We start from the raw sequence: 72,089 nt of genomic DNA, 5'->3' as shown, positions 1-72,089 counted from the left end.
GGTTGTACATTAACAAAATAAATCCAGTTTTCCATGGAGAACTGTCAGCAATGTTTTTATGAATATACATAATGGGGTGCTGAGGTTTAATTGACTTTTGAGATCTGAGTAATTTTTATTTTGTGTTGTTGTTTGTTGTTTATATGTGCCCTGCGATTGGCTGGCGACCAGTTCAGGGTGTACCCGCCTCTCGCCCGAAGACAGCTGGGATAGGCTCCAGCACGCCCGCGACCCAAGTGAGGAGGAGCGGTACAGAAAATGGATGGATGGAGTTAATCCATCGGCACAGACATTTTTGACGATGGCATGTCAAACTCTCATCTACTTTGATTCAGTCTGCAACTGCGTCCGCCATTACAAGGTTGATGTAATAAAAACAAAATAAATATTGAAGCCATAATTTATGAACGATTACGATGATAGAGTAATGTTGTTATGCAATTGAACAGAATACAGAATTATTTTTATCCTATTACAAAATATACTGCAATAACTGGCCCGTGGTAATGTTCTTGACAGCATTTTTAAAATATGGAAATTCAGACAAATTTGGACAATGTTCTGGAAGTGAATTTCTAGAGCTTGGCACCCTGTACTTGCACGCATTTTTCTTTTTTATTAGTTTCATATAGCTTACAATCCAACAGTTGAACAAATGAACCCCACCCATCCAACCCTTCCTGGTACACTTCCCCGGCCAATGAAAGAGGATGCTAATGAGACAGACAAGGCATACATCGAATATAGAAAAGAAAAAGTGATGAGACAAAATACCCTCTGATGTGACCTCATTGTACAATATCATGTCAAATTACCCAATCAGCAGCTCAGTCTGGTGCTAAAATAAGTTGTCATTAATAAGGATTAAAAAAAAAAAACGGGTTCTAAATCCCACTGAATTTTCCTGATTGTCCAGAGATAGCCTAATTTTTTTGTTACTTTGGTCCCAGCTCTCTGCAGGTCAATAACTAGATTCCCCCCCCCCGTGCGGTTCTGGGATTTTTGCTCACCGTTCTTGAGATCATGCGTGGAGCCCCAGATCGAGGGACATTATCAGCGGTCTTGTATGTCTTCCATTTTCTAATAATTGCTCCCACAGTTGATTGCTTCACACCAACCTGCTTACCTCTTGCAGATTCAGTCTTGCCAGCCTGGTGCAGGTCTACAATTTTGTTTCTGGTGTCCTTTGACAGCTCTATGGTCTTTGGTCAGTTTGGAGTGTGACTGTTTGAGGTTGTGGACAAGTGTCATTTATACTGATAACGGGTTCAAACAGGTGCCATTAATAGAGGTAACGAGTGGAGGACAGAGGAGCCTCTTAAAGAAGAAGTTACAGGTCTGTGAGAGCCAGAAATCTTGCTTGTTTATAGGTGACCAAATACTTATTTTCCACCATGATTTGCTCATAAATTCTTAAAAATCAGGCTGTGATGTTCTGGAATTTTGTCCCATAGGTGAGGTATACCAATGACGGAAATTGCAGGCCTCTCTCATCTTTTTAACTCATTCACTGCCAGCCGTTTCCTGAACAGGGAAGCCCGAGACTGCCGGGCATTTTCGAACAATTACAACCCCCCATAGAATATTATGTACTATGACGATGTAAGGCGGCACGGTGGCCGACTGGTTAGAGCGTCAGCCTCACAGTTCTGAGGTGTGGGGTTCAATCCCCGTCCCCGCCTGTGTGGAGTTTGCATGTTCTCCCCGTGCCTGCGTGGGTTTTCTCCGGGCACTCCGGTTTCCTCCCACATCCCAAAAACATGCATTAATTGGAGACTCTAAATTGCCCGTAGGCATGACTGTGAGTGCGAATGGTTGTGTTTCGATGTGCCCTGCAATTGGCTGGCAACCGGTTCAGGGTGTACCCCGCCTCCTGCCCGATGACAGCTGGGATAGGCTCCAGCACACCCGCGACCCTAGTGAGGAGAAGCGGCTCAGAGAATGGACGGATGGATGGATGACGATGTAAATCCCAAAACCACCAAATGAAAGATCAGATTCTCGTCTTTCATCAGAAAAAAAGGTTTGTCTCTAGCTTATACCGTTCTTTAATCAAATCTGTTTCTGGAAGAAAAAACCCTTTTTTCTAGCAAAGTTTTATCCTCATGGATTTTATTCTTCTGGTGGCAGTGTGTGGTTGTCATTCTCCTTGAAACCAGTCCCTACTTCTGCAGTTTAGAAATATAACTATTACTATAAAAATTAGGCTTTACACGATCAGGATTTTTGGGACCGATCAGCGAGTTTACAAAAACCATAACCGATCACCGATCCGATCACAAGATGGAGGAATGTGTCTATTTAAATGACCTGTTCATTTACTGTAGATACTTAATTGCTCAAAACAATATATTTACAAGAAATAATGTATCTTTGTTCCTCTATTTATGCCAGTGAGGCATAGTGACAGACAGAACAAATGAATGGTCTTCTATTAGATGGCAGGAAGAAAATACAGCAATTAATGTATCCACTTTTTACAACATTTTCGTTTATTGGTGGGCCGTGAGATTTTTCAATTGTAAAATATGTTCCTTGGCTCCATAAAGGTTGGAAATCACTGCTCTAGTCAGATCGTGTATTCTAATCAGTCAGGTCAAACCAACATTACATGACAGAAATAATGGGTGCTAACTTACTTCTAATTAAAAAACTTTATTTTTAATTAAATGACTTCACCCACACCGAAGCTTTAAAGCATGATTCGACAGAACGGCGGCATGTTTACGTCCAACCGTTCGTGCTGCCACTCGCTTGCTAGGCTACATAACGTTTTTGTCGCCTGCTTGTGAGCCGTATCGTATTCAAAGTACGTGAACATACCGCAAGCAAGCCTTAAACCAACGTCCTCTCCTGTCCTGAGCACCGGTGACCACCAATACACGTTTTTCCCTATTTTGTCCTCATAATATATTCGCCGTGATCCACTCTTGTTGTCGTCGCCACGGTAACGTGTGTATCCGGTCGGATTTGTTAAAGATAAAGCCCAATGATCGTAAAAAACGGGATGCGTGGTGTCGGAATACAAGATTTTATTGCAGTAGTCTGTCATAGTGCAATATTGAAAGAGCAAATTTGTCTTTTAATTTGATCCGGACATTGTGTTGTCTGTTCCATACGGCCGATGTTTTTTTTTTTTTAATAACTTTATTGGCCGTCAGCTATTTACAGGACTACGGCAAAAGACATGCGACAAGGCTAAAAATAAACTAGCTTTTGGATTCAAATATACTGTGAACGATGGCGACGCGGAGTAAATGTCTTGCTGACATTGATCGGATCGGCGAATTATGACAAAGCGGATCAGCATAAAATGCTAATTATCGGCCGATAAAATCGGTGTAAACAAATGGCTGCAATATAACAAAGACTGAAAAATGTAAGGGGGTCTGAATACTTTCCGTACCCACTGTACAATAACGACAACAGATCAGAAGAAGTACTTATCTCAAAGAGCCAGGGCGTGATGTTGGCATCACGAAACAGTTGGCCATCGACAGCTAGCCACGCTCGTTTGCCTTTCTCATGGTGATTCTTCATCATCGGGTATAAGATTTTAGCCCCATGTTGATTCCCTTGGGGAACTGGTCGTTCATTCCGAACAAAGTCCCTTTGAGCTCTCGACCTTTTGATTTCACGAACACTTTTTGTTCAAACTTTGCAATGATGGGACGTGGTTGGGTTCCTGGACAAAGGCTTTCCAATCAATGAACACGGTGAAAGGTAATCTTGTCGACTGTATCTTGAGCGCAGACATCATGAACTTTTTAATCTGAGCCTCAGGGTCTTCCGGAGCTTTTTCTGGAATGCCCGAGAAAATGAGATTGTCGCGCATGCTTCGTGATTGAATGTCCAGCGTAGTTTCTTTCATGAGTTTATATTCCAGTCGAAGAGTTTGGAGTTCCGCTGACGTTGACATCATGTTTGATCGAAGCGCAGAGTTATCTAATCTTAGCTCCCAGACCTGTTGCGTGAAGTCCAAGCTCTTTCTCAGGCTGGTGATCTCTTGGCGAAGCAAGTTAAGTGTAATTGACAATATCTTGTCAATTGAGAGGAGGACACTAGTGTGTGTCTCTGTCGAATCAAGTCTCGAACCACTACTGGGGGGGTTGATCGTGTTCCATTATTCAGCAGTCATCAATCACCTACTTCCCCCATCAGCTGTGCAAGTCATGAGGACGTTTTATGGCTCCAGATGATATAAACCAGGTTTCCTGTGTCTCGTGAAAGCACTCTGGCTGGTTGAGGTTCAGGAGTCAGGACTGCAAGTTTATAATTTCTTGGGGTTGCCATGACACCCGGGCCATAGTCACTACAGTCAGTATTCAATATTCTTGAAAATGAAGTTGATTGCACTTAAAAAGGCTATAGTTGAATAATTATGGTATATCAGCGGCACAAAATAATATAAATGTTGTTATTGTGATTGTTTCTGCTAAAATTACCGTCCTAAAAAAAATGGTTAGTGACAGGGTTAGGTGACCTGGTAAAAGTCGAGGGTTGAATGTGATGCGGTCGAAAATTTGGGTGCACCTAATTTTGATGCTGGTGCACCCAAGAAAAACAGCTTGCATGCACCAGTGCAGAGCAAAATCACATCAAAAGGTTGAAAGGTGTTTTTCTGCATGTGGTTTCGTCCATCAATTCAATAAGAGCTTGTGCTGTTGATCGGCTGCTTCTAAGTCCATGTTATCATTGGTGACTAAGTTATGCTTTTCTCTGAAATGATCAAACCTGATATTGGAAACTTTTTCCAGATTTTTGGAGAACTGTGGGAGAATCGAAATGGGTCTATAATTTGTAAAAAGGTGTTTGTCTCCTTGTGGCTTATCGTGCCAACTTCACTGTTTTCGGAAATCAAAATAATTAGATATTATATATATATATATATATATAATTTTATTTTTTTTTTAAAGTTCATTTTTTATGAATGTATATTTTCTGAATATAACTTTTTTTTTTTTTTTTTTTTCCTCTCACAGTGAAATATCCACAAATCAAGTCTCTGATGGGTCCTGACCTAAGGCTGAAATGGATTGTGTGCATCATGGTGGCCATACAATTTTTCGCTTTTTATTTCATCAAAGATATGGACTGGAAATGGGTTTTGTTTTGGACTTATGCCTTCGGGAGCTGCATCAACCATTCAATGACACTTGCTATCCATGAGATCTCCCACAATACCGCTTTTGGAAACAACAAAGCTACGTGGAACCGATACTTTGCAATGTTTGCCAACCTCCCTATTGGATTACCCTATTCTGCCTCATTCAAACGCTATCACTTAGACCACCACCGCTACCTTGGAGGAGATGGTGTAGATGTAGACATCCCAACTGATTTTGAAGGCTGGTTCTTCTGTACACGTTTCCGCAAGTTCATCTGGATTATTCTGCAGCCTCTTTTCTACGCCATTCGACCTCTTTGTATCAACCCCAAACCCATAACTCATTTGGAGCTGACTAATGTTTTTGTTCAACTCACCTTTGACATTCTGCTCTTTTGGGTGTGGGGCGTCAAACCTGTGGTGTACATGCTGGCTGGCTCCATGCTGGGTATGGGTTTACACCCCATCTCCGGTCACTTTATAGCAGAACACTACATGTTCCTCAAGGGTCATGAAACCTACTCCTACTATGGCTCCCTCAATCTGCTCACCTTCAATGTAGGGTATCACAATGAGCACCATGACTTCCCCAGCATTCCAGGACGTAGGCTACCTATGGTTCGTATACCCGAAAGATCTCATTCATAATCACTTCATTGAGTTATGTCATAGCCAAAGTGCACCTGAGCTCCTATAAGGGGGTCTTTTATTTATGATTTTATTGAAATGATTGCATTTTCTCATGTAAAATGTGTCAGAAAGCTGCTGAAGGCAAAAACTCCCTTTTTTCCTTTATAGATGACAACATTGGGCGCACAAAAAGTATTTATACTCTGCCGAGCTGCCAATGTGTCATACTTAAAAAACAAAACAAAAAAAACCAAAAAAATTTTTTTAGATTTATTAGCGCTACACACGAGTCAGTGGGGTTTTGGATTAATGAGCAAATTCCAATGATGGAACAAGTCTTGAGTCAGAATTGTCACATTCAAATCAAAACTAGTCGTAGAATAAAATATTTCTTACTTTATTCTGACAAGCGCTGCAATGCCGCTGCCATTTTGACTGTGTGCATCGCTTCTGGGTGGTGAACGCATGATAGCTTCGCTGAGATCCCCTGAAGGAGGCTTGCATTTCGCCGATCTCTCCAATGACCTGCATGGATACCATGGAAGCGCCACCACTGATTCGGAAAAGGAGCCATCACAGAAGAGGCAGACTACAGCACGGCGCGGCAGATTTTAATGGGAGAAAGTTGATCCAACACAGCGTGAAGCTAGAGTGGCTAGGTAGCCAGGAGGCTAAGTCCCAGCAGGCTAGCTGGAAAGGCGACAGCTTGGTCCGGTCCGTGAGGATTCATGGCACCAACGATGAGCGCTAAACAGCCCCGGGATTCTACCTGTGGCCAAGGTACGGCGCGGGATCTTCGTTGAAGTAACCATTTTAAACTAAAAAGTAAAACATTTCTGGACGGAGACACGGCAGCTAAAAGGCGTCTGTCAAAACGCATCGCTCAGAACATGCCAGGGTACTCCCCTACCGGTTGTTGATGTGCTGGTTTGTGATTCCAAAAAAAAAACCCCAGAGCAAAGTAGTTTTTTTTAGCTCACAATGTGTAGAAGCAGCTCCCTTGTCGGGAACAGCTCCAGGAAGTCTGCTGGCTGGTCAGAGTCCAGGTCCGCGGCGGCGCTCAGGAGTTGTCGTGAATGGGACTTTTGTGGGTTCCCAGTCAGCACACAACCAGCCATGAACAACCCCACCACTGCTTGATGCACATCCTTCCTGTGAATGATAAAAAATAAACAATTGGCATAAAAATGAAACATTTTATTACTGCAGTGTGAATTGGAGAAAAATAATTTTGATCACCTTTCTTGCCAACAGGTTGGTACATCTGGATGCACCAACTACAATTTATAGAAATATGTGTACAATTATCTGTCCATTTTCTGTGCCGCTTATATTTACCACAAAATATTTGTTGCTATAGTGCAATAAGGGAAAAAAAAAATAAAAAAAATCTACTTTTCACATCGTCTGAAAATTATATATTTGTGCAAGACTGTCTATAAATGGAAGAACGACAAAAAAAATATATATATAACGACATATTATTATTATTCTTTAATAACTTCATTGGCCGTCAGATATTTACAGTGCTACATCAAAAGACGCCGCAAGGCTAAAAATAAACTAGCTTTTGGATTCAAATATACTGTGCACGCTGGCGACGCGGAGTAAGAAGTCTTTTGCGTAGCATTGATCGGATCGGCGAATTATGCCATTAAAGCCGATCAGCATAAAATGCGAAATATCGGCAGATACCGATAAGGCCAATCAGATCGGTTTAAAGTCTACTAAATGACTTAATTCAGAATTCATTCAAACGTGCTCTTGCCCAAAGTACTCCAATCTGGATAAGCCCTCTTTTCTCGATAAAAGGGCATCGGTTTAACGCATCTCAGCCAATGCGTGGCGGAAATTTGCGAGACATGGCATTGCAAGACATACGGTGCTGTGAAAAAGTATTGGACCCTTTCTCAAAGTCTTATATTTTTGCATAGTTTCCCCACTTAAATGTTTAAGGTCAGCAAACAAATGTATAGACAAATATGCAGCCGTGGCCCAATGGTTAAGATCATCGCCTGCCACCGTGGGGGACCTAGGTTCAAGACCCCGACTGGACCATCCGCCAACATCCCCCGGACTCACGGCTGTGGTGTCCTTGAGCAAGACACTGATATCCCGAAATCACTGAAACAGAAACTTTCCCGACAAAATCAAGTCAGACAAAAGATCTAAAAAAGTTGCAACAAAATAACACTATCCGAAGAAATTCCAGAACTGTTGATAAATAATGTAATAAAGTAATCTATAAGTCTCTAGAGGGTTACAAAAGCCATTTCTAAAGCTTTAGGATCCCAAAAAAACATAGGGACAGCAATTATCCTCACATAGAGAAAACATGGAACGGTGGTGAAACTTCCCAGTAGTGGCCGACCTACAAAGATTCCCCCACGAGAACAGCAATGACTCATCCAGGAGGCTACAAAGGAACTCAGGACAACTTCTGAAGAACTGCAGCCTCACTTGCTTCAGTTAAGGTCGGTGTTCATGACAACAATAAGGAAAGAGACTGGGGTAAAAATGGCATCCATGACAGAGTTCCAAGGTGAAAACCACTGCTGACCAAAAAGAAAGGCTCCTCTTAACTTTTGGGGAAGAAAAACCATGAATGATTCATTCCCAAGACCTTTGGGAGAATATTATATGTACTGACGAGATGAAAGTTGAGCTTTTAGGAAGGTGTGTGTCTCGTTAGATCTGGCGTAAATGTAGCACAGCATTTCAAAAAAAGAACATCCCAACAGCCAAACGTGGTGGTAATGTGATGGTCTTGGACTACGTAGCTCCTTCAGGAACTGGACAACTTGCTGTGATTGATGGAACCATGAATTCTGCTCTTTAACAGAAAATCCTGGAAAATGTTCAGCCATCAATTCGTGACTTCAAGCTGAAGCGTACTTGGGTTCTGGAGCAGGATAACAATCCAAAATACACCAGCAAGTTAACTTCTGAATAGCTTAAAAATCAAAATTGAGGTTTTGGAGCGGCCTAGTTGACGTCCAGACTTGAATCCGATTGAAATGCAATGGCGTGACCTTAAGGCCGTTCATGCTCGAAAAGCCAACATTTTTGCTGAATTCAAACATTCTGCAAGGAAGAGGGGACCAAAATATCTCCACAGAGATGTGAAAGACTCATTGCTAATGAGAGAAAACGCTTGATTTCATTTTAGGGGCCATTACTTTTTCACACAGGGCCAGGTAACTTATTATTATTTATTTTTTTAATAAATGAAATCCCCATTTAAAAACAGCATTTTAAGTTCTCTATTTGTCTATTTACATTTGTTTAAACAAAAGTAGGGAAACTGCAAAAATATAAGAATTTGAAAAGGGGGCTAATACTTGGCACGGCACTTTATTCCCTATATCCTGAAGGTTCGTATCATCGGAAAGCTTGTAAACCTAGAAATTGACAACCTATACGAATCATGTTAATATTTTTTTTAATTCCAAAGTTAAAATGGAGAATGCTGCACACAAAACATACCGAGAATTAACAAACACTGCACAAGTTGTCTTCCCATGGGCTCACCACCTATGGGAGGGGCCATAGGGGTCGGGTGCAGTGCGAGCTGGGCGGTGGCCGAAGGCAGGGACCTTGTCGATCCGATCCCCAGCTACAGAAGCTGGCTCTAGGGACGTGGAATGTCACCTCTGGTGTGGAAGGAGGCCAAGCTGGTGTGTGAGGTGGAGAAGTTCCGACGAGATCGGGCTCTCCACCCCACACAGCTTGGGCTTTGGTACCAGTCATCTCGAGAGGGGTTGGACTCTCCTCCACTCTGGAGTTGCCCATGGTGAGAGGCGCCAAGCAGATGTGGGTATACTTATTGCCCCCCCCCCCCGGCTTGGCGCTGGTACATTGGGGTTCACCCCAGTGGACGAGAGGGTAGCCTCCCTCCACCTTCGGGTGGGACTGTTGTTTGTTCCTTAGCACCAAACAGCAGTTCAGAGTCTTTGGAGGGGGTGCTGGCGAGCCCTGGAAGGGCGTGTTTGGGAGGAACGGCCCCACCGATCAGAACCCGAACGGTGTTCTGTTATTGGACTTCTGTGTTCATCACGTATTGTCCATGACGAACCTCATGTTCAAGAATAAGGTTGTCCACACGTGCACTTGGCATCAGGACACCTTAGGTTGCAGTTTGATGATCAACTTTGTGGTTGTGTCATTGGACTTGGGGGCGTATGTCTTGGACACTCAGGTGAAGAGAGGGGCCTGTCAACTGATCACCAGCTGCGATGGTGGGGGAAGATGCTGGTCCGACCTGGCAGAGTCCCCCGTCAGAAGGAATTTCAACTCCCACCTCCGACAGAACTTTTCTCATGATCCGGGTGAGCTGGGGGACATTGAGTCAGAGTGGACCATGTTACGTGCCGCCATTGCTGAGGTGGGCCGACCAAAGCTGTGGCCGTAAGGTGGTCGGTGCCTGTCGTGGTCGCAAGCCCCGAACCCGTTGGTGGACATCAACGGTGAGGGATGCCTTCAAGCTGAAGAAGGAGTCCTATCAGGACTTTTTGGCCTGTTGTGTTCCTGAGACAGCTGATGGCCAAGCGGAATGCAGCTTTGGTCGAATCCAAGCTGAGAACAATAGCGCACTAGCCAACGACTTGAATACCTTCTACTGCAGATTTGAAAAGGTCTTTTGTCGAACCCAACACACACACAAATGATACAGGTAGTGATTTTTTTATAGAAAGTGTAATGAGATCTAACAAGGGAATCTACAGGGGAACAATACAGGAAAAAACAAGACCAAGGAAAATCAAACATTGGTAGGAGGAGGCTGAACTTGTGATGTGAGGGTGGACCGAGCGTGCGGTGACAATGCATATCGCTGCTCTCGTTAATTTAAACCCAAATATGCACTAATCTGTACTTTTAGTAGACTGCAAGTTGGACTCACGTGCGTGGACACAATTTGGGCAGGCTGGTCGATCTCTCGAATGTTTGGCCGGTCCGGTCCGCACGGGGAACAGGTGGAAAGAGGAGGAAAGAAAAGAAAAAGTTCTGAGGCAGGGCGGCCTGAACCTAGGGGTGTCGCTGTTCGCAAGACGCTCGGAGCAAATGTGCGCCGCCCGCTTCCTTCCCAACGGAGCTTATCCGTGAGCTGCCCGGGCACCCAAAAGGGTAGCTCGGGAGCGCGCTGGAAAAGAAGGGTTTGATGTGTCCTCACCACCTCGTGGTGAGAGGTGGGACTTCCTAGCTGAGCCAGTCTTCGGCAAGTTGCTCAAACGAGTGCGCACAACCAAAGGGGGCTCCGGCCTTTATGCCCAGTGGAAAAGGGGGTGTTTACCCCCCTCCGAGGCCAAAAGGGGAGCTCGACCGCCTCTTCGTGTTACTTTTCATCCTAGGATTATTTTGTGGTTTACAACCAGTGGGATAAAATGTTAATTGTTGGATTTAAGATAACGAGACCATTTTCCAGCTTTGCATTGTCATGCGCACATCCCCTTTAATCCCTGTAATGAATGTTTCAATTTTATATTGTAATATAATATTTGCGTTGTGTGGGGTGAAACGTCTCATCCATTTCAGTTGACAAACAGATTTGACATCAGACATTCCAAATTTGCAGAAATACAATCAGTCGTGGCGCTGTTGTGATGGTACACTGAGAGAGTTCATACAAAGTTCTTAAAATATCATGTAACATTCAAATTCAGTGACTATTGTGATTAGTTCCTCTGGAGTTGTAGTAGCTTTCCACAGTTTCCAGGCAAAAAAGGAACAAATGTCCCTGGAGCTCCATGGGCAACCACCGAACTGGGTTTCTCACCTTCTTGGTCATCAAGCCAGTGTCCCAAAAAAAAAAAGTCTTTGTTGGTGAGACTCTTCAGGCTGGCTGAGGATAAAAGTTAATTAATTTAGCGTCCGAGTGAGAAACCAGTGTCCGTGTCTCCGCTTTGATGAGCTCCTTCGACCTGGCTGGGTAATTCATTTAGTGTCCGTGTGAGAAGTTTAGTCTCTCAAGCTTCTACTTTGATAAGTGGACCAGGCTTTCCTTAGATGTTTTGTGTACGCAAACGGACTCAGCGGGGCGACCGAGACAGGTATGCGGAACAGCGCGAGATTGGGGTTGCTGGGTGCCCGTTACAATGTGTTAGCAAACCTTGAGTTTCTTATCAGAAGAAATATTTTTGTATATCATTTCTGTGGCATATTAGAAAGTACTGCAGATGTGGTTGATTGTAAATGAGTTTTCTTTATTAAAATTTCTTCAATCCAAAACCCATGAAAGTGTAGCACAACAAGCTCAAATTCACCAGAATTGAACCACGGGTGAGTCGTCAAAGCATCATCCAAATGCACTGTGTTCATGTGAAAACGTCAAATTTGGGGTTGTACATGGTGGCCAGTACAACTAATTCTCATTTATTCTATTCCTATTTTGCAGGTGAAGAAAATAGCAGCAGAGTATTATGATGACCTTCCGCAGTATACGTCGTGGGTGAAGGTCCTGTACGACTTCATCATGGATGACACATTAAGCCCATACTCACGAGTCAAGAGGAAGCTGAAAGGAGATGTCAAACTGGAGTAATTTCAATGAGCGCTTCTCTGGAACAAACGTCTTTGTAGTAACATTCAAAATATTGATTTGTTCTTTTAATTCACAAGAAAATATTTAGTCATCAAGGTCTGCAAGCCCAATTCTTGGGATAATAATTTTGAGATTTGTATGGGTCAGTGTTGACTGTGCCTGGTATGTGTTTTTTTTTTTTTTACTGAAATCAGTAAACCTTTTGAAATCTGACTTTATTATTGTTAGTATAAAAGACAATTATGAAAGAAAAATGTATAACTAACTTGTTCACTGTCAGTGTGCCTTTTTATTGCCTTCTGCTCTCTGGTGACACTTTGAGAAATCAGCAGGAGGATATTAACTGAATCCATCAGTTATAATTGAATCCCAACATGGAAAGTTGTTTTTTTTTTTTTTAGAAAATGATGCACTCTCCAACGGTCGACAAAAGGGGAAGAAATGACATACTGCTCTCCCTTGGACCCTCACCCTCACTTCATTGGAATGCCAAACACTTTTATGGTGTGGTGAGAAAATCAAGAAATGACAAAAGGATGAATTAGGTTTTCAGTGATGGCTGACACCAGAAGAACCCATGAAAATACAAGACCGGTTTGCTAGATTGTTAGTCAGAATCATTCAAAGGAACTTTAAGAGACCTGTCACATTAATAAAATACATGTATTTTTCAACTACATTGGTAGTCCTGTATGGATAAAAAAAAAATTAAAATCAGTCATGGTCTTTATAACATCAGTTCATTTCTCTGCCTTTTTTAAACAGCTACAGCTTTTAAGACTTCTAACATTTTATGTACTGCAACATTTTACAGTATTTTTGTTTCCATATCAAATGCACTGACAGTAAATTAATCATTTGAGATTAAGTGGTAAAGTTAAATGCATCTTTGTTTTTGGAGAATTGTTGGCTACATTCAAGTGTTTTCAATAAAACGTACAAGCTGAAAGCAAAAGATGTTCATGATCAGAAATGTCAATGCTTAATTTTGACCAAATGGAAAAGGCTGAGACTGTCTGTATGTAATAACAATAATAATAAAGAGCTGGTCCACTGTTCCACGGCCAGGACGAAAACCACACTGCTCCTCCTGAATCTGAGATTCGACTTCCCGACGGACCCTCCTCTCCAGCACCCCTGAATAGACCTTACCAGGGAGGCTGAGGAGTGTGCTCCCCCTGTAGTTGGAACACACCCTCCGGTCCCCCTTCTTAAAAAGGGGGACCACCACCCCAGTCTGCCAATCCAGAGGCACTATCCCCGATGTCCACGCGATGTTGCAGAGGCGTGTCAACCAGGACAACTCTACAACATCCAGAGCCTTGAGGAACTCCGGGCGAATCTCATCCACCCCCGGGGCCTTTAACCACTGCAGTGACCTCAACCCCAGAGATTGGAGAGCCCGCCTCAGAGAACCCAGACTCTGCTCCATCATGGGAAGGCGTGTCGGTGGAATTGAGGAGGTCTTCGAAGTATTCTCCCCACCGATTCACAACCTCCCGAGTCGAGGTCAGCAGCGCCCCATCCCCACTATACACAGTGTTGATGGTCCACTGCTTCCCCCTCCTGAGACGTCGGATGGTGGACCAGAATTTCCTCGAAGCCGTCCGGAAGTCTTTCTCCATGGCCTCACCGAACTCCTCCAATGCCCGAGTTTTTGCTTCAGCGACCACCAAAGTTGCATTCCGCTTGGCCAGTCGGTACCCATCAGCTGCCTCAGGAGTCCCACAGGCCAAAAAGGCCCGATAGGACTCCTTCTTCAGCTTGACGACATCCCTCACCATTGGTGTCCACCAACGGGTTCGGGGATTGCCGCCACGACAGGCACCGACCACCTTACGGCCACAGATCCGGTCGGCCGCCTCAGCAATGGAGGCATGGAACATGGTCCACTCGGACTCGATGTCCTCCGCTTCCCCGGGAACATGAGCAAAGTTCTGTCGGAGGTGGGAGTTGAAACTCCTTCTGACAGGGGATTCTGCCAGACGTTCCCAGCAGACCCTCACAATACGTTTGGGCCTGCCACGTCGGACCGGCATCTTCCCCCACCATCGGAGCCAACTCACCACCAGGTGGTGATCAGTTGACAGCTCCGCCCCTCTCTTCACCTGAGTGTCCAAGACATGCGGCCCCAAGTCCGATGACACGACCACAGAGTCGATCATCGAAGTGCGACCTAGGGTGTCCTGGTGCCAAGTGCACGTGTAGACACCCTTATGCTTGAACATGGTGTTCGTTATGGACAATCTGTGACGAGCACAGAAGTCCAATAACAGAACACCGCTCGGGTTCTGATCGGGGGGGCCGTTCCTCCCAATCACGCCCTTCCAGGTCTCATTGCCCACGTGAGCATTGAAGTCCCCCAGCAGAAGCGCTCTCCAGCACCCCCTCCAAGGACTCCAAAATGGGTGGGTACTCTGAACTGCTGTTTAGTGCATAGGCACAAACAACAGTCAGGACCCGTCCCCCCACCCGAAGGCGGAGGGAGGCTACCCTCTCGTCCACCGGGGTGAACTCCCAACGTACAGGCGCCAAGCCGGGGAGCAATAAGTATACCCACACCTGCTCGGCGCCCCTCACCGCGGGCAACTCCAGAGTGGAAGAGAGTCCAACCCCTCTCGAGAAGACTGGTACCAGAGCCCAAGCTGTGTGTGGAGGCGAGTCCGACCATATCTAGTCGGAACTTCTCGACCTCACATACCTGCTCGGGCTCCTTCCCTGCCAGAGAGGTGACATTCCACGTCCCTAGAGAACAGCATCTGTAGCCGGGGATCGGATCCCCAAGGTCCCCGCCTTCGGCCACCGCCCAGCTCGCACTGCACCCGACCCCTATGGCCCCTCCCACAGGTGGTGAGCCCATGGGAAGGTGTGTATTCTTGAGACAAAATTTATATCCCATTGTTGAGTTCACAGATTATCCAGTGCGCAAAGTAAATCTCAATCAAAGCCTTTAACCAGAAAATAAAAACGCATGGAGGCCAAGGTCTTTTTCAAGGGTGATCTGGTTAAGAGGGGTGAAATGCAATTCACATCATAACAATAGTGTGTTATAAAAGAACACGGTATACACAAAAGTATTGCAATATCTCTCTGGGTTTGGGCTGTTAAGGGAGGGCCTGTTGTGATGTCATCAAAGAACAAAAGTATAATATAACGGGGCAACACTTTTACATTGTATTACTAGTTATAGTTAAGGTACACGTGTAGCTTAGCAGGTGCCAGAGGGAATGCAAGAAGCAATTTGGCCTTATGATAATTATTTTTCCTAGTTAAAGGTTAACTAAGTCGATGCCTTGGAGCATTGTAGGGTTTTTTGACCAATTAGGTTTGTCCGAATTGCAGTTAATAGTATGAAGTTTTTGGGTGGGCTACTGAAGGTTTGTTTATAGGTGTCAATTTTTTTGTAATGAGGTTGTCGCCCTCATTAAAGAGGGAATATGTTGGTCAGCCGTGGCCCAATGGTTAAGATCATCACCTGCTACCGTGGGGGAACCCGGTACAAGACCCCTACCGGACTCACGGCTGTGGTGTCCTTGAGCAAGACACTGATACCCTGAACTGCTCCAGTGTGTTCACTGTGATGGGTAAAATGCAGAGAACAAATTTTGTATGCATGCATGACAATAAAGATGATTCATTGTATCCATTTTCTGAGCCGCTTCTCCTCACAAGGGTCGCGGGAGTGCTGGAGCCCACCCCAGCTATCATCGGGCAGGAGCCGGGGTACACCCTGAACCGGTTGCCAGCCAATCGCAGGGCACATACAAACAAACAACCATTCGCGCTCACATTCACACCTATGGGCAATTTAGAGTTGTCAATTAACCTATCACGCATGTTTTTGGGATGTGGGAGGAAACCGTAGTGCACGGGGAGAACATGCAAACTCCACACAGGCGGGGCTGGGGATTGAACCCCGGTCCTCAGACACTAACCATTCGCCCACCGTGCCGCTTGATTCATTGTAATGTTAAATATTGTTGGATTTAAACATTTTCTCTTTGTACTACCTCACACAAAGGGGATCGCGCGGCCCCGGGAAAACAAAAGTCAAAAGGTATTTATTGCTCCTCTTGCTGGCCAGTTGATAACAGCTCCTCGGTTTATGACCGGAGAGGCTAAGTCGCTAAGGGGGTCAGCATTGTTTTAAAAAGATGAGAACTAACATTTGCAGACATGCGAACACCAAAGGCATGAAAAAGAAACCAAATAGAGATCAAGTTACATTCTGTAACGGCTCTTTTGCATTACTAAATCTTCCGTCATCCTGTGTTTCGTTTTGGTGTCGAGACTAATTCCAGTTCATGACATTAGAATGAGAACAATTACAGAGATTTTTCTGGCAGCTATTTCCAGAGGCAGGGGACTCGAGTTGCCAATTTTAGGACTTAGTTGCGACTTGCTAGGTAGGCTAAGACTTGACTTCGACTTGAACTACCAGCAAATTTTTAATGTTTAATATAGTGTGCTTTTTTGTTGTTGAAAATTTTTTATTTTTTTTGTGTGGTACGCACCGCAAACCTGGCTCATTAACGGTGCACGCCGCAAACCTAGGAACTCCGGTCACCAATATGCCATGTTGCAAGTGCTAAGACCATCTCATTAAGTGAGAATGAGAGAAGGCGCACAGAAGATGGTTACATTTGGAACTAAGGACTCGGTTTTTTATGGAACTGGGAAAAAAAACGATTGCAACATGCGAGGTTTGCAACTCAAAGAGAAGATACGTCTACCTTCACATGTCACTATAAAAACCACAGACACGGGTAAGCTGGGTTAGCTTCAAAGTTTACCTCATCAATAACTTGTCAAACAAACTTCACGTCAGTTTATGCATTTATTTGAGACGGCAATAAAAAAGTGATGGACAAAAAGAAGACTGGAAACTATACCATTAAAAAATGCTATTGGAATATGGTAGCATCACTTGATGTGACAGTTTTTTTTTTTGTCCATAGTAACGCAAACTAAGGTTAAGACTTGACTGAATTGAATTATGCTTCATAGTGAACATAGCTCATCTTAAAATACACGGCAACATTTGTGTACGAAGTCAACCGAAAACAAAACGCCACGAAAAAGAAAAATGCTAATTTGCAAAAGCAAGCTTTGAAAGACAGTCCTGCATCATTGTAATGGATTTCATTATTTCAATCGATGTCAGTCGAGTCCAGTTCATGAAGGAACCTCTGACACTTGGCCATGAGGACTTTGATGGCTTCTGTGACCAGGACATTCGGAGGCAGGATTCCTGTAGACTCCACAGAAACTGTTTGAAAATGAAAACATTCATAAAGGGACAATCAATATTTACTGTAGAGATTGATTCAAACATAAATACAAAAAGCTCATTTCCAAAATGCGATCAAAAAAGATTTTGCCATGGCATTCTATTGTGTCCAGACTTATCAGCCGTGTCCAGCCCCTCGGTTTTTGCAGCATTCGAAACAATTCACCGCGGCAGTCAGGCTGGACGATAGGACCTTCAATTCATATCACAGTACAAAACGATCCTTCAAGGTAACTGTATACTTTATATTGCGATATAAACTTCAGTGTAAAGATTATAATGGAAGTATTTATGAATGGGTTGTTGTTGTTAATAGAGTGTAAATAAATAAATGTATCGGCTGCAAATACAGATTTGATAAGATTCTTTTACTGCATAGCAAAGGAACTCTAAGCTCGTCAAAAGATTTGGATCAGCAATTAAGCTAAACAAGTGGAAAACTACTGACAACGACCGCATTTACCTTCGATACCTTATAAAAATGGTTGCCACTTGCTAGGCTAAAACGATGGTGGGGGAAGATGCCAGTCTGACCTGGCAGGCCCAAACGTATTGGGAGGGTCTCCTGGGTACGTCTGGCAGACTCCCCTGTCAGAAAGTTTCAACTCCAATCTCCTGCGGAACTTTATCCAGGCGGGGGACATTGAGTCCGAGTGGACCGTGTTCCACACTCCTCAGCCTCCCTGGTAAGGTCTACTCAGGGATGCTGGCGAGGCGGGTCCATCGGGAAGTCAAATCTCAGATTCAAGAGGAGCAGTGTGGTTTTCATCCTGGCCGTGGCACAGTGGACCAGCTCTACACCCTTGGCAGGGTCCTCAAGGGTGCAAGAGAGTTCGCCCAACCAGTCTACATGTGTTTTGTGGACTTGGAGAAGGCGTTCGGCCGTGTCCGGGGGGTGCTTTGGGAGTATGGGGTACTGAACCTCCTGATACAGGCTGTTCGGTCCATGTACGACCAGTGTCAGAGTTTGGTCGGCACTGCTGACAGTAAGTCAGATTCGTTTCCGGTGAGGGTTGGAATGACCCGAGGCTGCTCTTTGTCATTAACTTTTATGGACATAATTTCTAAGTGCAGTCGAGGCGTAGAGGAGGTCTGGTTTGGTGTCCTCAGTATTGCATCTCTGCTTTTTGCAGATGTGGTTCTGTTGGGTTCATTAAGCCGTGATCTCCAACTCTCAGTGGAGCGGTTCGCAGGCGAGTGTGAAGCAGTTGGGATGAAAATCAGCACCTTCAAATCTGAGACCATAGTCTTCAGTCAGAAAAGGGTGGAGTGCCCTCTCCAGGTCGGGGATGAGATCCTGTCCCAAGTGGAGGAGTTCAAGTATCTTGTGATCTTGTTCACGAGTGAGGGAAGAATGGAACGGGAGATCGACAGACGGATCGGTGCAACGTCTGCAGTGATGCGGACTTTGTATTGGTCCGTTGTGGTGAAGAAGGAGCTAAGCCGAAAGGCGAATCTCTCAATTTACCGGTCCATCTACTTTCCTACCCTCACCTATGGTCACGAGAAAGAACAAGATCCCGGATACAAGACAAATAACAAATGAGTTTCCTCCGCACAGTGTCTGCGCTCTCCCTTAGAGATGAGAAGCTCGGTCATCCGGAAAGGGCTCAGAGTAGAGATGCTGCTCTTCTGCATTGAGAGGAGCCAGATGAGGTGGCTGGGGTATCTGATTAGGATGCCTCCTGGACGGACGCCTCCCAGGTGAGGTGTTTCTGGCATGTCCCACCGGGAGGAGACCCCGGGGATGACCCAGGACACGCTGGAGAGACTCTCTCTCCCGGCTGGCCTGGGTACACCTCGGGATCTCCCGTAAGAGTTGGATGAAGTGGCTGGGGAGAGGGAATTCTGGGCTTCTGTGCTAAAGCTACTGCGAGCCGACCTCAGATAAGCGGAAGAAAACATGGATGAAATTAACAGGTCTAAAAGTTTTTGAAGTGTTATCGTTCCGGTCCTAAAACTGAAAGACGTTTCTGTTGCCTGCTATGATCTCACATCCATTCATGAAAGGGAGAACACAGCACTGTTGTAGTGCGTGTCCCACGCAACAAGAGCTTGATAGCTAACCCTAACCAGCAAAGTGTACATATACTGTGACCGGCAGAGACCCATTACTTCAGTAACTCACAGCCCGAACATAGGAATAAATATTCAAAATATGCTTTTTTTGAGGCTCCGCCTGACTAGGGTTAGTTTTAATAACTTTGTCGTGTGTACTTGGAACTACAGTGAAGCCCTGTTCATTTCAGGGGATGTGTTCCAGACCCACCCGCTACCGTTAACCCTCATTTATCGCGGGGGTTATGTTTCAGAAACCCCCCGCAACAAATGAAATCAGCAAAGTAGGCACCAATTATTTATTATATAAATATATATATTTGATATACCTTCGACACACTTGACACAAGCGCATGCATATTAAAGGCCAATTGACCTTATACAAGTCATTGTTGCCACATTAAAGTCATACAGCCAATAAAGCCAACTGTATCAGACGTGCAAGTGAGTAACTGCACTATACTGCCCAATTTAAAAAAAGATTTTTTTTGCACTCAATCCGTCATCAGTGACCCGCGATATATATTACTGTATATGGCCACATCAGTTTACCAGTTTTAACGCAGTGTGCACATGAAATGCAATGAATAAATTAACATACAGATGAAATGGTCTCGCACTCGTCCAAGTTTCACCACATTCTTTAAGTCATCATGACGCAGTATTTCTCTGCTGGACGTATCCAAGCGACTGTTCACTACTTTCGCAACCTTGCTTCCTGCAGAAAAACAAACAAACTCAATAAGCTTCAAATTCATTGTTATGAATACTAGAATGAATAGATTACGGATTTCAAATGTTAAAACAGTATTTCACATTTTCCTTTTATTACGAGCGACTGTGCTGTTCATGCTAATTTGGAAACTATGCAAAACAAAGAGTTGGAAAAACTGAGGCAGCATAATGTCCTGAATTCCACTGTATAATCTATTTATCTATCTATCCCTTCTTTCACTGATTTCCCATCTTTCAGGTTATGGCAATCTTACCGTTAACATCTTCCAGTTCTATCACTCCTTGTGAAAAGCAGCGCTTTAGGCGCTCTGCCTTCTCGCCCTTCACTGTATCAAGGAGGGTGATCTCTGGCAGGAGGCGGTAACTTGCTGTGGCCACAGGAGAGAACTTAGCATGATCCTTCCCTGTTCGGAGAACAGAAACATTTCAGTATTTAGTATAAATATAATGTAATGTACTGATCCTGCACAATGTCTGGACTAGCCTTAATGAACCACCTAATCCCGAGTCATATTAATAGGAATATAATTGAGTTTAGGTTATTAACTAAACATTGGTACGAAACCCAAAACTCATTTTAAGCCTTGGATTAGTTTTTATTTTATTTTATTATTTTTTTTTTTTAACACACAGATTCTCAAAAGGCCAGCTCTAAAGAAAGGTTATTATAGTATACGCAAAGGAATGAAATAACTCACTAAAATTGAAAAAACATTTTCGTAAACGAAATAAAATAAAAACGAGTGTTTTGAGAAAAAAACGACATTTTGCGTTTGCAAAGATAACTAAAACTAACTATAATTAAAGTGAAAATTTCCTTCATTTTCGTCTTTGTTAATTTAATACATCGGTATTAATTTTAAATGTAGTTATTTTTTATAAATACAGTGGGTACGGAAAGTATCCAGACCACCTTACATTTTTCACTTTTTTATATTGCAGCCATTTGCTAAAATCATTTAAGTTCATTTGTTTACACATTAATGTACAAACAGCACCCCATATTGACAGAAAAAAAAATGAATTGTTGAAATTTTTGCAGATTTATTAAAAAAAGAAAAACTGAAATATCACACAGCCATAAGTAGTCAGACTCTTTGCTCAGCAATTAGAAGAAGCTTTTGAGCTAATACAGCCATGAGTCTTTTTGGGAATGATGCAAGTTTTTCCACACCTGGATTTGTGGATCATCTTGCATTCCTCCATGCAGATCCTCTCCAGTTCTGTCAGGTTGGATGGTGAATGTTGGTGGGCAGCCATTTTCAGGTCTTTCCAGAAATGCTCAATTGGGTTTAAGTCAGGGCTCTGGCTGGGCAATTCAAAAACAGTCACGGAGTTGTTCTGAAGCCACTCCTTCAGTATTTTAGCTGTGTCCTTAGGATCAGTATCTTTTTTTGAAGGTGAACCTTCGGCCCAGTCTGAGGTTCTGAGCACTTTGGAGAAGGTTTTCGTCCAGGATATCCCTGCACTTGACTGCATTCATCTTTTCTTCGATTGCAACCAGTCTCCCTGTCCCTGCAGCTGAAAAACAGCCTCACAGCTTGATGCTGCCACCACCATGCTTCACTGTTGGGACTGTGTTGGACAGGTGATGAGCAGTGCCTGGTTTTCTCCACGCATATCGCTTAGAATTAAGGCCAACAATTTCTATCTTGGTCTCATCAGACCAGAGATCTTATTTCTCCCCATCTTGGAGTCCTTCAGGTGTTTTGTAGCAAACTCTATGCGGGCTTTCATGTGTCTTGCACTGAGGAGAGGCTTCCTTCGGGCCACTCTGCCATAAAGCCCTGACTGGTGGAGGGCTGCAGTGATTGTTGACTTTCTAGAACTTTCTCCCATCTCCCGACTACATCTCTGGAGCTCAGCCACAGTGATCTTTGGGTTCTTCTTTACCTCTCTCACCAAGGATCTTCTCCCCTGATTGTCCAGTTTGGCCAGGCGGCCAGCCCTAGGAAGGGTTCTGGTCATCCCAAACGTCTTCTATTTAAGGATTATGGAGGCCACTGTGCTCTTAGGAACCTTAAGTGCAGCAGAAATTTTCTTTGTAACCTTGGCCAGATCTGTGCCTTGCCACAATTCTGTCTCTGAGCTCTTCAGGCATTTCCTTTGACGTCATGATTCTCATTTGCTCTGACACGCACTGTGAGCTGTAAGGTCTTACATAGACAGGTGTGTCCAATCAGTATAATCAAACACAGTTGACTCCAATGAAGGTGTAGAACCATCTCAAGGATGATCAGAAGAAATGGACAGCAACCGAGTTAAATATATGAGTGTCACAGCAAAGGGTCTGAAGACTTATGGCTGTGTGATATTTCAGTTTTTCTTTTTTAATAAATCAGCAAAAATTTCAACGTTTTTTTTTTTCTGTCAATATGGGGTGCTGTGTGTACATTGAGGAAAAAAATGAACTGAAATGATTTTAACAAATGGCAGCAATATAACAAAGAGTAAACAATTTAAGGGGTCTGAAAACTTTCCGTAATCACTGTACATAGACATGCCAACACCAAAGGCATGAAAAAGGTGCGGGCCCCCGCAGAGAATGTTTTTTTATTTTAAATTAAGCAATAAATAAAAATCTTCACGCAGAAAAACATTTATTTACACTGCTCAAGTACATGTTGATGTACAAATTTAAGATTAAAATTAAATTTGTCTCATTTTTTTCCTTTTTTGTTTTGGCCTCCAATTTCAGCCAGGCCCATCTCCACCTGCACCCGATGCCTGCTTCAAGCTGTGCCACATGAACAGCATCCTCCTCTTTAAGTACTCTCATTCTGGGAAAGAATTGACTAAAATCATTGTGTGTTTCACTTCCTTTTTCACTATTACCAACTTCAAAGGCTAATCCCAAATGCATCCTCCAGGAAAATATTAAGGACAATATTTTTCTGTTTTTATTGGCCATTTCTGAATTTGAAGTTAGTTCATTCTGTGTTGTGACATAATCCCTAACATCGCTCCGTCGTTTAATACATTTAACATTAACATCCGTATACTAGTTAGATAATTGTAGGCGCGTTTCCTAATTAATACAAGATGTACTAGTGGATCAACTCTTGTCACGGATGTTACGTGTGCTTCACGGTTCACCTGGGACCGCAACCGGGGCCACGACTCACAAAACAAAATTAAAAAGCAGCAGTTTTGAAAAAATATAAACTAATAAAAACTAACAAAACGGTTAAAATGAAATTAATTTGAAAAATAATAGTCAGAAATAAATAAAAACTAACTGTAATGGAAACGCCAAACTATTATAAATTTGCTCTGAAGCAGAAGGACAGTACCCAGTATGTGTTTAAATGTTTTAAAAATTTATTGCACAGTAGCATTTTTTCAACAACTACTTGCAATTTCTTTTGTCCGCAGCAAGACGGCATGACCTGAAGTGTGCCCTCCGTTTCCAAAGCTCGTCCTTACTGATGAGAAAATGGAGAATCTCATGATGTAATTAAAGTCAAAATTGGACTGGCTTTAAGAGATTGTCATTGCACAGCTGCTTTAGTTGTGTTGCAAAGTAGAGACGATTTCGTAATTTAGGATTCCCTCAATTTACCTTCGCATTTACGAAAGACAAATCTCTGTTTTAAGATGAGACAATGGCATTGTTACATAATCAGTGAATTAACTACTTGTTAAAAGGCTCCGCCTAGAAATGATTGAATAAAAAAAGACTTCACATTTCAATGAACAGCAATTTCGAATAATCAATGCTGTTATTCAATTGCCTATTCCTACCTGATTAACTTTCAAAAAGGACAGTAGTTGGTGCACTGATCCCACTATTTACAATCCCAATTCCAATGAAGTTGGGACGTTGTGTTAAACATAAATAAAAACAGAATACAATGATTTGCAAATCATGCTCGACCTATATTTAATTGAATACACTACAAAGACAAGATATTTAATGTTCAAACTGATAAACTTTGTTTTTAGCAAATAATCATTAACTTAGAATTTTATGGCTGCAACACGTTCCAAAAAAGCCGGGACAGGTGGCCAAAAAGACGGAGAAAGTTGAGGAATGCTCATCAAACACCTGTTTGGAATATCCCACAGGTGAACAGACTAATTGGGAACAGGTGGGTGCCATGATTGGGTAGAAAAGGAGCTTCCCTGAATTGCTCAGTTATTCACAAGCAAAGATGGGACGAGGTTCACCTCTATGTGAACAAGTGCGTGAGAAAATAGTCTAACAGTTCAAGGACAATGTTCCTCAACGTACAATTGCAAGGAATTTAGGGATTTCATCATCTACGGTCCATATCATCATCAAAAGGTTCAGAGAATCTGGAGAAATTACTGCATGTGAGCGGCAAGGCCGAAAACCAACATTGGATCCCTCAGCATCAAAAACCGACATCAATGTGTAAAGGATATCACCACAGGGGCTCAGGAACACTTCAGAAAACCAATGTCAGTAAATACAGTTCGGCACTTCATCCGTAAGTGCAACTTGAAACTCTACTATGCAAAGCGAAAGCCATTTATCAACAACACCCAGAAACGCCGCCGGCTTCTCTGGGCCTGAGCTCATCTAAGATAGACTGATGCAAAGTGGAAAAGTCCACATTTCAAATTGTTTTTGGAAATTGTGGACGTCGTGTCCTCCTGGCCAAAGAGGGAAAGAACCATCCGGACTGTTCTGGACGCAAAGTTCAAAAGCCAGCATCTATGATGGTATGGGGCTGTGTTAGTGCCAATGGCATGGGTAACTTACACATCTGTGAAGGCACCATTAATGCTGAAAGGTACATACAGGTTTTGGAGAAACATATGCTGCCATCCAAGCAACGTCTTTTTCATGGACGCCCCTGCTTATTTCAGCAAGACAATGCCAAACCACATTCTGCACGTGTTACAACAGCGTGGCTTCGTAGTAAAAGAGTGCGGGTACTAGACTGGTCTGCTTGCAGTCCAGACCTGTCTCCCATTGAAAATGTGTGGCGCATTATGAAGCGTAAAATGCGACCACGGAGACCCCGGATTGTTGAACAGCTGAAGCTGTACATCAAGCAAGAATGGGAAAGAATTCCACCTACAAAGCTTCAACAATTAGTTTCCTCAGTTCCCAAAGGTTTATTGAATGTTGATAAAAGAAAAGGTGATGTAACACAGTGGTAAACACGACCCTGTCCCAGCTTTTTGGGAACGTGTTGCAGCCGTACAATTCTAAGTTAATGATTATATACTGAAAACAAAGTTTATCAGTTTGAACATTAAATATCTTGTCTTTGTAGTGTAGTCAAATGTAGGTCGAACATGATTTGCAAATCATTGTATTCTGTTAATATTTATGTTTAACACAACGTCCCAACTCCATTGGCATTGGAGTTGTACACTTTGCAGATTCAACGTTGACATTATGGACACTTACTGCGTGATGCATCATTTGGTAATTAATATACTTCCCATTCCACAGTTCTCACCAATTCCTTTGACACAATGCATGATAATGTCAAGTTCCTGTCCTGGACGGAGCAGCGCTATCAGGATGTCATCATGTACTGGTGTAATACTGGAGTCGGCAAACACATCTGCCTGGTTACCAATCGGGACCCACTTTATATCTCTGGAAAAGACTACAATAATGACAAGTCACAATCAACAATGAAGACAAGGTGGGAAAAAAGCCTGTTTAAACATTTTATAATTGAACAGAAGAATTTCCATGGTTGAGAATGATCATTATGATACTGGCCAATCGGGCTGCAGCTATGGATTTTTTTGGTTCATTTTTTTTAATTTTTATTTTTAAACGAGTCCTGTTCAGCTGCATGGACTTGCAGAATGGTGGCTCTGTATGCCTTTGTGCTAGAACAGTTTTGCTGTGCAACAGGAGAGTTTGAAATACTCCCTCTGCTTATTTTAAAATGTTTTAATTATTCTGATGCTGATTGAAAATGCAGCCGGACAGAAAAAGGTTTTAGGGGACAGACAGAGGGACAGAGTGGACAAGGGGACTAGGGGTGAGAACCACAGCAGAACAATAGTGAGACGGTCTAGATATTTGAATCCAAGTAATATTACAACAGTCAAATCGTGTTATTATTTGTGGATGGGTGGCGGGGGGACCCAGTGAGGACATGCAATAACTAACCAAGAGAACAAGATGAGAGAGGACAGAAAAGGGCAGGACAGTATGTGGGAGAATGAGCAAGGCAGTGCTACTGACGAGTGGTGCGGTGGGATTCTTTTATCGTGCGTAAACACCTGTAAGAACCTGTGAGTTGATATGTTCGTATAACCTGTGTTGTTATTAGTGGTCCAAGCAGAAGCAATTAAACCCTACTTTGTGTCTATCGAACTTATCAGTGAATGAACATCATATGACATGCATGTTAATCAACTGGTGTACGGAGCTGCTAAGCCGGCACGTTGAGGAAGGGTGGGTCCGGCCCCCTCCACCCACAAGGGGGGGCCGAGCCAGCAAGCCCGTCAAGCAGGGGACCCAAACAGGGGGATGGCACCACCACCGCAGGAAAGTCCAGAGCCCAACCATAGCACCTCGACCAGTCCCAAAGGGAGGGGCACGGTCACCAGCATAACAACCCCCCCCCCCCCCCCCCCCCCCCAACCACACGCACACCCCAACACCACCCCCAGAGAGCATGGGGGCCCCAGCCACCACCCAAAAACAGTCATAGCCCGCCAGAGCGAGCCCAGGTTAAGCGCCGGTCGTGAGCAAGGACGGGTGAGGGCACCAAGAAAGGGGGCAGGAAGGCAGGGCCCATAGGGGGGCGGACACCATCTCTCCGCGGCTCAACAACCGAAGGGGAGGGATGCACAGGCTCCAGGAGTCAAGCCAAGAGAAATGTGAAAGCCCACCACCCACCCTATTACGATGGTTACCAGGTCCCCGACTGGCAACCATTATCCCTGTACCGTGATTGTATGTGGTAAGGGTGTAGTGCATTAAAATTGGAGAAACGGGTGGGGGTAAGGCGAGACGGTCATAGGGCATTGAGGGTGCATGGAAGTTCGCCCAACCAGTCTACATGTGTTTTGTGGACTTTTGTGGAAGGCGTTCAACAGTGTCCTTTGTGGAGTCCTGTGGGGGGTGCTTCAGGAGTATGGGGTACCGAATCCCCTGATATGGGCTGTTCGGTCCCTGTACCACTGGTGTCAGAGTTTGGTACGCATTGCCGGCAGTAAGTCGGACTCGTTTCCAGTAAGGCCCTTTGTCACCGATTCTGTTTATAACTTTTATGGACAGAATTTCTAGGCGCAGCGTAGAGGGTGTCTAGTTTGGTGGCCTCAGTATTGCATCTTTGCCGATTATGTGGTTCTGTTGGCTTCATGAGGCAGTGATCTCCAACTCTCACTGGAGCGGCTCGCAGAAAGGCTCAGAGTAGAGCCGCTGCTCCTCTGCATTGAAAGGAGCCAGATGAGGTGCCTCGGGCATCTGTTTAGGATGCCTCCTGGACGCCTCCCTGGTGAGGTGTTCCGGGCACGTTCCACCGGGAGGAGACCCCGGGGACGACCCAGGATACACTGGAGAGACGACGTCTCTCGGCTTGACTGGTAACGCCTCGGGGCTGGTAACGGTCTTCCCCTCGGAAGAGCTGGAGGAAGAGGCTGTGGAGATATATATATGCATATATATATGCATATGAACTTGGCACGTTGTGTTAAACAAATAAAAACAGAATACAATGATTTGCAAATCATGTTCAACCTATATTTAATTGAATACACTACAAAGACAAAGTATATATGCATATATATATATATATATATATATATATATATATATATATATATATATATTATTATTTTTTTGTACTAAAAATGTGCAGTGTGTGTGAAGTAAGAGGCTAGACTCTTGCGGGTCTGGCTCGGCCCAACCAGCTGGCAGACCACAGAAAAAAGGCAAGAAGCCCTTCCCCATCCTACAGCTGATTCCGCCCCCGTATCCTCCAAACCGACCATAGCCCAGTGATTAGAACAGGGCACAGAAGGTGGGCCCGACTGAGACAGGAGGTGCTGACATCCTACCATGAGCCCAAAGTCAGCCGGGGACCCCACACAGCCCGAGGGAGAGAGTGGCGACAACCATGGCGGAGGACACAGGCCAGGGACGCAGCAGGACGAGCCCCAAGCCCCCACCTGGAGACCGGGACGAGACTCCCGGAGTGGGGCCAGTGGGCACCTCCAGGCACTCGGGGATGGAGAGTAGCCCCGGGACCGGTATCCCCCAGGAGGGCACACACAGACACAACCAGACCAAAGAGGAGGAGGGAGAAAAAGGCCCAGCATCCCCAAAGGACCACCTCGCAGATCCAGAAGGATAGGGATTCAAAGGGGATGCAAGTGACCCTGTGGCGTGCACAGGGGTCTAAAATGACATGATATTATTTGGTCACATTACATTGCATTTACATTACATGACATTTCTGTATAACATTCTTTCCCAGGCAAACAGAATCAAGGTTCACCATTTTAATGAAACGGGACCCACTTTTATCCATTATCCATTTGCTCATTACATTAGGCAGAAATTCTAGTGTTGTATACTCTATGACAAGAATTTGCCATTGGTTAATGTTGATGGCTTGTTTATTTTTCCAGTTTAGCAGTATTGTTATCTTAGCAATAACTAGAGTTACAAGTATTGGTTGAGGATGTTTATTTGGAAGGCATATGTGTACGTGGACAGGGAGGGGTCAGCTACTCCAACGTGCGCTCAATTCTACGTTGATTGGGATGTACGAAGGAAATGTGCTTGGATTCATGGGTACGCACAGATTCATACATCTGGATATTTCTGTGCGTCCGACATTTTCTGGATTTGAGCTCCATCTGTTGGTATATTGTTTAAGGCCTTATGTAACTCTGCGAGGGTTAATGAGGTGTCTAAAAACTTACTTTCTGAGGTTAATTGAGGGATGTTCAGGTGATTGAAAAAAGTTTCAATGTCGTTTTTATTCAGCTTATTGTGGTCTGCTGTAACCGAGCGATGGGCCACTACGGGACACACCTGCGGAGGACTTTAAGAGTCCTTTTCACCTTGATGTGTCTGAAAACAAAGGTATCGTGAGTGCTGTAATGTACCACACAGTCCTCAAGGGAGGAAGGTCCTTTGTTACAACTCTGGAGCTTTAGAACCTGCTGATCAAGGCCAAACACATGCACAAGAGGAGTGTCAGCAATTGCGAAAGCCCTGACTGGCACATGTCACATAACAACAGGGGGTGACACATACGTACACACCAACCATGGGGTGACATCATTCCTGAACAGTAAAAGATTCACACTTTCACCTAATAGACATCTAAAACACAGTGAGACGTTGAGACAAACTAACCTATCCCATACCTATTCCCATCCAATACACAAGCTAACTTAGCAGGCTTACTAGGAGACTACGATGACAAAGTACACAAAAGTGACGCAGCCATGGAAGAGGAATTGGCACAATTAAAGTTCAAAGCACAGCATAGGAAAACCCAGACATTGTTTACAGACAGGCACAGTCACTTCGACCGTGACATGTAGTTGCCTCATATGCAATCACGACACGTAACAAAGGAGAAGATGCTGTGTTTTCAACCCTAGAAGCAGAAAAACTACAACCACCACACTCAGCAGAACTCCATGCGGTCCACCGGGCATGTCAACTAGCGGAAGGTGAGACTGTAAAACATACACAGACTGCTGGGCGCTGCTCATACATATGGCTGCATGGCAAATAATTGATTTCCTGACCACCAAAGGCACACCAGTGCCACAGAGGGAAGCGAGCCGGCATCCAGTTGAAACTCCGCAAGAGAGGATACAGACTGGCGTTTCCGTCCATCGACCTCGCGAAGCTACGCTACCTACCCAACAAAATGGACGCGCTTCATCTCGGACGTTCCGCCACCATGTGCTTTATGGAGACTTGGCTTTGTGACGCTGTACTCTATGGCGCAGTCATGCTTCCCGGCTTCCATCTTCACAGGGCAGACCGCAACATGGAATCATCGGGGAAAACAAAAGGCGGCGGGATATGCTTCTACACACTTTCACACCCCACACCCACTCAGCAGCACCACCGACCACAATCACACCTCAGACTTCTGCATTAACCATCCACAAACAGAATGTGAGATGCATTTTCAAACAACAAAAGATTAACAAAGCGGCAGGCCCAGACCATGTATCCCCATCCTGCCTCAAAGTCTGCGCGAACCAGCTCGCTCCAATCTTCACGCAGATCTTCAATAGATCTCTGGAACTGTGCGAAGTACCATCCTGTTTCAAACGCTCCACCATCATTCCAGTCCTCAAGAAACCTACAATCTCGGGTCTAAATGACTACAGGCCTGTCGCCTTGACATCTATGATCATGAAGTCCTTTGAACATCTCGTGCTGGACCACCTCAAGAGCGTCACAGGTCCCCTGCAGGACCCCCTGCAGTTTGCCTACCGAGCGAACAGGTCTGTGGATGATGCAGTCAACATGGGACTGCACTTAATCCTAGAACACCTCGACAGTGCAGGATCCTGTTCGTGGACTTCAGCTCAGCGTTCAACACCATCATCCCCGAACTCCTTTCCTCCAAGCTTCTCCAGTTCAGCGTCTCGCCTGCCATCTGCCAGTGGATTTACAGCTTCCTGACGGGGAGGACACAGCAGGTGAGGCTGGGGAAGGCCTCCTCATCCACACGCAGCATCAGCACTGGGGCGCCCCAAGGTTGTGTCCTCTCTCCGCTGCTCTTCTCTCTCTACAGGAATGACTGCACCTCAACGCACCCGGCTGTCAAACTCCTGAAGTTTGCAGATGACACCACTGTCATTGGCCTCATCAAGGACGGTGACGAGTCTGCATATCGACAGGAAGTGGAGCGGCTGGAGCTGTGGTGCTGCCGACACAACCTGGAGCTGAACACGCTCAAGACTGTAGAGATGAGGCATCCTTCGCCACAGTTGCCCATCACGTTGTCCAACTGCCTCGTGTCAACCGTCGAGACCTTCAAGTTCCTGGGAATTACAGTCACTCAGGACCTGAAGTGGGCGATCAACATCAACTCCGTCCTCAAAAAGACCCAGCAGAGGATGTACTTACTGCGGCTTCTGAGAAAGCACGACCTGCCACAGGAGCTGCTGAGACAGTTCTACACAGCGGTCATTGAATCAGTCATGTGTTCTTCTATCACAGTTTGGTTTGGTGCTGCTACAAAAAAGGACCAACTCCGACTGCAACGGACGATCAAAACTGTTGAAAGGACTGCCGGTACCCCCCTACCCACCCTTGAGGACTTGCACGCTGCCAGAACTAAGACAAAAGCGTGCAAAATCCTCTCGGACCCTCCACATCCCGGTCACCAGCTCTTCCGGCTCATTCCCTCAGGTAGGCGCTACCGAACAATGCAAACTAAAACTAGCAGACATTCCAACAGCTTATTTCCTCTTGCAATCAACTTCTTAAACACCTAACCTATTCCATTGCAACATGCTGCCAATTTTTTTGTCTGAGTTTGCTGTCACATTTCTGTCGGGCCAATTATACATTACTCGTGCACTCACTATAGTAGTCTCGCCACGCTGCACTATTTGCATATCTGTTGTTGACCAATACTGGCCACTCATGCCAGAGTAGCATCTGCTCCATTTTCACACTGATTGAGGAGTATCTACAACATTTGCACAATCAACATTGTCCCAGATTATCGCACTATTCGCTTAAAGTCTCGGTGGCCTTTGCACAATGGTCATTGCACCGGACTATTGCTACATTAGTCATTCAAATTGCTCTAAGTGCTAGAGGACTTTGCATCTTTTTGCACAATTGTCAAAAACAAAATTTGTACCGGCATTACCAGATAACTAGCAACCCTTTATTGCTCAGTGACTGTTTTTGTCAATGTCTTTATGTCTCAAAAGTGTTCTCTGCCAGTTGACTGTCTGTTGTCGTACTAGAGCGGCTCCAATTACCGGAGACAAATTCCTTGTGTGCTTTTTGGACATAGTGGATACTTGGCAAATAAAGATGATTCTGATTCTGACATTGTAGACCTGCACTAGGCTGGGAAGACTGAATCTGCAATAGGTAAGCAGTTTGGTGTGAAGAAATCAACTGTGGGAGCAATTATTAGAAAATGGAAGACATACATGACCACTGATAATCTCCCTTGATCTGGGGCTCCACGCACACAGAAAATGTTTGACCTCCGTCACTGCCAACAAAGGGCACAAGGTATTGAGATAAACCTTTGTTATTGACCAAATAATTATTTTCTACTATAATTTACGAATAAATTATTTACAAATCAGACAGTGATTTTCTGGATTTTATTTTGTCTCTCATCGGTGAGGTATACCGATGATGAAAATTACAGGCCTCAACCATCTTTTCAAGTGGGAGAACTTGCACAAGTATAGTGGCTGACTAAATACTTTTTTTGCCCCACTAGTACCTTGCACAATTATAGTGGCTGACTAAATACTTTTTTTGCCCCACTAGTACCGTATTTGCCCCACTAGTACCGTATTTTCACGACCATAAGGTGCACCGCAGTCTCAGTTACGGGGTCTATTTCTGTATTTAACACATACATAAGGCGCACCGTATTATTGGGCGCAGGCATGGTAAAACATACGCCAGCTTAAAACATACGGTAGCATGCATGCACACGAAAACAATGTTCTTAAAAAGGCAAAGGGAGCAAAACTGAGTTCGGTTTAACAATGTACTCACGTTATTTTTTGATCAATCCTCAACCACAAATCCATCAAAGTCCTCATCTTCTGTATCCGAAATGAACAGCTGGGCAAGTTCTCCAAACACGCCAGGTTCCCTCTCATCACTGTCAGTCTCATTGCCGTGCGGCTCCTCAGGAATGATGCCGGCTTTTACGAAAGCTCGAACAACAATGCAAGCAGACACGCTAGCCTAAGCATCCACAATCCATTCACAAATTGTGGGGTAACTCGCCTGGCGCTGCCTCCTCGTCTTAGTAAAGCTGTGTTCGCTATCTGTCATCCATCGTTCCCACGCCGCTCACTTCACTTTGAACGCCCTGTTTACACGGATGTCCAACGGTTCGTCGAGCCTCCCGGAATGATGGCAAGCTCCGAGTTATTGTCAAATGGTGACTGTAGAGACGCTTCTCCCGGCTGTTCTTTGCTCATTAATCCATTGCTCGAGTTGGTCTTCCAACTCGGGCCCGTCTTCTTGACTTGGCGAAGCTCGTTTTCCTGCTTCCTCCACTTGCGAACCATGGATTTGTTGATCTTGAATTCTCTCAAGGCTGCTCGATTCCCACGTTCCTCCACGTAACTAATAGCTTGCAGTTTAAACTGTGCTCCGTAAGCGCGTCTCTTCGTAGGTGCCATTTTCGGGGGTCCTTAGCCAAATCGACGCACATACCGGAACTATATACCTACTGGGGGCGTGCCTTTAGCGTCCTCTGTCACACGCACCCTTCCCCCTTTACGTCCATATGCTGGGCTCAGTCACATCCGCCTTCCCCTATATAAGCAGCGTGTCGGCAGGAAATGCTCCCAGTCAGTCAAGCGGAGCGCTCATTAAAGTCACACAACAACATTTACAGATTTTGGAACTCGGTGCACACATAAGGCGCGCCGCATTATAAGGCGCCCCGTCCATTTTGGAGAACATTTCAGACTTTTAAGTGCGCCTCATGGTCGTGAAAATACGATATTTGGGTATAATAGGGTGAATTCAATTTGAAATTCCTCATTACTATGAAAAAAGGTAAAACATCAAGAGCTCACTGAAATGAAAGAGTAGACGACGAATTTCATGATGATGGACAGTAAAGTACAAAATTGGAATGTCACCATCCTCACCGTTTTGGTGTTGGTCTTCTTACCTTTGTTGTTTAAATAGAGTTCCTGTGGATCAGAGGAATCTTTGCTGGCTCGAGCGTTCCTGTTACATTTAATCTTAAGGGATAGTTGAATTGTGTCTATTTCTGAAACTTCCTCCTCCGCAGACTCATCTGAAATATAAACACAACAGAATGTCTTGTGTATTTCTCCCATAAAAATTGCAAACAAAAAGTGAGACTGCACACAATACAGGAGTGTAAATAAAATCTCCCTCTGGATTGACAGCAATTTAAATAAATAATATACATTTTATACAGTGGGTACGGAAAGTATTCAGACCCCCTTAAATTCTTTTTCACACTTTTCTGTGACACTCATTTAACTCTGGTGCTGTCCATTTCTTCTGATCATCATTGAGATGGTTCTATACCTTCATTGGAGTCCAGCTGTGTTTGATTATACTGATTGGACTTGATTAGGAAAGCCACACACCTGTCTATATCAGTCAGACCTTATAGCACACAGTGCATGCCAGAGCAAATGAGAAATCATGAGGTCGAAGGAACTGCCTAAAGAGCTCAGACACTGAATTGTAGCAAGACACACAGATCTGGCCAAAGTTACAAAAAATATTCTGCTGCACTTAAGGTTCCAAAGAGCACAGTGGCTTCCATAATCCTTAAATGGAAGACATTTGGGATGACCAGAACCCTTCCTAGAGCTGGCCGTCTGGCCAAACTGAGCAATTGGGGGAGAAGAGCCTTGGTGAGAGAGGTAAAGAAGAATCCAAAGATCACTATGGCTGAGCTCTAGAGACGCAGTTGGGAGATGGGAGAAAGTTCTAGAAAGTGAACCATCACTGCAGCCCTCCACCAATCGAGGCTTCATGGCAGAGTGGCCCGACGGAAGCCTCTCCTCAGTGTAAGACACATGAAAGCCCGCATGGAGTTTGCTAAAATCCACCTGAAGGACTCTAAGATGGGGAGAAATAAGATTCTCTGGTCTGATGAGAGCAAGATAGAACGTTAACGTATAAATTAAATAATTTTTGCAAATGGCTGCAATATAACAAAGTGAAAAATTTAAGGGGGTCTGAAATACTTTCCGTACCCACTAGATAGATAGATAGATAGATAGATAGATACATAGATAGATAGATGGATAGATGGATAGAACCCCAATTCCAATGAAGTTGGGACGTTGTGTTAAATAAAAACAGAATACAACGATTTTCAAATCATTGTATTCTGTTTTTATTTTATTTAATACACTACAAAGACAATATATTTAATGTTCAAACTGATAAACTATTGTTTTTAGCATATAATCATTAACTTAGAATTTTACGGCTGCAACACATTCCAAAAAACCTGGGACAGGGTCATGTTTACCACTGTGTTACATCACCTATTTTTTTTAACAACATTCAATAAATGTTTGGGAACTCAGGACACTAATTGTTGAAGCTTTGTAGGTGGAATTCTTTCCCATTCTTGCTTGATCTACAGCTTCAGCTGTTCAACAGAAAGGGGTCTCCGTCGTCGTATTTTACGCTTCATAATGCGGCACACATTTTCAATGGGAGACAGCTCCGGACTATAGGCAGGCCAGTCTAGTACCCGCACTCTTTTGCTACGAAGCCACGCTGTTGTAACACGTGCCGAATGTGGTTTGGCATTGTCTTGCTGAAATAAGCAGGGGGATCCATGAAAAAGACGTTGCTTGGATGGCAGCATGTTTCTCCAAAAGCTGTATGTACCTTTCAGCATTAATGGTGCCTTCGCAGATGTGTAAGTTAAACATGCCATTGGCACTAACACAGCCCTATACCATCACAGATGCTGGATTTTGAACTTTGCGTCGATAACAGTCCGGATGGTTCTTTTCCTCTTGCCCGGAGGACACGACGTCCACAATTTCCAAAAACAATTTGAAATGTGGACTTGTCGGACCACAGAACACTTTTCCACTTTGCGTCAGTCCATCTTAGATGGGCTCGGGCCCAGAAAAGCCGGCGGCATTTCTGGGTGTTGTTGATAAATGGCTTTTACTTTGCATAGTAGAGTTTCAAGTTGCACCTACGGATGTAGCGCCAAACTATTTACTGACATTGGTTTTCCGAAGTGTTCCTGAGCCCATGTGGTGATATCCTTTACAGATTGATGTCGGTTTTTGATGAAGTGCCGCCTCTGTGGTCAGGCCCTAAAGAGTGATCCCCACTGCTTGGAATCAAAACTGCATTGACAAAGTAAGAGAATTAAAGATGGACTTTTCAGCATCAATCCAATGTCAAGTGCATGAATTTGAACTTGTTTTATTTGATCTTTAGAAACTGTCCTGCGAGGAGGACATGCAGCACCTGTCAAGAAAAACTTGAGTAAAATTGTTGGTCAATCTAAAAAAACGCATTTATTTTCACATTAGTTCAAAGTCTAACATTCAGACTGATGGGCACACCACTTATACCAGGAGTGTCAAACTCATTTATGTCACGGGCCACTAACTTCCCTCGGAGGGCCACGATTACTATGAACCCATATAAAGGAATTATCACCTCATATAATTACATACAATACACACGACAAATTGATGAACAACCAGTTTTGAAATCAGAAGACTAAAAAAAACATCTTTCAACTCTCTCTCTTCTTTTCAAAGGGAAATTTGTAACAAAAAATGAATCTCTCAACATTGTTCCACCAGAACACTAACAATTTTGATTTGCATTTGCGCGCCACAAAATTATGTGTTGGGCAGGATCTCGCCCCCGGGCCACTAGTTTGACACCTGTGACTTATATAGTATATCAAAATATGTAGTAAATTTGCAAACAAAAAAGACTCCAGCCTATCAGTTAAGTTAAAGCCAAAGCTTTAATTCTGCATGTGTTTTGCCTGTTCTGTTTGGGTCTATTCATGCCCAAGTTTGATTTTTGTCCCAGTACGTCCATTCCGCAGAAAGACACACCCACTGTGCGATAAGCATGCACAGTACAGGAAATATAAAAGAGCAGCGCGCCACTGACCAGAGCGCTAAACTGAATGAGTAGAATCCACAAAGTTTGAATCAAGCCAACTGGACTGTTGTTTGTTGAAGACGTTGGGCGAACGTCCTGCGAAGCTTAAACCAGAAATATGAACGTATTTTGATTTTTCAGTACTGTTGGGCATGCAATAAACTGTTTGTTGATCGCCGCCATCAACAAGTCTGATGAAGTCATGTTCCAAACAGAAGCCTGAAGAATATGTTCCATCAGCACTTGACCGTTTCCTCACTAAATTAAAATAATACTCTGCAAATTTTATTTTGAACGATATGGCATCTTCACCTGAGATGTAAGGGATCACATAAACAGGACCAAATTAAAAGACAAGGGCGACAACCTGAAACAGTGAACTCAAAACAATCCTCGAATGGGCCTGTGGCCACAGACGATAGCACGCACAACTCAGAGTAAAAAAAAAATTAACAGAACGCGAGAAATTGAGGAAAGACAACCAAGATGAACATGCAAAGCGAGACTAGAAACGTCTTTATATGGACTGAGAGAAGATGTGACAAAATTGGAAAACAAAGTGCTAAAGACACCACCAGACACCCTTCGCTACCTGATGCACAGAAATACTCTTGACTGTGCAGTGTGAAGATATGCAGAGTAGATCACGCCGAAATAACATGAGAATTTACTGTGTGCCTGAGGGGAGCGAGGGAAGGGATGTGAAACTATTTGTACAGGAGTTGTTTAAAACTGTGAGAGGGTGCACAGAGCCCTCACCGCCAATCCCAGTGCTGCCACGTGCTCTCATTGTTAAATTTCTGGATTACCCTATCAAGGAATTTATACATCATAAATTACGGGAGCAGAGGACAGCCTGAACTGGAGCCTCAATGTACCACTCTGTGAAACGGACAACAGCAACACCCCCCCAACCCCCTCCCTCCCCTCCTACAATGGAGGACGTGTCACCAACCTCCGCCCAGGATACAATGGGGACTGGGTTACTCACGTCTGACGACTCTAACTGAACCAGTTTTGTTTGTGGAAGTCTACATTGTTCTGTAACCGTTTGCTAGTTTTTCAGTTGTAAATGTTGCTTTCGTCCTGAGATTGGAAATGGACCAATTTTATACCCGTAATGAATCCGTGCTTTATGATCTATGGGTGAAATGGAAGTGTGTGTAATGCAACAAGATGAACAATATATATAACCTGTGTTTCTTATAATGTTAAAGGCTTGAGTATTCCTATTAAGCGAAAAAAAGAGCTGAACAAATTAAAAAAAACTTAACTGTGCCATAGCGATGCTCCAGGAAACCCATCTTTCAGAAAAGGAGCATGTAAACCTGAGGAGAGGATGGGTGGACTGGCAGAATACCTCCCCATTTATTTTTGTCATGAGAAAAACTTAGACAAAGAAGGAGTGATATTTAATGGTAATAGGGGGCATTAAAATAACACGACTTAATTTATATGCTCCAAATGAGGACAACCCAAACTTCTTCAAACTTATTACATCATTTATTGTAGATAAAGCGAGAGATTTTAATTGTGTTTTGAGAACATCGGCTTATAAGTTCCCTAATGAAGCCCTATGGGGGGCACAAAGCAGTGCAAACTGTAGGCCGGTCACAAGCCCGGATAAATGCAGAGGGTTGCGTCAGGAAGGGCATCCGTCTTAAAACTTTGCCAAACAAATATGAGCGTTCATTTAAAGAATTCCATACCGGATCGGTCGTTGCCCGGGTTAACAACGCCTGCTCCCGGCACCGCTAACCTGCAGGACGCCGGTGGAATTTCAGCTACTGTGGGTCGAAGACGAAGGAGAGGTGGGAAGCGGGTTCTTAGGCAGAAAGATAAAAGAAAAGCACAGAGCCTAGAATTGAATGAGGGGACTTGGACTGTTGGGACTATGACAGGAAAATCTCGGGAGTTGGTTGACATGATTATTAGGAGAAAGGTTGATATATTGTGTGTCCAGCAGACCAGGTGGAAAGGCTATAAGGCTAGAAGTTTAGGGGTGGGGTTTAAATTATTTTACCATGGTGTAGATGGGAAGAGAAACTGAGTAGGGGTTATTTTAAAAGAAGAGTTAGCCAAGAATGTCTTGGAGGTGAAAAGAGTATCAGATCGAGTGATGACGCTGAAACTTGAAATTGAAGGTGTTATGTATAATGTGATTAGCGGCTATGCCGCACAGGTAGGATGTGACCTAGAGGTGAAAGAAATTCTGGAAGGAGCTAGACAAAGTAGTTCTGAGCATCCCAGACAGAGAGAGAGTTGTGATTGGTTCAGATTGTAATTGTAATGACATTGAGATCTGCAGTGAAAGCAGGGAGCAGGTGGCGGAACAATTAGAAAGATGGAGGCATGCATTGGAAAGGAGAGGAATGAAGATTAGCCGAACAGAATATATGTGCATGAACGAGAGGGGTGGAGGGGGAAGAGTGACGCTTCAGGGAGAAGAGATAGCAAGTGTGGAGGCCTTTAAATACTTGGGGTCAACAGTGGAGGACGGTGTCAGGTGTGTTATGTGACAGAAGAGTCTCTGCGAGGATAAAGGGCAAAGTTTATAAAACAGTGGTGAGGCCAGCCAGGATGTACAGATTCGAGACAGTGGCACCGAAGAGATAACAGGAAGCAGTGCGAGAGAGAGAGAGAGAAATGAGCTCATCAGAGGGACAGCCAATGTTAGTTTTTTTGGAGACAAAGTTAGAGAGAGCAGACTTCAATGGTTTGAACATGTTCAGAGGAGAGATAGGGAGTATATTGGTGGAAGGAGGATGAGGATGGAGCTGCCAGGCAAGAGAGCTAGAGGAAGACCAAAGAGAAGGTTGAAGGATGTTGTGAGGAAAGACATGAGGGCAGTTGGTGTTCGAGAGGAGGATGCAGGCGCTAAAAGGATGACACTTTGTGGAGACCCCTCACGCGACAATTGATAAGCTCCCTGCTGACCGAGCTTCTAAATTTCAAGTCTCATTTTATCAACAATGAGAATTGGGCTTGGTGGATGTATGGCGCCAAAGATTTCCCTTTTTTCTCACATCTACACGGTACCCACTCAAGGCTAGATATGTTCCTGATGTCAGGTGTGCCTCCTTTAGAGCAACTGAACAAAGAAACAATCACTATTTCAGCTCATGGCACTGTCAGCTTGAAGCTAAAGATGAGCCCAAATAATTAAATACTGGAGGGCATATGTATTCTAAATAAGGAAGGCAACAAACAGGAATTATACATAATTTTGAGTATTTAAAATGAAATGATAATGATGAGACATTGTGGGAGGGAGCTAAATGTTTTCTGAAAGGAAATATTTTTGGAATCTGTTCAAGATTACAAAGACAGACATGGAGAACAAGCATATTTGGAAGACAAAATCAGCAAGTTAGAGAAAGAATGCCAGACAACAAAAAAATACAACACATTGACCACTTTAAAGGAGAACAGACAGATATTAAGCAACTTATTAACCTATAAAGCAGAGGGGCAGCTTCGATTCACAAACAAAGTATTATGAATTTGGTAACAGGGCTAGCTGGCTGTTAGCATTTCGACTGTGTAAATAACAATCAAGTAGGGTTGTGCATAAAGTTAAAATGTCCAAACACTGGTGATTTGATGGTTCAGCACAAGGATATTACAAAGGCATTTGCCACTTATTATCAGGAACTACATAGGGCAGAAAGCTACCCAGATAAGATGGAACAAACTGAAAATCTCCTTAATTAAGCTTGGTAAACTGACGAGACTGATCAAATAACGTGCCCAATTACAATCGATGAGAAAGAGCATTTTGCACGCTCAATCATGGCGCCTAACCGAGTGGTCACCTCGGTAACGAGCTCTCAAGTACTGTCTATGTCTTTGTGTTTTTTGTTTGTCTTTGGAGACATTACGTGACTTACACAAGGGAAGACTTGCTAAACATTAGGGAGTCTACCCCGGACTTTCACCAACTTTTTGTTGGAGTCACTAACCGGTGGAGTGACTGTGATCTATGGTGCACGGAGGTGATGCCACAGGGGGAAGTGAGCCGGAGTGGGGGTCAAGCTCCGAAAGAGAGGATTCCGAATGCTGTTCCCGTCAATTCACCACGCAAATCTACGCTCTCTACCCAACAAATTGGACGAGCTTCAACTTCTCACAAAGACTAGGAAAGACTTCGGACGTTCTGCCGCCCTGTGCTTCACGGAGACATGGCTCTGTGAACGCTTCCCAGATGGCGGCGTAATGATTCTGGTCAAAAGGTGTCGGAATATGCTTTTATATCAACGAAAAATGGTGGACCGACGTCTCAGAGCTAAACACACACTGCAGCCCGGACTTGGAGTCGCTGTTTTTGAACTGTAAGCCATTCTACTCGCTGCTCGAGTTCGCCTCTTTCACCCTTGCCGGTGTTTACATTCCTCCCCAGGCTAACATGAACAAACACCGCACTGCTAATCCTTGCTGAACAAGCAAATGAACTTGAAAAAAAACACCCAGATTCACCCCTCATTATTCTTGGGGACTTTAGCAAAGCTAAACTCAACCACAAATTCCCAAAACACAAGCAGAACATTGACTGTCCCACCAAGCAAAACAACATTCTCGACCACTGCTACGCCGCGCTAAATGACGCATACCGTGCAATCCCCCGTGCAGCTCTGGGCTCGTCTGATCACTGCTTAAGTCACTTAATACCGAAATACAGGCACAAATGTAAGTGTGCAAAGCCTATGGTGAAAACAGTGAAGTGGACCAATGAAGCAAGGATAGAACTTCAAGGCTGTTTCGACTGCACAGACAGGCTGTCTGTGAAACTTCAACTGGCAGCCTGTGTGTGTACCAACATATCGCACTTTCAATAATAAGCCGTGTTTCACTGCCAAACTTCAGCAACCTCACCAGGCGAAAGAGGACACCTATCAAAGTGGGGACAGAGCCCTGTACAATCGCGCTACAATTTAGCTGACAAACGTAATTAACACCGCAAAGAGAAATTATGAAGAAAAGATGGAAAAACAGTTTACTGCCAACGACTAAGTCAGTCTGGCGAGGATTAAAATCGCTAACCAACTACAAGTGACTACCCCCCCAAGCAGAGAATAAAGGATGAGCTGATGACTTGAACACCTTCTACTGCAGATTTGAAAAGGTCACTTTCACATGCCACACCCACCCAGCCGTACCACTGACCTCCATCACACTTCTAACTTCTGCGTTGACCATTCATTAACAGGATGTGAGCCGCAGCTTCAAAAGATCAACAAAGCGGCGGGTCCAGACCTTGTGCCCTCATCCTGCCTCAAAGTCTACGCTGACCAGTTCGATCCAGTCTTCAGCGGGATCTTCAATAGATCTCTGGAACTGTGTGAAATACCGTCCTGTTTCAAACACTCCACCATCACATCCCAGTCCCCAAGAAACGTGCAATGTTGGGTCTGAATGACTGCAGGCCAGTCGCCTTGACATCTGTGGTCATGAAATCCTTTGAACGCATTATGCTGGACCATCAGGACTGCCAGAAAAATCGTCAGTACCCTCCTACCCACCTTTGAGGACATGCACGCTGCCAGACAAGAGCATGCAAAATCCTCATGGACCCTACACATCCAGGTCACCACCTCTTCCAGCTCCTTCCCTCACAGGTAGCCGCTATTGATCAATGCAAAATAAAACAAGCAGAAATTCCAATAGCTTCTTCCCTCTTGCCATTAAATTGCTCAAGGACTCTATCATTTGCACAATTGGATCAGCCTTAAAAATAACCTTTTATTCCTAAGTGACTGTCCGTAGTAACCTGTACTCCACCTGCGTGCTTCTACCTCCGCTCTTGTAGGTCACCATATGTTCGTGCCTCTTCTTGGGGAAAAAAAGTGTTCACTACAGCCATTTGCATCTTTGTTGCAAAGTCTACTACAATCTGTCCCTCCAAGTTCCTTTCCTGGATGCCGTACTTACCCATCACTTCTTCATCACCCCTATACCTTCACCAACATGTCCATTACAATCTGCACCAATTACGACTCTCTCTCTGTCTGGGATGCTCAGAACTACTTCGTCTGGCTCCTTCCAGAATTTATCTTTCACCTCGAGGTCACATCCTACCCGTGGGACATAGCCACTAATCACATTACACATCTTCTTTTCCTTTCGGCTTGTCCCGTTAGGGGTCGCCACAGCGCGTCATCCTTTTCCATGAGAGCCTATCTCCTGCATCCTCCTCTCGAACATCAACTGCCATCATGTCTTCCCTCACGACATCCATCAACCTTCTCTTTGGTCTTCCTCTAGCTCTCTTGCCTGGCAGCTCCATCCTCATCATCCTTCTACCAATATACTCACTCTCTCTCCTCTGGACGTGTCCAAACCATTGAAGTCTGCTCTCTCTAACTTTGTCTCCAAAACATCGAACCTTGGCTGTCCCTCTGATGAGCTCATTTCTAATTTTATCCAACCTGGTCACTCCGAGAGCGAACCTCAACATCTTCATTTCCGCCACCTCCAGCTCTGCTTCCTGTTTTCTCTTCAGTGCCACTGTCTCTAATCCATACATCATGGCTGGCCTCACCACTGTTTTATAAACTTTGCCCTTCATCCTAGCAGAGACTCTTCTGTCACATAACACACCTGACACCTTCCTCCACCCGTTCCAACCTGCTTGGACCCGTTTCTTCACTTCCTGACCACACTCACCATTGCTCTGGACGGTTGACCCCAAGTATTTAAAGTCCTCTACCCTTGTCATCTCTTCTCCCTGTAGCCTCATTCTTCCCCCACCACCCCTCTCATTCATGCACATATATTCTGTTTTACTTCGGCTAATCTTCATTCCTCTTCTTTCCAGTGCATGCCTCCATCTTTCTAACTGTCCCTCCAGCTGCTCCCTGCTTTCACTGCAGATCACAATGTCATCTGCAAACATCATGGTCCACGGGGATTCCAGTCTAACCTCATCTGTCAGCCTATCCATCACCACTGCAAAAAGGAAGGGGCTCAGGGCTGATCCCTGATGCAGACCTCCAAGACATTCTTAGCCAACTCTTCTTTTAAAATAACCCCGACTCCATTTCTCTTCCCATCTACACCATGGTAAAATAATTTAAACCCTGCCCCTAAACTTCTGGCCTTACTGCCTTTCCACCTGGTCTCCTGGACACACAATAAATCAACCTTTCTCCTAATCATCATGTCAACCAACTCCCGAGATTTTCCTGTCATAGTCCCAACATTCAAAGTCCCCACATTCAGTTCTAGGCTCTGTGTTTTCCTCTTCTCTTTCTGCCGAAGAACCCGATTTCCACCTCTTCTTCTTCTTCTTTGACTTCGACTTCGACCCACAGTAGCTGAATTTCCAACAGCGCCCTGCAGGTTGACGGCGCCGGTGGCGGACGTTGTTAACCCGGGCCACGACCGATCCGGTATGGAATTCTTTGGATGAACGCTCATATTTGTTTGGCAAGGTTTTAAGCCGGATGCCCTTCCTGACGCAACCCTCTGCATTTATCCGGGCTTGGGACCGGCCTACAGTTTGCACTGACTTGTGCCCCCCATAGGGCTGCATTAGAACCATCAAGGATGATCAGAAGAAATGGACAGCACCCAAGTTAAATATATGCGTGTCACAGCATAGGGTCTGAATACTTATGGCTGTGTGATATTTCACTTTTTCTTTTTTTAATATATCTGCAAAAATTTTATCAATTTCATTTTTTTTCTCTCAATATAGGGTGCTGTGTGTATATTAATGAGGGGGAAAAAAATGATTTTCGCAAATGATTGCAATATAAGTGAAAAATCTAAGCTGATTTTTAGGGCGTTTGTTGGTTGCTAAATGTTTTTCGTAAGATTTTGAAATTTACTAATTATAGTCGAATTCTGTGTTATAGAAATTGCTGTCTTCCTCCTCAAACTTTAAATGTGATTTTGGGTCCAAAGTGTTGCTATAGTATGTAAAAATTGAAAAAAAAATGAATGTGAAGAATTGTCACATGTGAATTGTAGTCAAAGAGGGCCAATTTGACCCTTGACTCCAGAGGGTTGAAACCTATTCGGTGCCATTGATGCCTTTTAAATTCAAATAACCATGTTAACATGTAGGACTGGCAGTGTTAATTAAACAGCATTTATATTTATAGTAATTTTGCTGATGACAACCTGGTTAGTGCTGTCACTTGATGAAGATCCTGTAGATTCTCAGTCAATTAAAGTGAAACTAACACCAAGACGTTTCAAAAACTGAAAAGAAAAAATTTCAAGGAAAAAATACACTATCGAAATTATCTTCTTGTAATTATTTGCGAAATGAATTTACTTTTGGGGAAAATAGTTGTGTAACCCAAACTTTGCATCGCACGACTTCTACTTCGTGTCATGCAGTTAAGTTCATTTAATCAGTTACACATTTGAATCTACTGCCCATTCTTTGTTTATAACATAACCCTTTCTGAAAACTCTTCTTTCATTGAAATTTGATAGCCTCTCAGATTTTCATTAATTATGCAGTTCATATGGATATTTTAAATGCATGCTGAAAGTAAATGATGCTTTTTATGAAGTCAATTTACAATACAAATATTACATATTTAAAATAAGATGTAGGAGGGCTTACCAGTACTTCTGTACTCAAACAGAAAGGGGTCAGCTTTGATGGGGATGAGCCCTAATCTCTGTGCCAGCACTTCATCTTGGACGATAGATGTGTTGTTATAAATAAAAACCTTTTCAATAGCCATGGTGGGGACCTAGAAGCACAATGAAACAAATATACCCATGTAAAGCAACATGGCAATGTGCACCAAGCATTATAATTAGGCATGGGATGGTTACCGGTGTAGAGGTACACCGCGGTTTGAAAAGTCACATTTCAAAAGCAATACGTTTTTCCATTATACTGTTCCTGTGGTATGTTTTTTTTGTTGTTGTTTTTAAAAATTGCCAATGACAAAGAGAGCACAGGCAGCGTGGACCTAACAGTGACTGTACCCCTCCCGTTGTCGGTGTGGGCAGTCAATGAATTGAAGTATTTGTTATTGTTGAGCTGCAGGTTTTTGCTCACTACATTTTAATTTTGTCAAAATTCAATTATCGTATTTATTTTAATTTAACATGGTACACATTTGCTAATGTACCAAATATACCAAATGTATAAAAATAAAATAGGTTGGGTTTAAATGGAAAAAGTTATTTACCCAAACGTTTCAAAATAATACATTCTTAAGCTGTAATTGCTGCTGTAAATACTGTAATACCGTGAAAGAATGATATTAATGCTCAAGGTTATCATACGGTCAGCATCTGATACCGGCCCACGCCTAACTGTAATAATTAGCAAGTGCATATTTTAAAAAGCAAATACCCTTTTAGAGAACAACTCTGAGCAGGGTAAAATGACACGATGGAAGAAGTTCGAACCTGTGGAACCAGGGATGTGATACATTTACATAATTTCAATAAAAGGATGGCAGAAGAAATATGTCATCAAAGTCTACAATTGAGTAAAATGTGACTTAAGATTTTGGTTTGGTTCTGCAGGTTAGTAATAACCATCACATTTTACACATGGAGCGCTGGGAAGATTGTACGAATGTCTGTACACTCGATGTATATCTGAACAACCAACAACAACAAAAAATTATCACAATGCTTTGAATGTTGTTGAACCATGTCTAATGCATACAAGTAAATCCATCCATTTTCTGTGACAGGGTCACGGGTGAGCTGGAGCCTTTCTCAGATGACTTTGTACCTAGAGGTGGAGTAAATCCTGGACTGGTCACCAATCTATCTAGTGATAAGAATACATCATAAAGTGTATTCTAATATATAAAAGTTCAATGCAGTGCAGCATATAGTCCCCTCCAAATGTATTGGAACGGCAAGGTCAGTTCCTTTGTTTTTGTTGTATACTGAAGACATTTGTGTTTCAGATCAAAAGATGAATAAGAGGAAAAAAAAAATCTGAATTCCAGCTTTTATTTCATGGCATTTACATCTAGATGTGTTAAACAACTCAAGACAGAGCACTTTTTTTTTTTAAGCCTCCCACTTTTCAAGGAGTATTGGAACGTGGCTGATGGGTGTTTCTAATTGCCCAGGTGTTGCCTTTTAAATTTATTGCTTAAACATTAGATAATGCCAAAGCTTTGGGTTTCACCTGTGAAAACTGCATTTGCTGTTAAGCAAACATGAAGACCAGAGACGATGTCTATGGGAGAAAAGCAAACCAATTTGAAGCTGAAAGAAGAGCTAATCAATCAAACTACTACTAATAAACTACTGGTGTACTGAGCAACAGACATCCAACAGGTCGGCCAAGGGTATCAACAGCAGTTGATGACAGAAATATTGTGAGAGCTGTGAGGGAACACCCAAAGACAACAGTCAGTGACATTACTGCACACCTCCACAGGGCAGGGGTGAAGGTATCAAAATCCACCGTTTGAAGAAGACTTCGAGAGTAGAAATGCACACCACCATCATCATCAGCAAAAAGAATCAGAAGGCCAGATTGGATTTTGCAAAGAAGTACAGAGATGAGCCACAAACATTTTGGAACAAAGTTTTCTGGACTGATGAGACCATGATTAACCTCTAGCAAAGTGATGGGAAGGCCAAAGCATGGAGAGGGAAAGGATCTGCATCTTCCAAAACACACAAGCTCATCTGTGAAGCATGGTGGAGTTCATGTCATGGCTTGGGCTTGCATGGCTGCTTCTGGAACGGGCTCACTAGTCTTTATTGATGATGTAACTCATGATGATAGCAGCAGAATGAATTCTGAAGTCTACAAAACCATTTTGTCTGACAATTTACAGAAAAATGCATCTAAACTAATGGGGAGAAGCTTCATCATGCAACAAAACAATGACCCAAAACAAACTACCAATACAACAAAGGACTTCATCAGGGGGGGAAAGTGGAACGTCTTTGACAGGCCAAGTCAATCACCGGACCTTAACCCAATAAAGCATGCATTGTACCTCCTGAAGAGGACTGAAGGGAGAAACCCCCAGAAACAAACAAGAACTGAAAGAGGTCACAGTAAAGGCCTGGAAAAGAGTCTGGTGAAGTCAGTGGGTCGCAGGCTTGATGCAGTTATTGCAAGTAAGGGTTATGCCACCAAATATTAAACGTTAATCACGTTCAGTTCATTTAATGTCTGTTCCAATACCTTTGCTCACTTGAATAGTGGGTGGCTTCAAACAAAAGGTGTTGTCTCCTGAGTTGTTTAATACATCTAGATGTAAATACCATGAAATTAAAAGCTGGAATTCTGAACTGTTGTCTCATTAATCTTTCGATCTGAAACATCAATATACAACAAAAACAAAGGACTAGACCTTGCCGTTCCAATACTTTTAGAGGGGATAGTAGTACAATTCGGTATAATAAAGTGCATTCATCCAGCTACTCTTCCTGCTCTCGTACAGTGCAGATGCTTTTCTGCTTGCTGCTGGTTCTTTCACCTCTGTTTGCATTTTTTCTTGTTGAAAAGCTTGTTTTCTTCTTCCAAGGAAATTGGAAGAAGCGACTCCTGGATATTTTTAAACTTCTGGGAATGTAGTTTTGAAGATGCAGTCAGTTGTTGCCATTTTCCAATATCTATTTTTTTTACCCCCTTACGCGCGAGCGTGGCCTGCTAATTAGCACAGGACTGCTATTGCCAACAAGACCAGCAACAAGATGCCTCTCAACCCCGCTGAGGACTATCATGGACTGCTACAGAGGATGTCAGTCCACGAAATGAAAATTCACCACCTTGAAGTGTATGTGGATGTAAATAGACAGTCGTGGAATGAACCCAAACTACCGACGTCTCAAAAGACAGCCACTTAAGAGTAACAAAGAGGACTGATGTGGACTGTGGAAACAGTAATGGATCATCCAGCAGTTCTCCCTGGAATTTACTGGGAGCAAAGCCCAAAGATATGGGACAACATCTAAAAGGGAGGACACAACACCAGCAGATTACCGAGGAATCCTGCTGGCCTGCGTTGCGTGCTGCTTCAACCCCGAGTGAGCAGCCGTGGATGGTCATTACAACAAAGGACAAGAAAAGAGGACACGAGTCAATGCAAAACATTGACATCATATTTACAAATAGATTTGAGCCACTTTTACAAGACCCTGCCAAGAATGCTCATCCTCCACCACCACTGAAAGGTGTGAAACTCAATCATACAAGAAAAAAAATGGCACTCCAAACGTTAATAGTTGGTGATGGAGCTGTCAAGGATGTGAAACGTTTTTGCACTGAGAAGAACACCAAAGTACTGTGTTTTACCAATGACATGGTGTCTGATATCTCCCAAAAAAATCCTGGAGATCACTACTGGGCACCCAACTGTGAAATCTGTCATTATACACACAGGGGCCCTGGATGTTGTCAAGCAGCAATGAGAGGTCCTGAAGCGAGATTTCATTGGTCTCCTAACAAAAGCGCAATGTTTGGATCCTGAGGTTTTCATAAGTGGACCTCTCCCAACGGTACGAGTTTGAGATTAATGTTTCAGTAGACTCAGTCAATTAAGTAAGTGGCTCAAAGAAGTGTGTACTGCACTATCCGTGAATTTCATTGACTATTTCCATGTTTTTTTGGGAGCGCAGACATCTTTACAAGGCAGACGGTTTCTGTCTAAACAGACAAGTGGTTTAGTTGTTGGCTGCCAACATTTTTTAGTGTGTACGTCATTCAGCAGCCCAACAGGAAAACAGTGGCTTTGTTGACACGGCTAAAGGACAAAAAGATGCAGTTGTTCCCAAACAATCGGAGGAACAAGAGATTAGGCGACATGAGGCGCAGATGGATTTAGCAGCATCACTCAGCCAATCGGAGGAACAAAATGAGATGACCCAACACTTTGAATCTCCACACACCTCCATGGACGATGAAGGCTTTTGTCAATATTGGACTCAAGCCCACACCACGCCAAGATCTTCCTCCAACCCCCCCTCGCCTGAAGCCGCCGTCCACTAAGATGCAAAGGTCCCCTCCTCTACCTATGAAGAATCTTATCTGCAAATCTGACTGATATCTGCAAATCTGACTGATATCTGTGGGGTCTTTTCCAGAATAACTCAGACCCCTATGGAGATGAGGCATTTTTCATCCTGTAATTACAAGGGACAGAAAGCTGGTCAAAGAAATATGGCACAAAAAAAGTAGAACGACTATATATATATATATATATATTATATATATATATATATATATATATATAATATATATATATATATTACTGCCAGCAATGCGGACAAAACTCTGACACTGGACTACCCCATAGTCCCAAAGCAAACCCTGCAGGACTCCCCGGGAGACACGATCGAATGCCTTCTCCAAGTCCACAAAACACATGTAAACTGGTAAGGCAAACTCCCATGCACTCTCGAGGACCCTGCCGAGGGTGTAGAGCTGGTCCACTGTTCCACGGCCAGGATGAAAACCACACTGCTCCTCCTGAATCTGAGATTCAACTTCCTCACGGACCAGTCTCCAGCATCCCTGAATCGACCTTACCAGGGAGGCTGAGGAGTGTGATCCTCCTGTAGTTAGAACACACCCTCCGGTACCCCTTCTTAAAAAGGGGGACCAGCACCCCAGTCTGCCAATCCAAATCGTGCTTCTCGACATTATCGCCCAGCACTAATTGTAGGTTATGACCGCCCACGATGTGCTGTGATGCAAAAGGTAGACTGACTGACTGACTGACTGACTGACACACACACACACACACACACACACACACACACACACACACACACACACACACACACGCATGCTGTCTCTTGTTAGTAATTCTATACCGGTACTAAATCAAACAGAAAAGTTACATTGTGTAATATAAACCAAAACGATTACTTGTTTGTTGTACCTTTGGATTTTTTGATTATTTTTTCGCTTTTTGACCTTTAAAATCTCAGATGGAAAAAACTGATCTCTTTCACTCGATCATCTGAAAATCACGTGATTAAATTGGTACATCCCTAGTGTGTACGTATCTATGTACATGTATGTATGTACAGGTATGTGCTGTATGTATGGAAATGTGTCTGTGCATGTGAGAATGTATGCATGCATGTATTATAATAATAAAATGTAAATTAAATTATATCCCCTAGTTATTTAATATTATTATTATAGGGTTATCATTGATAATTTGTTATTCAACAATGTAACTTTTCAGGATATTTTTAGTCGCAGTATAATATAAGTGGCTGAAAGAGAAACGCAGACTGTGTGTTGTGTGCGTGCGTGACACACACAACACACAGTCTGCCTTCCCTGAGTGTGCTTTAAACTGTTTGACGACCCAAGTGTATTTTATTGTAAAACTAAACACGCAACAAACAGAATTACATACATTGGATATTTAATTACAAGACACACAATTCTTTTAGAAATCGTCGGCTTAATGCTAACAGTCAATGGAAAACCCCATTGACATGCTAGCTAGAATTAGCATTAGATCACGGGGTGTTTTATTTTCAAATAACGAATAGTTATCCACAAACTCCATAGTAACATATCCAGACAGGTAATAACAATACTTGCAGGCATATATTAATCCTAATCTGTGAAAATCTACGTGTAGCTCAATGCATGTAATCGCACCACACTGCCCCTACGAGGCCAAGGCCACATCTCATTTTTGCCCCCTCACTGTCTGAAATTAAATCAGACAAACATTTTCCTGTCCATTAGAATTACCAACATTAGATATAGTAAATGCTACATATTTGTTTCTATTTCTATTTTTTTAATATTTTGATTGTTTCGAATTTATTTTTTATTGTTCTTTGAAGTTATATTTAAAAATGAGTTTGGTATTTGAATAAATACTATAGCTAGCTACTGATACTATAGCTTCTTAGCACCCTCTCGGTAAGTAAGTAGAAAGTTTTTTTTTCCCTCCATTAACTGTACAGCAATCGAGATTTCAGAAGTCATCATGTAACTGCATACAGACAGAAAACAAACCTCTGCAAGTAGGATCCTTCTGAAGGCATTGGCAATAGCTGCATCGATTCCCACCATGTCAAACTCCATCAAGTTCTCAGTCAGCTGTGCAACATCAATTCTGAAGCTCTGCAAAACATGTTAACATGAAATTACTACAGCACACTCACGAGTAAGGCCTGGTAAACACATAGGGACTTTGCAAATCTTAGATTTTTTTGTCCGTGACAAAACCCCACACATGAAAATATATGGCATTTAACAGTTTTGGTCGTAGTGTGTGATGTGCTCCGATAATATCAAAACGGAACACCACACACAGATACTTTTCCCATCGCTGATCTCGAAATCTCACGCGATCTCACAAAACCGAAGAAGAAAAACACTTCAAGCTTTCCACCGATGTTTCCCGAACGTTACCGTAGCTAGGACCTTGTAAAATGGCGCTGTCCACAAAAAACGAATTGCTTTGGAAAATACCTCCTGCCGTCTGGGAAACCCACTTTTATACAAGAAAACGACATCGGGTAAGAAACGTTTGTTTGGGTCGTTTCCTTTTGTTGAGTTAGGGTGCATATTTGATTAGAATTATTCTTTTTCACGTCACAATTCATGGCGTCATGACTCGGGAGAAGTCGGCTCTCCCCACACACGAAGACATTTGGTTGTAAATATTGAACACTTTCACTGTTTAAGATTGTTGGCCACGGCCTGTTTTGGACCGTAAAGTCAGGATGAATCCCCTTAAAACACATCAGACCTAAGGACAATTTAATAGGGTAATCTTATAAGACTTAAGATTGTCTGGCGTTTGATGTGCTTGGTCGGAAGGGGCAAAATCAGCACAAAAACAAGCCGATTGTCTTGTGTGTGTGTACCGGGCCTTTGTTGATATCCATCCATCCATTTTCTTTATCGCTTATCCTCACTAGGGTGGCGGGCTGCTGGAGCCTATCCCAGCTATCTACGGGCAGGAGGCAGGTTAACACCCTGAACCGGTCGCCAGCCAATCGCAGGGCACATAGAAACAAACAACCATTCACACACACATTCACACCTACGGGCAATTTAGAGTCCTCAATCAATTATCAAAATGGTAAATTGGCTTGCACATGTACAGCACATTTATAACTTCAAGGTACTCAAAGTGTTTTGACACCATCTCCTCCGCAAAACAAAATCTACCCGAGCTAGTAACTCTCACTTGTACGCACTTCAGGCAAATAAAAACTCCACAAACGATTGAGACGTCAAATAAATCTCTCACTCTTGTATCACTCACTTTGCTTGCGACACACTTGGTGTGAAGCTCCTCTCATTAACACAATGGATACATCAAAGCCCACTTCATGTGATTCAAAACATGAGCCGCAAATGACAGATTTTCTTTCCTACTGCAAAATTTTGGTTGCCACAATTAAATGAACCTGATCGTCGACGATCGGGTTATGCTGCATATGAAGCACTTTCAAGCAACTCAACCAGTAGTTAAAGGTGGGTACCAAGAGTAGGGTAGGGACGGGAGCATGCTGTGACAAGAGATTGCGTGATTTCCGAAGACGAAAAACATGGCGGCGCCCCTTGCACAGTCTTGAAAAAAAAAAAAAAAACAGCTACAACAAGATAAAAAGTATTTTTCAACGGCGGATTTCGCTTCGTTCTTTTTTCCTTCGCCAGCTTTGCGAGCAGCGGTAACTTACAGAGAGCCATTTGCTATTCGCACAGCTACGTCAACGCCAACTCGTCTCGTTATGGAGGATCCGAGCCAACGCGGCGAGCTGCCGCTGAAGAGGAAAAAAAAGTGTCCTCTTTTCAATCGACAAGAAATTGTCAATTGCACTTGATTTGCTTCGCCAGATCACCAAACTCACACAGCCTCCCCATATTGACAGAAAAAAACGGAATTGCTGAAATTTTGGCAGATTAAAAAAGAAAAACGGAAATATCACACAGCCATAAGTATTCAGACCCTTTGTTGTGACACTCATATTTAACTCGGGTGCTGTCCATTTCTTCTGATCATCCTTGAGATGGTTCTACACCTTCAATGGAGTCCAGCTGTGTTTGGTTATACTGATTGGACTTGATTAGGAAAGCCACACACCTGTCTATATAAGACATTACAGCTCACAGTGCATGTCAGAGCAAATGAGAATCATGAGATGGTGAGAAATACGATTCTCTGGTCTGATAAGACCAAGATATAACTTTTTGGCCTTAATTCTAAGTGGTATGTGTGGAGAAAACCAGGCATCGCTCCTCACCTATCCAATACAGTCCCAACAGTGAAACATGGTGGTGGCAGCATCATGCTGTGGGGGTGTTTTTCAGCTGCAGGGACAGGACGACCCCAAGCACACAGCTAAAATAACAAAGGAGTGGCTTCAGAACAACTCCGTGACTGTTCTTGAATGGCCCAGCGAGAGCCCTGACTTAAACCCAATTGAGCATCTTTGGAGAGACCTGAAAATGGCTGTCCACCAACATTCATCATCCAACCTGACAGAACTGGAGGATCTGCAAAGAGGAATGGCACAGGATCCCCAAATCCATGTGTGAAAAACTCATCATTCCCAAAAAGTCTCATGGCTGTATGAGCTCAGTTATGTGTGATAGTTTTTTACATCTACGTCTTTATGACAAATGTTATTTTCGTGAAGCAAATTTTAAACAAGGCTATGAATCTCAAATAATAGTATTTTTGTTAAAAAATGTTCAATAGCATGTCATAATCTTAGATACCCAAGCACTGTGTCAAATGTATTTTATGGAGAACATTGGTATATAATGTGTTTCTTTAATATGTTCCACTTTCTAGTATTATTTTGAATTACAAGAAATAATTTGTTGTTCTGTTTTGTCATCCATTTATTCCACTGCTTTAACTGGTAAGGTAGTTGCTGGTATTGTATCAGGTTCAGTATATGTATTATGCAGGTATGATATTGTGACAACCCTAATGTTAATAAGTGAAAAAGACTGTCTTAACAACATACAATCATCTTTAATGTTAGCAACGGCGTTCAAGATGGTCTCAGATTGGTATTACACAATATGGTCTCTATTTGAGAAAAAGCATTGTTTGGAATGCATTGTCTGATGCTGTGTGTGTGGTATAATGCATGGAGAAACTTTGGATACACAGTATTTTGATTGTTACATTAAGTTAATTTCAACTATACAATAATTTTGCTGTAAAGCATTGTGCTTTATCAGGATTATCCCATTTCTGTGCAAGGGGTCTTGTGATTTAGGATGATCTTAGAATCGAAACAGTAAATAAATACCGGTACTCAAGAAACCTACAGTTATGTTGCTCTAGAAAAAAAAACAAAAAAGACAAATAGCTGCAATTGGCTCCAGCACGCCCGCGACCCTGGTGAGGATTAGCGGTACAGAAAATGGATGGATGGATGAAAATCTGATGATGTGATAAAACCACATTCAAGAGCAAGCACTTCAATTCAAAGACGGCATAACTCTGGGGAATCGTATGCAAACATCATCAGCAACAACCGCAAGTCCCCGAAAAACACAAATTAAACCAGCAGGCAAAAATAACCAATTTTCAGACAGAGGAAAAAAAAGTTTTTTTCCTACCTCTAATGTCTTTCATTAGAGATAGCGACCAAAATATTCATGTCCCATAGCTGAATGGCCTAACGCAGTGATTCCCCAACAGGGTGACGAGCATGCCATGAGAGATCATCAGCTCTGCGGGAAACTATTCAATTATTTATAAATTACAAATATATATCTTTGTTCATCCATCTATGCCAGTCACATAATAACAGGCAGAACAATCAAATGCTCTTCCATTAGATGACAGAAGATAGAATAAACATGTTCGCCTTCATACAACAAAAGTCATTGTTAACTGCAAGTATATCAGCTTTGCGTTCAATTAAACTTCATTATGTTAAAATGAAATAATTCCTTTGTTAGTTATCAAGGTTACACAGGGGAAAAAAATAAAAATTCTGCCACTTTCTGGTTGATTAAACATAACTCGGGTCAAATTGACCCAGGAACAATATTGCTGTTCCCGAGAAACCAACGTAACAGGAGGGTGAAATGAGCCCAGGCCAAGACTTAAATGTTAGAATTACATTTCGACCAACTGGAGCCCTTAAGCAATGAAAGCATACATGATTTTAAAAAAAAAAACACCTTTTGGAATGTCTGCATATCCCAAGTGTCGTCATAGCCGGGGTAGTTTCCAGGGAAATCAGTTGTATGGACCTAAAATTTAAAAAGATAATCACAAAATAAAAAGAATCAGTAAAACATGCAATTATTATGCGCAGTACATCGCACTGATGCTGATATTTTGTGTAATATTAGTATTTGCTATTCCCTTAAGATAGCTCGCGAATGCTTAGATGCCAACTTGTAGCCAAAATACAAAACGAATCAATCGAGGACGAAAATGCTGGTTACGTCATCAGCCAGGGTTGGGGTTATAGGCCAGTATTGTGGAATTTACATTTAACAGAGCAGAAGAAAACATTGCTTGGCTAACACTCCCAAAGACGCTTGTTTTACAGTACCAGCATTTTAGGTTTTTGCGGAATTAACATAATAGACTGATTTATTTTTTTTTAAACATGGAAAACAACACCATATGATGGCATATCCAAAACGTGAAAATCACTCACATTTCTCACGCAAAACTCTTCTAAAATAATTCGATTACGAACTTCCTCCACGTTTCTACTAATGTCCGCCATCATCGTCTTCTTCGTGATTTTTTTCTTCTTCGTTTTCTTCTTCTTCTTTTTCTTCTTCTTCTTCTTCTTCTTCTTCTTCTTCTTCCTTTGAGTGTTTTGTGTTGGTTGGCAAGAAACCTCTAAGTGCATTACTGCCACTTAATGGTTTGGAGTTTGGCTCAGGTATGTCTTCTTACCCATGCATCCATCCATTTCCTTCACTGCTTCTCCTCACTAGAGTCGCGGGCGTGCTGGAGCCCATCCCAGCAATTACCCTGAACCGGTCGCCAGCCAATCGCAGGGCACATACAAACATACAACCATTCGCACTCACATTCACAGCTACGGGCAATTTAGAGTCTTCAATTAACCTACCACGCATGTTTTTGGGATGTGGGAGGAAACCGGAGTGCCCGGACAAAACCCACCCAGGCACGGGGAGAACATGCAAACTCCACACAGGATTTAAACCCCGATCCCCAGAACTGTGAGGCAGATGTAGTAATCAGTATTACACCGTGCCTGTGTCTTCTAACCCATTTCCGTCCATTTTCTGAGCCGCTTCTCCTCACTAGGGTCGCGGGCGCGCTGGAGCCTATCCCAGCTAACATCGGGCAGGAGGCGGGGTACACGCCGAACTGGTTGCCAGCCAATCGCAGGGCACACACAAACAAACAACCATTCGCACTCACACTCACACCTACGGGCAATTTAGAGTCTCCAATTCATGCATGTTTTTGGGATGTGGGAGGAAAACGGAGTGCCCGGAGAAAACCCACGCAGGCACGGGGAGAACATGCAAACTCCACACAGGCGGGACCGGGGATTGAACCCCGGTCCTCAGAACTGTGAGGCTGACGCTCTAACCAGTCGTCCACCGTGCCGCCAAGTCTTGAATTGCTTTCATAAATTGAATTGACTTGCAATGATAACCATCACACAAAGTCAAATCACTTTAACTAAATCATAACTACATTTATTTATCAAAGGTAAATAAATTAATGGCGGCACGGTGAACGACTGGTTAGCACATCTGCCTCACAGTTCTGAGGACCGGGATTCAAATCCCGGCCTCACCTGTGTGGAGTTTGCATGTTCTCCTCGTGCCTGCGTGGGTTTTCTCCGGGCACTCCGGTGTCCTCCCACATCCCAAAAACATGCGTGGTAGGTTGATTGAAGACTCTAAATTGCCCGTAGGTGTGAATGTGAGTGTGAATGGTTGTTTGTTTCTATGTGCCCTGCGATTGGCTGGCGACCAGTTCATGGTGTACCCCACCTCTTGTCAACTAGGTAACCGCCGTTGTTCCCCTAATGACCTGCCAAGTGCCTCCGTGACCCTGGTCGACTCCACGACGACCTCACCTCGCCATAACCTTAGCGGACCACTTTGTGACGACCAATCCCTAGACCCCTCTCGTGCCTTCCTAATCGTCCGACTAGACACAGGCGAGGTCACTGACTCGCGTGACATTACGCTACTGAGTAACATTCTGCTATTGCGACAGCTTTTGGGTGAACTAATCGCTAAAGGTACTTCTCGGAAGTTCTGTTTAACCATTGCACTCGAGCATGGACTCGGTGTTGGTCCACTCGGAGGACCTGTGAGGCCGCACTTCTTCAAGTCCCCTGTTGCCACCTCAACAGCGCTCAACTGATTTAGAGAACTCGACACGTTTCTCTGCCATCTTGTCCAACCACCGCACAAAGAGCCCTACTGCCCCAATGTTGCTGGTGGGATTTATTTGCACGACTTCCTGACAGAAGACGTCATCCTGGCCTTGTGGGCTGACAAATCAGTAATTTCTCAGGCACTGTTTGACACCCTACGACTTAAGCATCCTGACCTTCAATTAAGGCTGAAAACCTTTCGCTTTCCCGTTAATACCGTGCCGCCGTCTGCCGTCACTGCAGTGGGCGTGTGCGTCCTGAACCTGCAATGGAACCATCGCTCGTTAATTCACTGCTTCCTAGTCGTCCCCGATTTAAAACTTATGTTGGCGCGGATGTACTTGTTCGACTGGCCGTTCACGTTGAGACCATCAACAATGTTTTGTGGTCGCGCGCTAATAGCGACTCCGCTAACCATGTTCTTCAAACATTAAACCTTAAGTCGGGACAAACCGTCCCCGACGCTTGCGAAGTTTTGAGCGAAGACGAAGTTATAGTTAAAAACGTCGACTGTTAACTTCCCAGTTCAACTGGTCGTGCGTGCTAACCAATCAGTAACTGGTCCCCACGCGTTCTTTCAGCCGTCGTCGGAGTTTAACGACCTGGGTTTGTCGCTGCATGCCACATCCCTCTTCGACGCTCCCCGGACCACCGTGCTGCTAATTCACAACCACACACGGAACAACATCCACATCCCCAGATCTGCTAGGCTTGGCCTCTTGATCTGTCATCTCCGATGACGAACGACAGCGTTTGAGGGAAGTGCTCATCAAAAACGCCGCTTCGCTCTCTAATGACTCACTAGAATGCAGCCTAACTGACTTGCACATGGTCCGCACTCCGACCCCTTCCAAAACAACCGCAACCAGTTGACAATCTTACAAAAGGGGGGGATCGCACCTGTGATCCCAAAAAGGTTCACCAGGGGTCGCTCTTGTGACACAGGACCTTCCCTCAACCTTTTGAGCCCACTTGACCCCCTAATAAATAGTAAAGTTGCATTTTGTGGACTCTGTCCCTCATCAATGGACTGCATTTTCAGCCATCACGCTGCGCTTCATGGTGACTTCTCTACGTAGCTGGCCGCTCCTTCGATGACCGCTAAGTCATCTTGCATCTTTCGTGACTTTCACACATACGCGTGTTTTGACAAATCTTTTGCTGACAGAATAAGAAAGGAAGCAATCTTGTCTCTGTGAGTTTTTATTACAAGGAAAAAAGAAACGTCTTTGCAAAGAGAGGAAAAGGTACAAGTCTGACGAGTTGTCACCCCTTACTCGAGTCCAAGCAAACAATCATTTCCGTTATACAGAAGTGAGAGAGACAGAAAAGAGAAGGAAAGCAAAACAATTATCATCCAGCTGGACTGAATTTATCTTTATTGAAAAACAGCTAGTAGTCACAACATGGCTGGGAACAACGAGGACGCAAAGCATGGCCGGAAAACAGCTAGTAGTCACAACATGGAACAAGATAGCATGTGAAGGTTGTATAAACTAATAGAAGTAATATTTGGTATATATGAAACATACATTTTCCAACTCAACTCGCCCTTTTGATTATATCACACAGTCCACTATTAATCACATAAAAAAGGAAAATGACTAAACATTATTACATCCTAAGTACCTAAACGTTAACACTAAGTAATCAAAACATTAAAAGTTAATCAAACTAAATATTGCTAAACACTTAGTGATCAAAAACATGAAACGTTAATCAAGAACGTTAATCTTCTTTTCCTTTCGGCTTGTCGCGTTAGGGGTCGCCACAGCGCGTCATCCTTTTCCATGTAAGCCTATCTCCTGGATCCTCCTCTCGAACACCAACTGCCATCATGTCTTCCCTCACGACATCCATCAACCTACTCTTTGGTCTTCCTCGAGCTCTCTTGCCTGGCAGCTCCATCCTCATCATCCTTCTACCAATATGCTCACTATTTCTCCTCTGGATGTGTCCAAACCATTGAAGTCTGCTCTCTCCAACTTTGTCTCCAAAACATCGAACCTTGGCTGTCCCGCTGATGAGCTCATTTTTAATTTTATCCAACCTGGTCACTCCAAGAACGAACCTCAACATCTTCATTTCCGCCACCTCCAGCTCTGCTTCCTGTTTTCTCTTCAGTGCCACTGTCTCTAATCCGTGCATCATGGCTGGCCTCACCACTGTTTTATAAACTTTGCCCTTCATCCTCGCAGACTCTTCTGTCACATAACACACCTGACACCTTCCTCCACCCGTTCCAACCTGCTTGGACCCGTTTCTTCACTTCCTGACCACACTCACCATTGCTCTGGACGGTTGACCCCAAGAATTTAAAGTCCTCCACCCTTGCTATCTCTTCTCTTTGTAGCCTCACTCTTCCCCCACCACCCCTCTCATTCATGCACATATATTCTGTTTTACTTTGGCTAATCTTCAATCCTCTGTTTTCCGGTGCATGCCTCCATCTTTCTAACTGTTCCTCCAGCTGCTCCGTGCTTTCACTGCAGATCACAATGTCATCTGCAAACATCATGGTCCACGGGGATTCCAGTCTAACCTCATCTGTCAGCCTATCCATCACCACTGCAAACAGGAAGGGGCTCAGGGCTGATCCCTGATGCAGTCCCACCTCCACCTTAAATTCCACACCAAGTCTCCTTCTCTCCTTTCCTGCCAGAAGATACACCAAGTATTCTCCCGCCTGCCTCTCCGATCACCTTGGCTGCAGTGGTCCAGTCTTCTGGGAGCTCCTCCCGTCCACCGAGAGCCTGTCTCACCTCTTCCCGAAAAGCTGCACAACACTTGTCCTGTCTCAGCTTCCACCACATGGTTCTCTGCTCTGCCTTTGCCTTCCTAATCTTCCTCCCCACCACTAGAGTCATCTTACACACCACCATCCTATGCTGTCTAGCCACACTCTCCCCTACCACTACCTTACAGACGGTAACCTCCTTCAGGTTACATCGTCTGCACAAAATGTAATCCACCTCCGTGCTTCTTCCTCCACTCTTGTAGGTCACCCTATGTTCCTGCCTCTTCTGGAAAAATGTGTTCACTACAGCCATTTGCATCCTTGTTGCAAAGTCTACCATCTGTCCCTCCAAGTTCCTTTCCTGAATGCCATACTTACCCATCACTTCTTCATCACCCCTATTTCCTTCTATTACAATCTGCACCAATCACGACTCTCTCTCTGTCTGGGATGCTCAGAACTACTTCGTCTAGCTCCTTCCAGAATTTCTCTTTCACCTCGAGGTCACATCCTACCTGTGGGGCATAGCCACTAATCACATTACACATAACACCCTCAATTTCAAGTTTCAGCCGACTCACTCGATCTGATACTCTTTCCACCTCCAAGACATTCTTAGCCAACTCTTCTTTAAAATAACCCCGACTCCATTTCTCTTCCCATCTACACCATGGTAAAATAATTTAAACCCTGCCCCTAAACTTCTAGCCTGACTGCCTTTCCACCTGGTCTCCGGGACACACAATATATCAACCTTTCTCCTAATCATCATGTCAACCAACTCCCGAGATTTTCCTGTCATAGTGTTTCATAAATTGTTGAAGTTATCATTTATTTGCTTAGCTTGCATTAGTATTATGGACGATTTTGATGGTTGTTTGCTGACCTTGGGGGAAAGGAAGATGTCTCGCCTTCTGGAAGATGACTCAGCGGGAATCGTCAGAGAGAGGCGCCTTGACCAAGGACACGTGGCCGGGTGTGTTGGTCTCATGTCTTCACCTTGAAACCCTCCCCTTAGTATGTTATGTCTTGTAGCTTAGATACCTCCCTATTTCAAATAAAATACAGGAGCAACAGGGGAGATTGTTGAGAGCGTGATGGGAGACTGGAGCTGAGCAATCTCCCATACGTCCTCCTCATCGACACACAAAAATAATATATCAAAAATAGAAAAAGAGGGATATGACGACTTATTCTTCCGGCTAAAGATGGCGTCCAAAAGAGAAAAAGGAAGAAAGAAAAAGAAGGACTTAGAAAGTGAACAGAAAAGGCAGACAGGTAGGGATAAAGAAATGTTGCTTCAAAGACAGGAAGATGACGGGACAGGGAGGAACATTGTCTCCCATTCCCAAAATAACAAATATAACCACAGACGAGGGAGACATGGATTTATATCCAATGATTGAGGTGGCAAATCCAAACGTCCAAGCGAACCAAAAAGAAACTATTTTGGTCTACAGGACCTGGACTAATGAGGATGTGAAAAAGGCCGTAGCCGGCATCACAATCATTTTACCAGACAAATTAAAGGAACTGTATAAAAATACAAGTGTCCCACACATTTCATTTACACAACAATACGGTGATAAGCTAAGACCAATAGCTTATTTTTCGACCCAATTGGACAGCGTGACGTGCGCATTACCGCATTGTGTCAGAGCAGTTGTGGCAGCCTTGATGGCAGTAGAGAGCAGTTCCACAATTGTGTTATTTCATCCATTAACTCTTAAGGTCCCACATACAGTGTCTGCTCTCCTATTGCAAACGAATATGGCGTTTTTCACCTGCAAGACATTTATCTTGCATGGCCATCTTGCTGTCACAACCACATTTGACTGTTGAGCGATGCACAACCTTAAATCCAGCCACATTAATACCCGGATGAATATCATAATAATAATAATAATACCTGATGAAGGCACGCAGCATGATTGTCAGGAATTGGCTGAACAAGCTGCTGAATTAGTTGCATTCACAGAGGCATGCAAACTAATGATAAATGATGTTACAAGCTATACTGATAGCCAATATGCGTATTCCACAACAAGAACGCAATTATTGGGAAAAACAAGATGCAAAACTACCAAATGAAATTTACATTAGCACAGAAGGGAAACAAATACTTGCAAAAAATAAAAATAAATAAATAATAATTTAGGGCGGCACGGTGGACGACTGGTTAGAGCGTCAGCCTCACAGTTGTGAGGACCCGGGTTCAATCCCAGGCCCCGCCTGTGTGGAGTTTGCATGTTCTCCCCGTGCCTGCGTGGGTTTTCTCCGGGCGCTCCGGTTTCCTCCCACATCCCAAAAACATGCATTAATTGGAGACTCTAAATTGCCCGTAGGCATGACTGTGAGTGCGAATGGTTGTTTGTTTGTATGTGCCCTGCGATTGGCTGGCAACCAGTTCAGGGTGTACCCCGCCTCCTGCCCGATGATAGCTGGGATAGGCTCCAGCACGCCCGCGACCCTAGTGAGGAGAAGCGCGACAGAAAATGGATGGAAATAATAATTTAAAAAAAAAACTATTCAAATGGGCTGCTGTATTGAGCCATGGTGTGTCACGTCTCAACCGGAGGGATGGTGGCACAGATACATCGACACTTTACAGCCCTAAAAAATAGCAGAAAGAAACACGTGGGTTCATTTAACACACTGTAAAAGAGTCATTTCAGCTGAGTACTCAAATAGGGAAGGTTTGCATGAGCAGCTCAAGGCTACCTCTTGAATGACGTTCCAAAACCGCATAGCTGTCGACATGCTCCTCGCGAGAGAGGGAGGTGTTTGCGCTATGTTTGGAGAACAATGTTGTACATACATTCCAAACAATACTGCTTCAGATGGCAGCTTGACCAGATGGCCTACGGACTCCTCCTCCCTGTGCCACCAAGGGGGCTGGACTGCCTTTTGGCGTAATTTTTCCATTTTTGTATTATTTTGTGGTTTAAAACCATCCATCATCCATCCATGTACTGGCACAGGGAGAACATGCAAACTCCACACAGGTGGGGCCGGGGATTGAACCCCGGTCCTCAGAACTGTGAGGCAGACGCTCTAACCAGTCGTCCACCGTGCCGTGTGGTTTAAAACCTGAACTGGTTGCCAGCCAATCGCAGGGCACATACAAACAAACAACCATGCACACTCACATTCACACCTACGGGCAATTTAGAGTCTCCAATTCATGCATGTTTTTGGGATGTGGGAGGAAACTGGAGTGCCCGGAGAACATGCAAACTCCACACAGGCAGGGCCGGGGATTGAATCCGAGTCCTCAGAACTGTGAGGCTGACGCTCTAACCAGTCGATCACCGTGCCGCCGGTTTAAAACCAGTGGAATAAAATATTAATTATTGGATTTAAGATAACGAGCCCATTTTCCCACCCTGCATTGCTGCACGCTCATTCTCTTTCATACCTGTAATGAATGTTTCGAATGTTATGTGGTGTGGAGAACATTACTATTTTCATGTGACATTTGTGGCGTGGGGTAAGAACTTCATCTGGTTCAGTTAACAACAGATTTGACATTAGACATTCAAGTATGCAGCAATACAGTCACGCGTGGCGTTCATGTAAAGTTCTTAAAATATTGACTCCCAGTCGAGTCACAGACTGTTTTATGAACCCATGTCTGTAGTGTCGTTCCCTCGGCCCCGTAGGTGTCGCTGTTGCCTGTTCCAACTCCCAAGTAGCAGGTCTCAGCAGGGTGGAGGTGTCAGCAGGGTGGGTCCAATCCTTCGACTGGCGGGAAGTTAATTAACTCAGCATCCTTGTGTGTCCGCTTTGAAGTACCAGGCAGACGTGATTCACTTAGCGTCGGCATGGCAAAGCAAATGTCTGTGTCTTGTTGAAGACAGTTTATTGTGTTAATCCGTTTAGAGTCTGCGTGTGACTCTGGAGTTAACGTCTACCTCGGCGGGGAGCGGCGGTAGCGCGAGGCTGTGGCATCTTTTGCGTGGTAAAGGTAATGAACCCTTAGGCCTTCTACACTGCTGTATGTATTGTTGGTAATTATAATGAGAGTTTTAAGTACTGTGAAGGGCCGCAAATTGGCCCCGGGCGGTTGGTTGGAAACCACACTGTAGGACAAGTGCAAAGGTGTGGCAGATATTGAGTAAATGTGGGGCACACAAAAATGGAGGATGACCCGCAAATGGCCCCCAGGCCATAGGTTTGAAACCACTGCTGCAAGACAAGTGCAAAAGTATGACCCATGCAAATGTTGGAAAAAGGTCCGGCCGCACAAAATGGGAGGACCGGCTGCAAATGACCCCCGGGCCATAGGTTGAACACCACTGCTGTCAGAAGCGCAAAGCCGTGTAACAAGTTATATTGAGAAAATGCGGGCCATACAAAAATGGCGAATGGCTCCCAAATGGCCCCGAGGCCATAGGTAGGACACCACTGCTGTTGGACAAGTGTGAAGCCTTTTCAAAGGTTACATTGAGTAAATACGGGTGTTGAAAAAAAAAAAAAAAAGAACCAACTCTTCGGCCTACTACACTATTGTGTGTATTGTTGTAATGATGGTGGGACTTACATTTAAAAGGCCGTAGATCATTTTCTGTTGAGTTTAGGATGTGGGTTGTAATTACAATTTTGTTCATGTGGAAGTGCTACACGTGTGTAGGAATTTTCGTAGGCGTAGGTGCAACGTAGCGCAAATAGGTCTTTGATGAACTGTCGCCATGTTCCGTTTTGTGGCGACCTCAGAAAAGCCGCCATCGGCATGTAGTATGCCGAAAAAAAACCTTTTGATAACTTTTAATGTCCCACGTGTTAAGATGGTACTGACCAAGTTTGAAGTCAATCGGATGAAATCTGTCGCAAAAGTGTACCTTTAAAAGGTCGTAGGTCAGTTTCTGTTGAGTTTAGGATATAGGTTGTAACTACAATTTTGTAGGTGTCGGGGTAATACACGTACCTGCCAAGTTCGGTAGGTGGAGGTGTGACGTACCGAGAATAGCTCTTTGATGAACTGTAAGTATGGCATCGGCAACCTTGCGAAAAAGTTGCAGTTTGCTTCCTTTTGGGTTTAGCATTTGCGAGTCTGAAGTTTTTGGACGTCTGGGGTCGATACAGGTGTGAGCTGATTTTTGTAGCTCCAGGTGGAATGTACAACGAATAAGACTGGGATGACCAATACAATAGGCACCTCGCGGGTCACTGCTCGGGCCCTAATAATAATAACAACAACAATAATTTCTTGGCGGCCGACTGGTTAACACATCCGCCTCACATTTCTGAGGACCGGGGCTCAAATCCCGGCCCCGCCTGTGTGGAGTTTGCATGTTCTCCCCGTGCCTGCGTGGCTATTCTCCGGGCACGGCGCTTTCCTCCCACATCCCAAAAACATGCGTGGTAGGTTGATTGAAGACTCTAAATTGTCCATAGGTTTGAATGTGAGTGCAAATGGTTTGTTTGTTTGTATGTGCGCTGCGATTGGCTGGTGACCGGTTCAGGGTGTACCCCGCCTCTCGCCCAAAGATAGCTGGGATGGCCTCCAGCACGCCTGCGACCCTAGTGAGGAGAAGCGCGACGGAAGAATGAATGAACAATCATTTCTACAAATACAACAGGGACCTCGCAGTTAACCTGCTCGGGCCCTAATAATAATAATAAGAATCATTTCTACAAATACAATAGGGACCTCAGAGGTCCCCTAAAAATTGCCTTATTTGGAATGACTAAAATAATAATAAGTTCTACAAACACAATAGAGACCTCGCAGGTCACCTGCTCAGGCCCTAATTGAGTGTAAACATTTGAAATGAGACGTATTGAACACATGAAGGGAGGTGCAAAAAGGCATGGAAACCCAATACAACACCGAAGCTCGATCAATAATCAAAGAGCAATCCAGCCCCTTGCCAGTGCAAATGAATATGAGCTGCAAAAAGGTCTCACTGCCAAGGTGTGAGTCAAGACACAATCTCATGATGGGGAAGAGCAGAGAGCTGTGTCAATCTAATTGTTGCAAAACATAACGATGGCCTTGGTTACAGGCGCATATCTAAGCTTCTGAACATTCCAGTGAGCACGGTTAAGACCAGAATACGTAAGTGGAAAGCCAATCATAGCACCATGAATTTGCCTCGATCAGGTGCTCCTCGCAAGATTTCTGACAGAGGAGTGCAAAGAAGAATCAGAAGAGCCAAGGACCACCTGTGGAGAGCTTCAAAATGACCTGGAATTAGCACGTACTGTTGTAACAGAGTAATATACTCCGCTGTCATGGCCTGTATGCACGCTCATCACGCAAGACCACATTGCTGGAAAAAAAAAAAAGCATGTCAAAGCTCGTTTAAAGTTTGCTGAACAACATTTGGACAATATAGTCTGGTCGGATGAGAGCAAAATTGAATTGTTTGGATGCCATAATGCACACCACGTTTGGAGGAGAAATGGCACTGCACATCACCCTAAAATCTCCATACCAACAGTGACGTTCGGAGGTGAGAACATGATGGTGTGGGGCTGCTTTTCAGCAAACGGTACTGGTAAACTTCACATTGAAGGAAGGATGAAGGGGCAAATATACCGAGGGATAATGATCCAAAAAATACTGCCAAAGAAACTCTCAATTGGTTTCAAAGAAAAAAATAAAGCTGCTCAAATGGCCTGACTTGAATCTAATTGAAAATCTATGCAAAGAACTGAAACTCAAACTCCATAAAAGAAGCCCACGGAACCTTGAAGATTTGAAGACTGCTTGTGTGGAGGAATGGGCCAAACTCACACCAGAGCAATGCATGCGACTAGTTTCTCCATACAAGAGGCGTCTTGAGGCTGTCATTGCAAACGAAGGCTTCAGTACAAAGTATTAAATAAATACGAGTTGGCGTGTTCAATACTTTTTCCCCATGTCATTTCACATTATTACACACAACTTAATTTCTGAGCTTCTTTGTTCTACTTTCTTTGTACGTATGGATTACTTGGGTTGTTCCCAACGTGTTGAACATTTTATGTCAATACAACCTTTGGAAATATATTTAGTGAGAAAAATGGTGACGTGTTAAAATACTTTTTTCAGCCGTTGTGTGTATGAACATTTATGGTTATATTCTCAATTATGGCACAATTCGTTTATTATTATTTTTTAAATCTAGCCCCACAAAATGCAGGTACTGTACTGGGCACAAAATGGCTGTAATTCCTAAATGGTAAATAACACATTTTTGTAAAACCACCTAATTAAGACTACACAAAAGTCTACACGTCAATAATAACTTCTTTTGTTTTATTTAAAATTCATTGTGTTGGGGTATAGTAAAAAGTCATTCCCCCAAAAAAACTTCAAATACTGCTGGACCCAAGTGCGGTCAGTGAATTATCCGAGGTGGGAGTTCTGTGGAAAAAAAAAAAACAAAATTCTTACAACCATAATAGTCTCGTCTCCTACTGGAATGATAATCCGAAATGGAACTTGAATTCACATACACAGCCAGATGGATGCAAGATATTTTGTCTGTTAACTTTGTCTCGATGCTTTCAAATGGTGAACAATTGGACCCCCGTTTCATGTACTTTGCCCAGCCACAACATAATGACCATGTTGTGCACAGTCTAATGAAAACATTTGTGGCCAAGTCAGATGACCACCATGCTATGGAAACCTCAGTACCTGATGGCTGACTCCAGAGGTCAAGGTTGCTGTGAAGATGATGGACGAGTCCTCCTGGCTTTGCTTAGTTTGGGGAAATTTGGGAGCAGCTCATAAGATACCGACAAACCAAGTGGTGCGTAACTTCGGTTGTGGGAAAAGACATGTTTGCGATTGGAAGGCGCTCGAAACACGGAACTTGATTTTCAGTTGGTGTCGAAAGAAAGGTTCCTGCATACACCCAGAGATACAAAGCGCCCCGTCTACACTTCCTATAGTGCAGACGGGGGGCATAGGTGCACGTACCGCTACATTTCTGAGTTGCCAACAAAGTCCGTGCACAGGGCGTGGGGTGGATATGGTGACCGTTGGAAGGCATTTGTATTCACAACATTGTCAAAGGATATTGAACCCTTTGAAAAGCCCTGGTGGCGACACCGACGTGCTTGTGCACCAAGCAATGAGTTGGGATGAGACCTGTAGAAAAAATACATTTCCCCAAGAATATGATTGGACTAAACCAGGTAAAGAAAGAAGTCGGTGGAAAAAATAGATTCAGGTCATTTTCATATAATTTGATTAATAACAGTCAAGGCATTTAAAGAATGGCTCACCACCATTTGCTCCATCAACGGGATTGAAAGTATTTACTTTATTAAGAATGCCTAAAATGTGAAATCATCAATAACCGAGGTGGCATACTTTAAAAAAACGTTTTTAAACAAATGTGCTTACCGTTATTGATCAAATTATTTGAAAATGACCCACATGTGTGTTGGACTTAACAGAGTAAGGAAATACTTATCTCCCCCTAAAATTTGAAGTGTAGAAAAATATATACAGTACATTTACCATTTAAATGTGAAAACCTACGTCGGCATAAACATCCTAGAGCGTAATACATTTATTTGCGGTCTGGCAATTGAGCCAGATAGTCATCATATAACTTTGCACAGAATTCGACAAAGAAAATCGAAGGATCGACTCGACAAACAACGCCGAACGAGTCTGAGCTCGGCCAGGAAATCGTCGCCGTTCAACAGGCGCGTTACCTTTGTTATAACGGAGATGACAACAAAATTTGAATTGAAAGCAACAAAAGACAGGAAGTAATCAAATGTAAAGTAACCCCGGTTGCCTCTAATGGGCTCTCTGGCTCCATTCACGCTCCTCCGAAGGTGCGCCAAAATGGAAAAAAGATGTATCCAAACAACAGCAACCTTAAGACGATCATTATCTTTGTTAGGAACAAACCGAGCATTCAAATTTAAATTAAATCCTGAAAAATCTTCACCTATGATCAAAACTAATGTCATCATTTGATGGTTTTCATGACATTTTCTAAAGAACTTGCCAATAGATAACATGCAGCTCAAAGGTTAGTAGTGTTTCTGTTTAGTGACAAAGGCCTCGCATCATCCAGTTGTTGCTGTCCATCGTGAAGCACATGTCCCCAAATCCTTCTGAGTTACTCCTTTTTTTTTTTTAGCTCTCCCCAAAAAGATTGTTTCACTTTTGGATATTAAAAAAAAGAACATTTAGAGATTGATACATCAAAACAATGCTCTTGATTGCAAAACTGGACGGACGGGCACTTTTCTTGAGAACACCAAAAATAGCTTCATAGCTTCCTTTACCAGTTTTTCAGTTGAAACTTGAAAAGAAAAAAAAAAAAAGAATTATTTCCTTTAGATTTAATTAAACTCAAGACTTTGTCAGACAAAAAACAGGAATTGGTAGTGCACGTGTGTGCTGTGTTTGCTCAGTCTACATTGCTGAGGGTGGAAACAAGATTTCAGACAAAACCAGCGGCAGTAGTGATGATTCCTCCAGAGCCCCAAATTCAGGGCGAAAACGTTGCCATCTCCAGGGAAATGCGTTGCCATAGCTCCTTAGTCTGTTTGCCTCTCTTCAGGTTCTGAAGTACGTCGTTTAACTGCATAACACCCACAGGTGTGAGACAGAAAGCGCCTCGAGCACTGCGGATGATGTTGACAAAGTCATCGTAGTCAGCGGGCGTTAAGTGGATGAGTCTGTGGTGGATATACTGCAGAGAAAGAGGACAAAAGGTCTGAGAGCTTTGCAATGAATTGAATGAAGACACCCACAATCACGTAGACAAATAAAGACCTGTCAACTGCATGCCTTGTGCTACAGAGCTGTGTTGGGTCTCGTGACGGCATGCGCTCAGTATTTGGACTGTGCTGATGTTAGCGCAGGGAGATATGGCCTGAAAATAAAAACTGTTTTTTTGGGGCGGGGGTCACAAAAATCTAACTCCTGATTTATCCATCCATGCATTTTCTTCCGCTTATCCGAGGTCAGCATCTCTTCCGGGGAGACCCCGTGGCGTTCCAGGAGGCTTCCTAATCAGATGCCCGAGCCACCTCACCTGGTTCTGCTTAACGTGGAGGAGCAGCGGCTCTACTCTGGATGACCGAGCCTCTCACCCGTTCTCTAAGGGAGAGCCCGGACACCTCGCGGAGGAAACTCATATCCGGGACCTTGTTCTTTCGGTCACGACTCACAGCTCACGACCATAGGTGAGGGTAGGAACGTAGATCGACGGGTAAATCGAGAGCTTCGCCTTTCGGCTTAGCTCTTTCACCACCACAATGGACCGAAACAAAGTCCGCATCACTGCAGACGCTGCACCGATCCGCCTGCCGATCTCCCGTTCCATTCTTCCTTCACTCGTGAACAAGACTCCAAAATACGCCTCCACTTGGGGATGGATCTCGGAGAGGCCACGCCACCGTTTTCCGACTGAGGACCATGGTCTCAGATTTGGAGGTGCTGATTTTCATCCCAACCGCTTCATTCAGGAGTGGCTGCTAACCGCACCAGTGAGAGTTGGAGGTCACGGAAGCCAACAGAACCACATCATCTGCAAAAAGCAGAGATGCAATACTGAGGCCACCAAACCGGACCCCCTCTACGCCTCAGGTACGCCTAGAAATTCTGTCCATAAAAATTATGAACAGAATCGGTGACAGAGGGCAGCCTTGGCGGAGCGCAACTCTCACCGGAAACGAAGCAGACTTCCTGCCGGCAATGCGGACCAAACTCGGACACTGGTGGTACAGGGACCGGACACACCAATTTTTCACTCTTTGTTATATTGCAGCCATTTGCAAAAATTATTTACGTTCATTTTTTCCCCTCATTAATGTATACACAGCACCCCATATTGACAGAAAAAAATGTATTGTTGAAATTTTTGCAGATTTATTAAAAAAGAAAAACTGAAATATCACACAGCCATAAGTATTCAGACC

At 43.7% G+C, this 72,089-nt stretch overlaps 3 protein-coding genes across 10 annotated transcripts in view; 1 reads left to right on the top strand and 2 right to left on the bottom strand.

Annotated features, from left to right (window-relative positions):
- Positions 1–12,449, top strand: part of degs1 (delta(4)-desaturase, sphingolipid 1) — a 15,298-nt gene extending 2,849 nt beyond the window's left edge. Inside the window, exons 2-4 of one of the 3 annotated variants that reach the window (XR_009790692.1) lie at positions 4,983–5,725; positions 6,148–6,517; positions 12,129–12,267. Coding sequence is in view for 1 of the 3 variants with exons in the window: in XM_061789092.1 (XP_061645076.1) it covers positions 4,983–5,725; positions 12,129–12,275 (890 nt within the window). In the remaining 2 variants the exon portion in view is untranslated. Of the gene's footprint in view, positions 1–4,982; positions 5,726–6,147; positions 6,518–12,128 lie in introns of all 3 variants that reach the window. The other 2 variants (XR_009790693.1, XM_061789092.1) reach the window with 2 other exon arrangements.
- Positions 12,450–17,099: 4,650 nt separating this feature from the next.
- polr1c (RNA polymerase I and III subunit C) lies at positions 17,100–56,963 on the bottom strand. 2 transcript variants are annotated; one of them, XM_061789090.1, is made up of 9 exons: positions 56,747–56,904; positions 56,259–56,330; positions 52,110–52,217; positions 45,741–45,873; positions 34,188–34,316; positions 25,797–25,949; positions 20,613–20,762; positions 20,225–20,341; positions 17,100–17,544 (listed from the first exon to the last, which is right to left on the bottom strand). In XM_061789090.1, the coding sequence occupies exons 1-9, from the start codon at positions 56,819–56,821 to the stop codon at positions 17,426–17,428; spliced, it is 1,056 nt and encodes a 351-aa protein (XP_061645074.1). In that variant the 5' UTR covers positions 56,822–56,904; the 3' UTR covers positions 17,100–17,425. The 2 variants fall into 2 exon arrangements, with proteins under 2 accessions (XP_061645074.1, XP_061645075.1); XM_061789091.1 differs by lacking the exons at positions 17,100–17,544; positions 20,225–20,341; positions 20,613–20,762; positions 25,797–25,949 and adding an exon at positions 26,977–27,945 and having other exon boundaries at positions 56,747–56,963.
- Positions 56,964–68,431: 11,468 nt separating this feature from the next.
- zswim8 (zinc finger, SWIM-type containing 8) overlaps positions 68,432–72,089 on the bottom strand; it is a 231,123-nt gene continuing 227,465 nt past the window's right edge. For all 5 annotated transcript variants that reach the window (XM_061788842.1, XM_061788844.1, XM_061788843.1 and 2 more), the window contains one exon: positions 68,432–70,858. In XM_061788842.1, coding sequence (XP_061644826.1) covers positions 70,655–70,858 — 204 coding nt within the window. In that variant the 3' untranslated portion in view covers positions 68,432–70,654. The remainder of the gene's footprint in view (positions 70,859–72,089) is intronic.

Source organism: Phyllopteryx taeniolatus, chromosome 11 (genome assembly GCF_024500385.1).
Source record: "Phyllopteryx taeniolatus isolate TA_2022b chromosome 11, UOR_Ptae_1.2, whole genome shotgun sequence".
NCBI classification, from domain to species: Eukaryota; Metazoa; Chordata; class Actinopteri; order Syngnathiformes; family Syngnathidae; genus Phyllopteryx; species Phyllopteryx taeniolatus.
The sequence above is the reverse complement of the archived record's forward strand: the minus strand, read 5'-3'. Positions and strand labels throughout refer to the sequence as shown.

Excerpts from the sequence above, each read along its gene's own strand:
- polr1c (XM_061789090.1), bottom strand. The coding sequence starts at position 56,821 with ATGATGGCGGACATTAGTAGAAACGTGGAGGAAGTTCGTAATCGAATT. Across the intron at positions 52,218-56,258 it reads ATATGCAGACATTCCAAAAG|AGCTTCAGAATTGATGTTGC; the intron begins GTGTTTTTTTTT and ends CATGTTTTGCAG. Across the intron at positions 17,545-20,224 it reads AGTGCGAGACCATTTCATCT|TTTCTGTGGAGTCTACAGGA; the intron begins GTATGTTAATTT and ends ATTTTCAAACAG.